The sequence below is a fragment of the Perca fluviatilis genome, chromosome 9 (assembly GCF_010015445.1).
Source record: "Perca fluviatilis chromosome 9, GENO_Pfluv_1.0, whole genome shotgun sequence".
Taxonomy (NCBI): Eukaryota; Metazoa; Chordata; class Actinopteri; order Perciformes; family Percidae; genus Perca; species Perca fluviatilis.
The window spans coordinates 4041703-4111370 of NC_053120.1; the positions used below are offsets into that span (position 1 = coordinate 4041703).

Consider the following 69668-nt stretch of genomic DNA (forward strand, 5'->3'; position numbering starts at 1 on the left):
ATACTAAACTATGACTTTTTTAAACTTTTGTTCGACATAATATACTATGACTTTTTTTATATACTAAAGTATCAGACTGGTTAACTCTGAGCTGTCTTACTCTTAACGTAAGCCAAACAGTGGGCATGTATTTCTATATCACACAACATCAGCCTGATATCTGTATTATGGGAGAGGTGATACATATTGTTGATCATTTCAAGTATCTGGGCATAATTATTGATTCTAACTTAACTTAGAAACACATCAAAAAGATCTCCAATTGTGTCAGAGCTAGTTTATCTAATTTTAGACATAGAAGACACCAGTTACCAATAGCCGCTGCTAAACAGTTTTTGCATTCAATGATCTTCACACATTTATCTTACTGTTCTACGAGCTGGTCCCAGGCAGGTGGGACTAGTGATGGGACTCCCCTAAAGCACACTGGTTCCAAACAGTGTTGGAGCTCGTATCGAATTGAAATAAGCACGTGACCGATGACGTCTGAAGTTTCGAACATCACTGAAACTCTGGAAGGGTTTGCTGGATTCATGTCGCTGCGTGCTTACCAACGCCCGTTAGAATTCACTGGAACATCGCGGGGTTATGAGTGTGGCTTGCAATTTATTTGATTAGCCTATTGCAGTTTTTTTCCAATTGCTAAAACACAATTTTGCAAACTAGGCTGGTTTTATCAAAATACTTAACACAATTCACAAAACCACACACCCAAACTGCAAAATACCTCATATATATATATATATATATATATATATATATATATATATATATATATATATATATATATATATATATCCTGCAAAATGAAGCACTGCGACCAAAACTACATATAGCATTATCAAAATCAAACTTTTGCACCACATCGTGCACACCTCATTCATATTACCAGATTTTTGTCTAATCAACTCCACACTGTTGGGCGTAATGAAAAGCACTCTCATCTTTAGTATGCTTTGTCATAACACTAAAATAGTTCAAATTGTAGAAAATTCTTGTTGAAATATTTGCAGATACACACACATGCTGTTGAAACATTTTTATTTTTTATTTTTCACCAAACAAGTCAATGCAACATATGCACAGCATATTTACATTGGACTGAACAAAAATATGCTCACAAAAAACAGTAAACCGGAAAAGAAAATTGCAGAAAAAATGTGCAGAAAAAATATATAGAAAAAAAGAGGCATCATAGTGCTTACTTCCTGATTAAAGTGGTAACCATTAACCATGGAGGTGATTGGTCAGGTGGCATGCATATTGGCCAATCAGCTCATGTAGTGTCTTTTTGAATGGCAGTGTTTTGAAATGGCAAACATGTGACTTTATGTCCGATTGTTGTGTCTTATCCAGAGAACCGTGTTCAGTGCATTTAAAAAGGGCCACTTTGAATTGCAAAATGTGTGTAAAGCAGAAAATGTGTTTAGACTTTTGGTGACTTGAGAAGAGGTTTTGCTCTCTGTGTGTCACTTTAAATAATTGTGCTATGCATGATGTCATTTTAGTGTGTTAGCAATTGGAAAAAACTGTAACAATGGAAATTAGCCTACTTACATACACCTGTACGTAATTCTACATAGCGGTAGAAGGTGGCATTGTTGCTGCAGTTTATTGAATCCCTATTTAGCCTACTTAAACATACTTACATTCAAATCCTGATCACAGTAGTTTATATTATTATATTATGTTATATTCAGACATTCAAACATAGGCTTTATATTTTTTATTCCGTCATGTCATGTTCGTGTTATTTAATTCAAGTTCAGTCATGTCATGCCATATGCATGTGTCCATTCTGTCTCGCCTATGTTCATGTTGTAAGCTTCGTTTGGCTGTGTCGAGTTCAAAGCCCATGTGTGTCAAACTGTCTGGCCCGTATATCAATTTGGGTTCACAATCAATGTTGGCCCTCCTAGTTGTGCGCCAAACCAAAAACACAGGAAAGTGTTTTTTAAACTGTAATTGTGTGACATTCAAAGCAGGATTTGGGCAGATTTGCCGACTCTGAGACTCAGAAATTCCCCCAGAAGAAGAAGCAGAGAGAGAGTTTTCATATTCATGCTGAGAAACAGGTTGTTGTTAAAAGAAAATTTAATCATTGTTTTGCTTGATTTGCTAAATTCTACGATGGCTAAGGAACTCTTTTGTAGGGCTTCATGTCAAAAAAAATACGACAAAAATGTCGGAAAAAGGAACAAATTTACAAAAAGGTGAGAAATGTCTGAGAAAGCCACAAAAAAGTCGGAACAAAAACAGCAAAAATGAGGAAAACTGCTACCAAAATGTTAAAATAAAGTGACATGCAGTAACAAAAGCACATCAATAAACTCTCCATGTCTGGCCCTTGGTGTGATTCTCTCTTTCCAGTGTGGCCCTCTGGGAAAATGAGTTTTTAGCCGCTGTCATTTCTGCTGACTGACCACCAGATGTCGCTGTGTTGTCTTCGATGCTTCGGATCATTTTGCGATACCATCAGGAAGGAGCTTCAGAGGCTTCACAAGGCTACGTTCGCCCATCACTAGGTGGGACTACCCTAAAACCCTTATGTACCCTTTACAAACAAGCTGTGAAAGTTATTGACAAAAGACCAAGAAATTACCATCACTGCACCATCATAAAAACACAACCTATTAACCTTTGACAGTTTGCTCTGTTTTGCAGACATGTGCCTGATGTGTCAATTGACCCATGATCTTACACCACCTCCACTCAAGCAATGTGTGTCATTTTGCAGAGATAACGTAAGGGTCTCCAGGGCTTCTGTAAGAGGTGACTGTTACACTCAATTTAGGAAGACTACATTTGGCCAATCAGCTTTTTCATTCACAGCAGCAGAAAAGTGGAACTTAATTCCACTTTACATTAGAGATTGTGTAAGTCTCAGCTGTTTTAAAAATGTCCTTAAAGACTTGGCTGAAGGCGAAACAATTATGTGATTATTGATATTTTTATAACATGGAATTTATATATTTTTGTATACTGGTTTATATGTTATGTAATGCTTGTTATATGTTAAGTTTCTATTTGTTTTGATAGTATTGTCTGTATAGTATATATTGTCCTTTTATCTCCCTTGCCCAGAGACCACAGATGTAAATAAGCTGTATAGTTAACTCTGGTACAGGGCCTGAACTGTGCATGGTCCCTGACAAATAAACTAAACTACTATCACTTTATTTTACTTTTTTCAACATTCTATACTATGACTATTTTACTTTTTTCGACATACTATACTATGACTTTTTTTCGACATACTATACCATGACTTTTTTTGACATAATATAGTGACTTTTTTTTTTATATACTTTGACTTTATTATGGATTTTTTCGACTTACTATACTATGACTTTTCTAAACTTATCAACATGCTATACTATGACTTCTTTAAACTGTTGTCAACTTACTGTACTGTGACTTTTTTTTATTACTTATTTCTACATACTATGACTTTTTTACTAATTTTGACGTACTATGACTTTTTTTCGACATATTATACTATGACTTTTTAATGTTTTTTTTTCACCGACATACTATTTAAGCTCAGAGGACAAGGTCATAATGGGAACTTTCCTCTTCAGGAGAAAATTTTAGTCATTTTTGAAATCATCACAACTCTTAATATACATAATTCATACACACAAACATGAAACAAAGCTGGAAACCGAAACACTTAATTAAGGTACCTTTAATTGTCATGGAAATTCAATTGCAATTCATTTAAAATTATTTCAGCGGCACTGACTGGCCTCCACAAACTACTGCAGTACATTCTTAAATCAGCTGTTTGTTTTTTGATCACTGGCCACCAGATACATTCAGTCACTACATTTTAAATACATCATCCATAATTACTACAGTATGAACACGTATATATGTTAACATACGCTGCTGTTAATCAGTGATGCCCTTCTTCTTTTTTGTCTGACTGTATTTTAAACCAGAGCCCTGAGTCATCATGCTGCATTCACTTCACCCGGGAATAATCATACTTATTAGTTCACAGTAGTACAGTTAGTAAACAATTATTTAAAAACCATAAAGATGCAATGATAGTAGTTAATCTTTTCTACAGAAACATTGAACAGATTTTTCAGACTGATCTCATGAAGTGGCGTATGTATGACACGCCAATTCGTATGCCATTATTGGTGCATTATCAAGATGCATAATCGCTTTTTAGCGTGTTTATCAACGCCGTTTGGCCTCCATCGACTTACATTATCTTGCGATTGCTGTGTGTGCTGTTTACAGCGTAGACATACACACGGACAGCTCAAAGTGCGTACAGATAACACGCCACTTGTCTTAAGAAAGTGGGCGTGTATGTTTACGCAAAGTCATGATGTCATGTTGGATTTTTCGTATTTCCAGACTTTGACAAACTAGGATTGCCAAGGATAATATTCCAGCTGAAATCTGCTCTAAGCAATGTTTTATATCAGTGTTAATCATAAGGGGCGCTGCTGTATCAGGAAGAAGCTCTGGGCTGTTTATGGAGCATTTAAAGGTAATAAATCAGCCACAAACTGAGGGAAACTTGGCCCTAATTTTAGGACTCTGAAAAATGAAGTTATATAAATTTTAATCAACTTTCTAAACCTGTGAAATGACTTCCATCTGTGCTGATATTTAGGAGCGATACAGATGGCGTTCAGGCAGAAAGATGCTGTTTTCAAAAGACCTTTTTTAGGCAATAACTAAATAATTTTTCTGTGTTCATGCCATTCTTGCATCTGTGTGTCTGCAGTAATAAATCAAACTGATTGACTTCTCACAGCTGAACAAGAAGTGTTTTTCAGCTCCTATCTTATTACCCTCGTGGTGTCTTCCTGTCGACCAGCAACTGTGTTTTTCTGGGTCAAAATGTCAACATTTTGTCGATTTTATTCCAATTTATTAGTCATTTTTTTTAAATTATGTTTTTGTCAAGTTTTTTGTCGTCTTTTTCCGATGTTTTTCACGTTTGTCAAATTTTTTTTTAACAAGTTTTTGCCACTTTTGTTCTGTTTTTTTGTCACTTTTTTTCTCCATAAAAAAAAAAAATTGTCTGGTTTTTTTTCAGCGTTTTTGTAGGTTTTTCCAAATTTGTCACTTTTTTCAACGTTTTCTGATATAGAAAGTTTTTGTAAACGGGTCAAATTTGACCCGAGGACAACAGGAGAGTTAATCAATCAATTTCAATCTACGTTCGATCTCACGTTCTATTTTCTTCCGTTTTTACACAAGTAAATACTGTGCTTGGGATCTGCGAAAAGACCGGTGACCTACACTCAGTACTGTCCCTGAACGCATCAGGACGGCTGCTTCTGCTGTGTCGACTCTGCAGACTATGTGTTACAGCTTTTCAAATAAATGCTGATTAATTCACAGGAAGTTATTGAAGAAAACCTGCTTTTTCATGCAACTGGCTTAACTTGTTGAAGGAGCTATATTTTATACATAACGCATTCAGTTAATAAACAGAAATATATCATTGCTCGCAGCTGTAAGACTTACAAGTTAACACAAGGTGTAGTAGAAAGAAGATAAATTAAATGTTTTAGCAGCGATCGGCAGTGTTAAGCGATGTGATGGGACAGATCTTTATTAAATTAAGCCTAAAAGTGTATACGTTATGTATTCTGTGTTTACGTACAGCAGATTGAAATGGGTTATAAAGTTAATATGTGTGAGCTGTATTGAATAATTTTAGCTGAAGTACAGTAGATAGTTTGCTAACTTATGTGCCCGTACTGGTCGTGCCTTTATGCTACATAAAAAAAGTGATTATTTTATATTTTATTTCATTATTTCAACTGACGTAAAACGTTTCAGCATTAGCTGCTTCTAAAACACAGGCCTAGATTTAGACTTTTTCCCCACGGGAAGTGAATGCAGCATTTTTACAACCAACTCACAATAAACAAAAGAACTAAAAAACTGGTGAAATGTGGCTCAATGGTGTTTTAAGCCCCCAACGTCGCCTTCCAGGCAGCTCACCCTCACCTTAACCCTAAACGTAACCATTGCCGCGCTGCCTGCAAGGCAACGTTGGGGGCTAACAACACCAAACACCGTGAAATGTCCGCCCGCCCTGACAGTGTCCTCTCCGATCAAACATCAATGCTAGCTGTTTTCATGGTTACTTTAATTGTTATTATTTTAAAGGAACACACCGATTATTATTCTTTATTCTCAGAACCCAGATTCAGTCCATACATACCCTTCAGGACGTAATTCGATTTGCTCAGCATATTAGTTTCCAGCTAAACCGGTAGGACGAAATTTCATCTAGCCTACTGCTTCCGGTTGCGATTGTAGCCATTTGCCTTATTTACATGTTGTGATTAGAGTCAATAATGATAGCCATCTTCTAACCGTAAACAAACCGGGAACTATATTCTCAGACAGGCTTGCTGCGAGCATATCACTCCGCCCAAGTACTATATTCTTCCGCCTGAGAATATAGTTCCCGGTTTGTTTACGGTTAGAAGATGGCTGTGTCTCATGTTACGTTGACTCTACAAATCACAACATGTAAATAGGAACATGTTGGAGTTATTTTGTCACAATTCGGAGCAGTAGGCTAGTTGGAACCAGTTACCTGCAGGATCTGTGCTAGGCTAAGCTAATGCTGGAGCCGTCAGACAGCGTTACAGCACGCACTGAGATGAGAAGGGTATGTATGGACTAGTCTAACTCTGGGGGTTACGGTGAATAAGATGAAGTCCCAATAAGTCGGCGTGTTCCTTTAACTACGAGGCGGTCTTTAGCTCCGTCCAGTCGGCCTGCGGCGAGCGCGCGCGGCCTAGCTGAGGATTTTGTGGTACGGGTGGAGCGTGAGGGACGAGGTGAAGGCTCTGATGTCGGTGATGAGCGCGGCGTCCCGCGAGGCCGACGGCAGGAAGGTCAGCTCGCTCACTTCCCCGTAGGACGAGGACGGAGGGTTGTCGGGGCTTCCCGGGCAGCAGCCGGCGCTCGGCTCTGGGGGGTCGTTCTCCTCCACGCCGAAACCAACAACCTGACGGAGACGCAGAGAGAAAACCTAAGTAACTCAAAACATTACATTTTACAACCTAAGTACTCTGTCTTCTGCGCCTATCTTGGCGAATAAAGTGAAAAATGTATTTCAGCTAGCTCACATAATAAACAAAGTCTATCCTCTGCTGCAGTGGCATTGAAAAAGGGACCTTTGTCTGTTGTTTAAATTATACTTCACATAAAGTTCTCCATGTATGTAGATTAATTGTAGCCCAAGTCAAGCACATGTCGTCCAAGCATCAGCGAGATGAGTGTGAGACGGTGCAGGCTGCGTGATGCTACCACTGGAGGGCACCGGAGTTTAAAGTTCTCCAGAAAGGAAGGCAGCTTGATCCTCTGTGTAAGAGGGGTTGATTTAAGTAAGTTAAGTGTGGTAAAGATTCTGTATTTTCTGATTTTTAGAGCGTTTTGTAAGCCTGTATTTTCCCTCCCTCGGATTGGAGTCGGAATATATTTATTTACTTTTAAAGGATCGTAGCGTTTGTTTGTTTGGTATCACTTTACTTGAAGGTATCGACATAATCGTGACATGACACTGTCATGAACGTGTCATACACGTTATAAACAAGTCATAAACGTGACTTCTGTCATTTAGTGTCATTTGGTTTTTGTCATGACAAGTTGACATTGTTTGGGTTGTCTTGATTATGACAACTTGACATTAATCAAAGTGACATTACCAGAAGTTGTCTTGGTCATGACAACTTGACATAATGTCATCCTGTTTAATGTCAAGTTGTCTCTTTATATATATCGATATTATATCGATATCGTGATATGAGACTAGATATTGTCTTAGATTTTGGATATCCTAATATGGTGATATAACATAAGTGTCTTCTCCTGGTTTTAAAGGCTGTATTACAGTAAAGTGATGTACTTTTCTGAACTTACCACACTGTTGTAACTGTTCTATTATTTGCCTTTACCCACTTAGACATTATATCCACTTTACTGATGATTATTTATCTAAAATCTCATTGTGTAAATATTTTGTGAAAGCATCAATAGTCAACACTACAATATCGCTGCGGTATTGATATCGAGGTATTTGGTCAACAATATCATGATATCTAATTTTCTCCACATCGCCCAGCCCTACGAAGACCTCCCAAACAAATTTAAATGTCAACTTGACAAAAACCGAGTGACACTTAAAGACAGAAGTCACGTTTATGACTTGTTTATAACGTTTATGACACGTTCATGACAGTGTGATGTCATAGTTATGACGTTGTTAGTCACAATTATGTCGATACCTTCAAGTAAAGTGTAACCGTTTGTTTTTTTTTGTGCATGTTTAGCACATCATTTAAAAACTGTACTTACTGAATATTTGTCTAAAATTCAAACCCACTCACATGCACGCTGAGCTTCCTGCTGCTGGCGTTTCTGTGCTCCAGGAACCAGGAGACCAGCTCCTGCTGAGAGAACAGCTTCAGGGCCTCGATCTGCAGCGGGGACACAACGGGTCAGAACCACACAGAACCAGGACCAGAACCAGAGACCTGCAGCATCACTAACCTAGCAGTAAGTAAGTACCTAACAACAGTTGTTATTAGCAATGTTTGGACCCAGTTCCTTTTTCCTAGATCTTTGCATTTGAAAAAATGAAGAGAGACCGAGAGAATGAAGAGATGGACGATGAGAGACCGAGAGGAAGATGTAAGGAGGGAAGGAGAGAAGAGCAGAGAGAACGAGAGAGGGAAAGAGGGAGATGAGACAACGAAAGGGACAGATGAAGTGAGGCAGATGGAGAGGGAAAAGGAGAGACAGGAAGAGAAGGAGGGACAGACAATGAGAGACAGAGAATGAGGAAGAGATATTTTCATATTTTATTTTACTCAATGAATTTTATATATGTATTTTGTTTTTTCATATTTAAATGGTATTATCCTTGTTGCTTGGGCAATATTGTTTTCCTGACATTCATGCCAATAAAGCATTTAGAATTCTGGGAGGGTGAGACTACGAGAGACAGAGAGGGAGGAAGATAGAGAGAAAGGGAGAGACATCGAAGAAGATAGAGAATGAGGAAGGAAACTAGAGACAGGGAGACGGAGAGAACAAGGAAGATAGACAGAGAGAGGGAGGGACAACGAGAGACGGAAAGAACGAGGGTTAGAGAGGGAGAGATAATGAGATAGAGAGAGCGAGAACAAGGGAGAAAGCGAAAGGGGGAGGGAGGGAGACAAAGAGAATGAGAGAGAGAGGGAGAGAGAGAGAGAGGGAGAGAGAGGGAGAGACAGACAGAGAGAACGAGGGAGAGAGACAGTGAGAGGGGAGAGACAGAGAGAAGGAGGGAGGGAGGGAGAGAGAGAGAGAGAGACAGCGAGGGGAAGAGAGAGAGGGGAGAGAGAGAAAGAGGGGAAGGGAGAGAGAGAGAGAGAGAGGGAGAGAGAGAGAGGAGAGGAGACAGACAGAGAGAACGAGGGAGAGAGACAGTGAGAGGAGAGACAGAGAGAACGAGGGAGGAGGGAGAGAGAGAGAGACAGCGAGGGAAGAGAGAGAGGGGAGAGAGAAAGAGGGGAAGCGGAGAGAGAGAGAGGGGAAGAGAGAGAGGAGAGAGAGAGGGGAAGAGAGAGAGGGGAAGAGAGAGAGACAGAGAGAGAGAGACAGATAGAGGGAGAGAGAGAGAGAGAGAGAGAGAGAGAGAGACACATAGAGAACAAGGGAGAGAGAACGAGAGAGAGAGAGAGAGAGAGAGAGAGAGAGAGAGAGAGAGAGAGAGAGCCGGTGTGTGTCACCTCCTTGTCGAGCCTCTTGAAGACGTACTGCTGCGTGACGACCTCGAACCAGTTCCGGTCCACCTCCTCCCCCAGGTGGGCGTCCTCGCACTCCTTCAGCTTGATGAGCGCGGTGACCTGCGTCCTGAAGGCGTCCTCGCTCAGAGCCGACAGGCGCTCGCCGAAGCTCGCCAGGAACTCCTCGATCTTCGCCTCCACAAACTCGGTGCTGAGAGGACAAAACGGGACGCTCATCATAAGGATCTCCCCAGGGTCCTGAACAATACTAAATCGGACAATATTAAAACTAGGGCTGTGCTCGATTGAAGAAGTTCTTAGTCGACTAATCATTCAACTGTATCGACTAATCGATTAGTTGATTTAATCGACAGATCTGTAAATCTGAGTTTCTCTGCAAAGAGTCACGCTAAAAGGATGCATATATTGAATAAGATAACGCCTCCTTTGCATATTTAAACACAACATTTCAGAAAACGTGTAATACAGTAAATAACTGCCTTAATGAAAGTAATCAAAGTAGGTTTCCCGGTGATATCTGTGAGGTCAAAGGTCAACCCTTAATTCTTGTGTTTACCAGAGATGTGCTCGTACGTTTCTTGGAAATAAGTCATTCAGCATGAAAACAGCATCAGACATGACTAGTGGACTAAAGAGATCTAAGTTGACTAAGACCAAAACCACCGATTAGTCGACTAATCCACTAAGAGGGAGCAGCACTAATTAAAATATTTCATTAAAGCATATAGGAAAAGGAAATAAACATAAACTCTTACTAGAAAAACCTAAGAAGAAAAACTCTAGGAGCCCTATTTTAACGATCTGAGAGCACGGCATGAAGCGCCTGGTGCAGGTGGGTTTAGGGTGTGTCCAAATCCACTTCTGCTAGTTTGACGGTGTAAAAAAAGGGTCTGTGTGCCGGGCGCCTGGTCCTAAAGGGTTGTCCTTAGTGTCTTCATTAATCAGAGGTGTGTTTTGGGCGTAACATGCAATCAACCAATCAGAGATCATCTCCCATTCCCTTTAAAAGCCAGGCGCGTTTGGACCTTGGAGCATTGCTGTTATGATGGAGGATTTACACCCTAATATTTATATTAGTAATCTTCTGCATGTGTGTGTGTGTGTGTGTGTGTGTGTGTGTGTGTGCTGCTGTGTGTGTAACAAAGATAGTGTGCGCGCGCTGTGCACGAGCCTAGGAACATTTTACTAATGCTCTGTTAAAATAAAAATGAAATGCTGCGTTATTGACTTTAGACCAGGTTTTTGTTGGTCAATGGCGCCATCACTTCCCGCTGCCTCAAGATAGCAATACTCCCAGAATGCACCTGAACACACCTCCCTGTAAGACCAGCGCGCCCAGAATGCACCTGAACACACCTCCCTGTAAGACCAGCGCCCAGAATGCACCTGAACACACCTCCCTGTAAGACCAGCACGCCCAGAATGCACCTGAACACACCTCCCTGTACGACCAGCACGCCCAGAATGCACCTGAACACACCTCCCTGTAAGACCAGCACGCAGAATGCACCTGAACACACCTCCCTGTAAGACCAGCACGCAGAATGCACTTGAACACACCTCCCTGTAAGACCAGCACGCAGAATGCACCTGAACACACCTCCCTGTAAGACCAGCACGCCCAGAATGCACCTGAACACACCTCCCTGTAAGACCAGCACGCAGAATGCACCTGAACACACCTCCCTGTAAGACCAGCGCGCCCAGAATGCACCTGAACCTGTCTTAAACCAGCAAAGACATTTGCGCTCTATATTACATATAATAGCTAACATGTCTGTAACTCTACAAAGAGGGAGAGAAACAAACACAACAATCAAACATTCAAAAAGATCCAACTCACCTGAACTTTGTGGCCTGAGTTTCGACGGTGACGGAGAATCCCAGCACCCCCGAGGTGTTCCTGCAGGTGGGGTACACCTGGTACCTGCGAGGGGGATTAGATGTCAGAGAGGGTTTAAAAACACACACTAAAAAGTGCACATCAATGATCTGTAAACTCCGCATGAGTAGGATCGGGCACCGAGAACTGGTTCCAACAATCGGCTCAAAAACTACAATTACATTTACACACTGTGACAACTTGGAAGATATCACCACCTTGCATCAGCTGTTCTAATCCAGCGGATCTGCCTCTTTCAAAACTGATGCATTTTTTCTGTCCCGGTGCGCACCAATGGGAGAAGAGCACTTCAGCGTTTAAGGATTGAGTGGAACGAGACGGACGGCCGGGCAGTACACAGGGTCAGTGGATCTATAGCTCAGTTGCGCTGCAGTTAAATTAAAAGGTCAAGTCTTTAGCAGGGACTGTCCTTCCTTTGCCGTACCTGAAGTTGCTGCATTCTGGCTGCTGTCTGGAGATTCCTTCGTGCACAACTCGTATTCTTTCTGATGTTTCGTACCAGATGTTGTAACAGCGGCCATGTTGTGTATAGTTTAGGGTCCTCGCCACCACCAGACCAATCAGCATTGAACAGACTGAACATGTAGCTGGACTTGAACGGCCTTCTTTTGACAGAAAGTACTACCAAACAACAACTTGTTCTGCTCACCAGTTCCATGTCCACTTCCTCACAGCCTGCTGCGTTGAACACTCCACCTACGTAAACACCTTCCCGTAATCAACGGCGCCGTCACTACGGCGACCAGCGTGGAGCGCCGAATGCAAGCGTAGGGTTTCGGTTCGCTCGGAAAAAATTCTAAGGCTCGGCAGAAACCAGAACCCCCGTCAAAAAGCCCAAAATTCAGCCGAAGCCTGGATTCCAGTCCTTCCAGAAAAATGAAAAATGAGTTTTTTTGTGATTGTTGCGAGGCAAAACTCCTTGATTATGTGGCACGTTTTCTTAAAAACTGCAATGGAATATGGGGATATTTATGCAATTTAATGCGATGAAATTGCGGGAACTTGCAAAAATTTCGATAATGTTCACGTCGCGTAATTATGGCACTTCATAACGTTCCCATGGCAACAGGGGGAAATGGCTGCTCTTGTGTGAAGTAAACGCAACATTTTTCAACTTTCTGCTAAGATATATTACGGGACTTTTTTTGCAACGAAAATGCGGTGATTATGAAATCATGCAAAGCCCCGCATATTTTGCGCGGAAATCGCATAATCCGAATTCTTGAGGGACTGAGATTCGGTGCATCCCTGGTTCTAAGTGACACTGACCCGAGCGTTTCCTTGGTCCTGAGGAAGTCGAAGCACGGCTCCTCCATGTGCATCTGAAGAGAGATGAAGACAGATACATATATATATATATATATATATATATATATATATATATATATATATATATATATATATATATATATATATATATACATATATATATATACACACACACACACTTTTCCAATCACAGAACAGAAGTTGTGACTTGGTTTACTTTTAATATTGACATCATGACAGATGAAGTATTTGTTTTACTGTTTAAAAATAATAAAAAAGTTGATATATTGCTAACTTCTCACTTTAACTTCTCACGTATTCCCGTGTAACTTGTCTTTAAGTGCGCCTGTATTGTTCATTTACTTGTTCATATAGTTTAGTCTTTTTTTACTAGTTGTGTATATCATTTATTTAGTACTTGTACGTTGATATATCTGTCTTTAATCTGTCTTTTAAACCTGAATTTTATCCCCCATTCTGTCTCTCTTTCTGTCTCTCTCGCTCTATCCCTCTCTTCCTTTCTCTCCCTAAAAAAAAAAAAAAAAAAAAAAAAAAAAAAAAAAAAAAAAAAGTAAAAAACATCGGAAAAAGGTCTGGAAAAGTGAAAAATCATGGGAAAAGCCAAACGTTGGATTCTTTTACATTTTGACCCAGAAAAACTAAAAGTTGCAACTTGGTAGACGGCGAAGACAACAGGAGGGTTAAGGAAAAACTGGGAAACTTTTGAGGCAGAATAAAGTGTTTCATATGGAGGACAGAAGCTGCTAAAATAAATAAATAATGTAATAAATGAAATAATATGCCATTAAATGTAGACATTAAATAGAAAAGAATGTGTGATATATTGGTTTTAATTAGCTTCCTAATTTATTTACCTTTGTATTATTTCCCCTATTTATTTACTTCTCTACATAATCTCCTTTTATATATATTTAAATTTCTCCTTTTTATATATTTTTTGTAATTATTAATTTATATTTTTGCATTTATGTTTTAGTATTTAAAATAAACTGTATATTTAAAGTTATTTATCAGTTTTAAAATGTATGTATGTATTAATTATTAACCCTCCTATTTATTTCCACAATTGTTTTATATTTATTTATCGTTTCCTTCTTCCTCTATGGTGTTATACGTGTTATATCGGTGGCTAGCGTTGGTGTAAAACCACTCACCACCATCAGCTCCATCAGAGCGTGTTCTCGGAGGTTCTTCAGCCCCGACTGCAACACAAACATTCAGACACATCAGACCGAGAGGCCACGGCGAGGGAAGAGATATTCTGGCGTTAGGAGGCGTCATGGCAACCCTACCTGGTAGTAGACGGTCACCTCCGAGTTGGCGTCTCCTTTGTTGAGAGACTTGACTTTACAGAGGTGGTGTTGGTGAGGCAGCTCCACCACCCGGAACAACACAGGGACCTCTGCTGACAGAGGCTGGAACTGCAGCTTACTGCAGAGAGACAGGCAGAGAGACAGACAGGCAGGCAGAGAGAGAGAGAGACAGGTAGGCAGAGAGAGAGAGACAGGTAGGCGGAGAGAGCGAGAGAGAGACAAACAGGCAGAGAGAGAGAGGCAGACAGTCATGCAGAGAGATAGGCAGAGAGACAGACAGGCCAGCAGAGAGAGAGAGAGAGAGAGAGAGAGAGAGAGAGAGAGAGAGAGAGAGAGAGAGACAGGCAGACAGAGAGAGACAGGCAGAGAGGTAGACAGACAGAGAGAGACAGGCAGAGACAGACAGAGAGCCAGAGAGAGAGAGGCAGGCATAGAGATAGACAGACAGTCAGAGAGACAAACAGAGAGAGAGAGAGAGACAGGCAGAGAGACAAACAGAGACAGAGAGAGAAAGAGAGAGACAGGCAGAGAGAGAGACAGAGAGAGACAGGCAGAGAGTCAAACACAGAGACAGAGAGAGAGAGACAGGCAGAGAGAGAGAGAGACAGGCAGAGAGACAAACACAGAGACAGAGAGAGAAAGAGAGAGACAGGCAGAGAGAGAGACAGAGAGAGACAGGCAGAGAGTCAAACACAGAGACAGAGAGAGAGAGACAGGCAGAGAGAGAGACAATTTAGAAAAATTTTAGGATTTCATTTATTTTTTTTTTTACATAAAATAAAAAGGTTAATGTGAGGCTTTAGGAGTGAGCATCTCATCAGATGATCTGACTTCTGAATAAAACACCAGAAACACTGAAAGTGAAATAAAGAAATAAAAGAGGAAACTCACTCGATGAAATACTGCAGAAACTCTTTGGACTCCTGCAGAGGAAACAAGGTCAGATTACAACGGGACCCGTTCAGACACAACGACAGGAACTCAACACCACTGGGTGCAAGAGGAGTTGGTTTAGAAAGGTCTACCTACCTACCTACTATACACTAGGACAGTGGTTCTCAAATGGGGGTACGTGTCCCCCTAGGGGTCCTCTGGAGGACTGCAGGGGGTACGTGTCCCCCTAGGGGTCCTCTGGAGGACTGCAGGGGGTACGTGTCCCCCTAGGGGTCCTCTGGAGGACTGTAGGGGGTACGTGTCCCCCCTAGGGGTCCTCTGGAGGACTGTAGGGGGTACGTGTCCCCCTAGGGGTCCTCTGGAGGACTGCAGGGGGTACGTGTCCCCCTAGGGGTCCTCTGGAGGACTGTAGGGGGTACGTGTCCCCCTAGGGGTCCTCTGGAGGACTGTAGGGGGTACGTGTCCCCCTAGGGGTACTCTGGAGGACTGCAGGGGGTACGTGTCCCCCTAGGGGTCCTCTGGAGGACTGCAGGGGGTGTCACTGTTTTTTTTCTTCTGTTTGTCACTTTAAGTAAGTTTTTGGGGCTTTTTGTCACTGTTTTCGACCTCTTCTTTCCTCCCTTCCTTCCTTCCTTCCTTTTTTCTACTGTCTTCTTTTTGTCCAAGTTTGTCGAAGTTTTTTTTGCTTTTTTCAAAAAACAATTCTGCCTTTTTCAAGGTTTTTGTCACTTTTTTCGAAGTTTGTCTTCCTTCTTTTTAATGTGTGTTTTTTTTTTTTTATAAGTCTGTCGCTTTTTACGAAGTTTTTGTCTCCGTTTTCTAAGTTTTTGATACTATTTTCCACCTATTCTTGCCTTACTTTCCTATCTTTCTACTGACTTTTTCCAAGATTTTGTTGCCTTTTTTCATCAGCATTTAAATGTTTTTCAGTTACATGGCTGGTTAGGGGGTACCTGGTTTAAAAACACAATTCAAATGGGGTATTTTATTTTTAAAAAGCTTGAGAACCAGTGCTCTAGAAGACTCTGAAAAGACTTTAAAAAGACTTTTATTTTCTGTAATTTCTTTGAACTATTCTCAACATAAAAAGAGTTTTCCTGTTTGTGTTTCTGCGTCTCACCGTGCTGGTGAAGTTTCCCTGCACCAGCCCCTCGACGAACAGCTCCGCCTTCAGCCCGGTGGCGAACGCCGTGAGGTCGTCCACGGTCAGACCCTTGGTGACGGCCTGGTACTTCTGGATGACCGACCAGCGACTGTGCTCCAGGATCTGCAGACGCACGTCTCTGCAGAGACACGCAGGAGAAGGAGAAAAACACTAGCTGAGTCTTTGTTTCCTGAGGCAGTATTAGGGCTGGGCGATATGGAGTAAATCAGATATCACGATATTCTTGACCAAATACCTTGATATCGATATTGCGACGATATTCTAGGGTTGACAATTTGTGCTAGATTTTAGATAAATTATCATCAGTAATGTGGACATAATGTCTAAGTGGGGAAAAGGCAAATAATAGAATAGTTACAACAGTCTGGTAAGATCAGAAAAGTACATCACTTTACTGTAACACAGCCTTTAAAACCAGGAGAAGACACTTATGTCATATCACGCCATTACGATATCCCAAATCTAAGACGATATCTAGTCTCATATCACGATATCGATATAATATCCATATATTGCCCAGCCCTAGGCAGTATGCAGTTAGAGATTCAGCTACATGCATAGACCTTAAATTAATGTGTGGCATTTATGGAAAAATCGGAAAAATGAGTTCCTGAGTGGGAAAATTCAGACTTTTATTAACATTGTGAGATGGACATGCCTTGGCGGAGAGCTGCACTTTCCAAGTGCCCTTCTAGTTATAATTGTTTTTATGTCATATTATTGTTTGTATTATTTTAGGGGGAAAAGGCCAAAAAAAAACACCACAAACCATGTCAAGCACTTTGTAACATCGCAGTATGAATAAAGTTTATTGTCATTATTATTATGTTTTATAAAAGGTGAGAGTGTGTGTGTGTTTGTGTGTCTGTCTGTCTGTGTGTCTGTCTGTGTGTCTGTCTGTCTGTCTGTGTGTGTGTGTGCGTAGTGTAGGTGTGTGTGTTAGTGAGTGTGTGTGTGTGTGTGTGCGCATGTAGGTATGCGTGTATATGTGTGTCTGTCTGTGTGTGTCTCGGTTGTGTGTGTGTGTGTATCTGGCGTGTTGTCTGTGTGTGTATGTGTCTCTGAGCGTGTGTGTGTGAGTCTGATGTGTGAGTCGTGTGTAGGTCTGTGTGTGTTCTCTTTGTGTGTGTGTGTGTATCTGCAGTGTGTGTGTATATGTGCGCTGTATATGTGTGCGTGTATATGTGTCTCCGCGTTGTGTGTGTGTGTGTATTTGTGTGTATATGTGTGTGTGTCTCTGTGTGTCTGTCTGTGTGTGTGTGTGTGTGTGTGTTCCTCTCTGTGTGTCCTCTGTGTGTCTGTCTGTGTGTGTGTGTGTGTGTGTGTGTGTGCTCTCTCTGTCTGTGTGTGTGTGTATATGTGTGTGTGTCTCTCTCTCTGTCTGTGTGTGTCTGTGTGGTGGTGTGTGTGTGTCTGCAGGTGAGAGACGTACTGTCGAAGCTCTCCGGCTTGATGAGGATGTTGAAGTAGGTTTCTTCAGCTGCTCAGAGAACATGTTGAAGACGCCTCGGTCGGCCCTGAACTCCCGCTCAGATGATCCACGCATCAGCTTCAACAGCAGCTGAAAACACGAGAAGGGGAAGTCAGAGAGGGGCTAACGTAACTCAAGCAGAGGAAACGTTATAAATAGTGGTTTTACTTAACGCGGAACTACAACGTGACATTCAACAGTTGCACGCAGGTCGTTAAAAAGACTTTGCAGCAGGATTATTTCTCTATGTCTCTTTCATTTTCTTCCTCTTTCGTGTCTTCGTTTCCTTGTTTTTCTCACGTCTTGCTTTTGAATTGAATCTATACTAATTAAAAGAACATGTTTGGCGAAGGAAAATCATGTTTTACGCGGAGCTACAATGTGAGATTTTTCAGTAAGGCCTCCTGCACGCTGGCTGCGTGGCGTTTTCTATGTCTTTGCACACCAGAAACGTGTCTGACGCGGCGCTGCTGCTGCTGCTAGCCTCATTTAATTTTCATTTATTTGATCGGGACAAATGCTCATTGATCAACAGACAAATTACTTGCTGTAAACAAGCCAGAGTTAGCTACAAGGGCTAGTTTCCATCTGTTGTCCCTAGCCAGGTCTTAACAGGCAACCCTGAAATACAAAAATCAATACAAATACACTATAAATCTAATACAGTAGCAATGTAATAAATACAGCAGACATTTTAAAACAATGTGAATATACCCTCAAAACAGACAATATGTTGCCCACCTCATATAATCATAAAGTGAAGTATAAATAAATAAAAAAAATAAAAAAATAAAAGCATGTTCATGGGCTTAAGTATTTGATGTATGATTACAATTGCAATTGTCCCTAATCCAAGACTTCTATATGTTTTTTTAAAGAGGAGAGACTATTACACTCCCTTAATTCATTGGGCAGACTATTCCAAACAAAGTGTGGCTCTGACAGAAAAGGCTGTGCTTCCAATCCTACTTTTTCTAAATTGAACTATGCAGTCCCCTCTGGTGGTTGCTGTGGTTACTCTATTGACCTTATCTTTCTGTTTTATAAACTGGCACAGTGGTGCTGGAGCTAGCCCACGGAGTACCTTAAAGACAAGACAGGCATCACCTCGTCTGGACACATGGATGTTTCCCATAAACATAAATATATTCTGATCTGATTACAGCAAAGACAACGTCTGCAGTATTGACGGCAAAATAGGCTCCAGAATATTTCCTTCTGTATTGACAGGTGCAATATTAGAAAATTGATAAATTATTTATTATAATTTTTTTAAATTACATTTATATATCTGCATTTATGTCAAAACCTCGAGACTTTCAAACATCAACATGTCATTTATTATTATACTATATATTTATTAATATGTATTTGTGTCTAAACGACATAAAAACATCTTTTCGTTTTCTAGTTTGCCTGGAAACACGCTGGTGTGTCGCGTGAAAAATAGGCGTCGGTTCTATTTCTAGCGTGCACGTGTGTGTGTGTGTGTTTGTGTCAGTGAGTGTGTGTGAGTGTGTGTATGTATGTATGTATGTATGTATGTGTGTGTGTGTGTGTGTGTGTGTGTGTGTGTGTCAGTGAGTGTGTGTGTGTGAGTGTGTGTGTGTGTGTGTGTGTGTGTGTCTGAGTGTGTGTATGTATGTATGTGTGTGTGTTTGTGTGTATGTAGTGTGTGTGTGTCTGTGCCGCTGTGTGTGTGTGTGTGTGTCTGTGCCTGTGTGTGTGTGTGTGTGTGTGTGTGTGTGCGTGTGTGTCTGTGCCGTTGTGTGTGTGTGTGTCTGTCTGTGCCTGTGTGTGTGTGTTTCTCTGTGTGCTGTGTGTCTGTGTGTGTGTGTGTGTGTGTGTGTGTGTGTCTGCTGTCTGTGCTGTGTGTGTGTGTGCGCTGTGTCTGTGCCTGTGTGTGTGTGTGTGTCTCTGTGTGTGTGTGTGTGTGTCTGTGCCGTGTGTGTGTGTGTGTGTGTGTGTGTGTGTGTGTGTGTGCCTGTGTGTGTACATCTCCTCACCGGTAGTTTGTGGTTGAAGCCCTTCAGGCGGACCACCAGTCCGTGCTCTCCGGCCACCAGCTTGTACTCCAGCTGAGCCACGTCGGCCTCGTAGGCCGGCTCGGCCAGGTTGTGAGCCAAGACGTTCACGAAGAGGTCGAACAGAACCAGACTGGAAGAGACGACGACAGCGTGGTTAGACACGGCACACGTTTACCTGGCGTGGATCTATGATGTGTGAGAGTAACGTTAGTCTTACTTCTCGGGACTCTTCTGAATGATCGGGGAGATCAGGTTGAAACGAATATAAGCTGAAAGACATTAGACACCAGATCATGTTCATTTATATTTACTGAAAGAGGCATTTACTGTCTAGATTAGACTCAGCTGGAGTACAAGCTGGTGGCCGGACACACACACACGCACGCACGCACACACACACACACACACACACACACACGACGCACGCGACGCATCACACGACGCATCGCACACGCGACACACGCACACACGCACACACGCGACACACACACACACACACACACACACACAGACTGAACACACACACACACACACACACACACACACACACACACAGACAAATACAAACAACACACACACTGACACACACACACGCACAAAGAGACACACACACACACACTCTCTCTCTCTCTCAGCACACACACACACACACACACACACACACACACACACACACACACACACACACACACACACACACACACACACACACACACACACAGACTCCTTTAAGTTTCATATCTTAAGTTTGTATTTTTATACATTTTATTTATCAGAACTTGAATATATTTTGATGTTCTGTTGTAACAATAAAACAAACAAGTTTATTTTTGAGGACTCTTAAATAACTACAAATAACTAATGTTAGGGAAATCTGTTTATTGTTACGTAATTTATATATATTTTTTTAAATATACTGTCTATCGCCCGATATATCGGAATATCAGATTTTTTAAATCACCAAATATTTGTATCGATATCGGCCTTAAAATCCTTTTATCGGGTCGGGCTCTAGTCTAGATCCACAACGCTTTTAACTTTTATTGAGAGACTAGATCCCCCTGGACTCACCTTTGGGGATCTTAAACTTGTTGTCCTTCTTGTACCACAGACAGCCCGCCGCTGTTCACGGTCCGGATGGGAAACTCGGAGTCCGACAGTCCGCACTTTCAGGGTGAAATCAGTCGCTGCAGCACGAAGAAGAAGAAGAAGAAGAAGAAGAAGAAGAAGAAGAAAAACAACAATCATCAATGTGATAAACTGAACAGCTGATCATGTTGGATTCATGTTTTTACTTTGTATCAGGGATGCAATCAATCCAGGATTTGGGTTCATATTCGGCTGAAATATTGGGCTTTTGACCGGTTTCTGGTTTCTGTTGAACCTTAGAACTTCTTCACAGGGAACCGTGGACATGGATCTGGTGAACAGAACAAGTTGTTGTTTGGCAGAACTTTCAGTCAAAAGAAGGCCATTCAAGTCCAGCTACATGTTCTATCTGCTCAATGCTGATTGGTCTGGTGGTGGCGAGGACCCTAAACCAGTGTTTCTCAAATGGGGTCCGTGGTACCCCTAGGGGTACTTTAGAGGACTGCAGGGGGTACGCTGAGATATTTAACTAAATGTTTAATAGTAACGGAGGCTGTTGTCCAGAACATTGTTCCTCTTTATGTAGAATTTTTTTTTCCTACCAAAAATGTGACATTTGTGTCTCCTTCTTTGGACCTAAACTTGCCTTCCTTCCTGTCCTTCTACTTTTAACAAGTTTCTCTTTCTTTTTTTTTTTTCTTCACTGTTTTTGAAGTTTTTAAACTATTTTGACCTATTATTGCCTTACTTTACTTCCTTCTTTGTACCATCTTTTCCAAGTTTTTGTCTCCTTTTTCCATTAGCACTTAATTATTAATTTTTTTTATTACAAGGCTGTTGTTTAGTAAATCTATCGCTGACAGCTGTACTGTTCTCTGTTTATAGACACCTTTTTTCTACCGAAATGATTAGCGCGGTCAGGGGGTACTTGGCTTAAAGAAACAATTCCAAAGGGGTACATTATTGAAAAAGTTTGAGAACCAGTGCCCTAAACTACACACAACATGGCCGCTGTTACAACATCTGGTCTGAAACATCTGAAAGAATAATGAAGTTGTACCGAAGGAATCTCCAGACAGCAGCCAGAATGCAGCAACTTCAGGCACGACAGTCCCTGTTTACTTCATTCATGTGTTTACTGGGTTCATGGACTGAGGATGGGAGGAGTAGCAGCACCATCTCAACCGGGATTCAGGATCTCGGGCCGAAACCCCAAAAATCTGGATTCGTGCATCCCTAGTTGTATAGTGTCATGTTTAGTTGTGTTTATACGGACCGATGAATCTGTTCTCAGCAGGAAGGTGGAGTTCAGAGTTGAGTTCAAAGTCTCCCGTCCAGCGCTGACTCCACTCCTCCGGGATGTCTGAGGAGAAGAAACAAACACACCCCAAGATTAAAATAACTACTGTTTCATCATATTTAGTAAGTTAGTTAGTTAGTTAGACTTTTATGTCACTTCAACGGTCACTTCAAAAAGGACACGTGGTGATATTTATTAAAGCCGCAACTAACGATTATATTCAGTCAAATAATCTTTGGATTATTTTCTGGATTAATGGATGAGTTGTTTGGTCTCTAAATTGTCCAAAAATGGTGAAAAATATGGATCAGTGTTTCCTAAAAAGCCCAACATGACGTCTTCAAATGTCTTGTTTTGTCCCCAAATCAAAGATATTCAGTTTCCTGTCCCAGAGGAGAGAAGACACTAGAACAATATTCACATTTAACACACTGGAATCAGAGAATTTTCACTGTTTTTACATTAAAATATGACCTGTCTGTGTGTGTGTGTGTGTGTGTGTGTGTGTGTGTGTGTGTGTGTGTGTGTGTGTGTGTGTGTGTGTGTGTGTGTGTGTGTGTGTGTGTGTGTGTGTGTGTGTGTGTGTGTGTGTGAGAAAGAGAGTCTGTGTGTGTGTGTGTGTGTGTGTGTGTGTGTGTGTGTGTGTGTGTGTGTGTGTGTGTGTGTGAGTGAGTCTGTGTGTGCGAGTGTGTGTGAGTGAGTGAGTCTAAGTGTGTGTGTGTTTGTTTGTGTGTGTGTGTGTGTGTGAGTCTGTGTGTGTGATTGAGTCTGAGTGAGTGTGTGTGTGTGTGTGTCTGTGTGTGTGTGTGTGAAAAAGAGTGTGTGTGTGTGTGTGAAAGAGTCTGTGTGTGTGCGTGTGTCCGTGAGATTGAGTCTGAGTGTGTGTGTGTGTGTGTGTGTGTATATGAGTGTGAGTGTGTGTGTGTGCATGTGCGTGTGTCCGTGTGTGTGTGTGTTTGTGTGAGTGTGAGTCTGTGTGTGTGATTGAGTCTGAGTGTGTGTGTGTGTGTGTGTGTGAGAAAAAGAGTGTGTGTGTGAAAAAGAGTCTGTGTGTGTGCTGCAGGTGCTGTGTCCTGTGTGTGTGTGGAGATTGAGTCTGAGTGTGTGTGTGTGTGTGTGAGAAAAAGAGTGTGTTTGTGTGTGTGTGTGTGTGTGAAAAAGAGTCTGTGTGTGTGCGGTGTCCGGTGTGTGTGGGGAGATTGAGTCTGGAGTGTGTGTGTGTGTGTGTGTGTGTGTGTGTGTGTGTGCTGCCTCATACCCCCTCCTCACTGTAGCAGGTACCAACCACTCTCTCTGAGTGGACAGTGACCTCGTTCTCCCGGTGAGAGCAGCAGCAGGTTAGCTCTGTCGGGTGTCAGCGGCGACAGAGCACGCTGATCACCCTGAACACAACACGCATTAAACACTTTTAACACACAGTCTTAAAAGTACGCGGCGGTCCCCCAAATATGCGCGTTAAACAAAAGTTGGACTCTGGGTCCATTCACACAAAAGACCCTAGGTTGCATTTTGGCATTTTTACGCTTTAAGGAGTAAATCTCGCTAGCTGCCAGTGAGCCAGTGTGTTCCGGACTTTTCTAAACGGTGCATGTGTGGACGGGTTAGGTTTTTCTGATATAAAAGGGTACATGTGTACGCAGGGATTAAGCCTCAGACTGACTCTTGGATCAGGTATTTTGGTCTTTCGGTCTTGTTACTCGCGGGTCAAACTCAAACATGAGCTGGTCTCCCGGTCAGGAAGTCCCTCTTTGGGGAACAGCTGCATGTTCTCACAGATGTTCTCCACAAACTCAATGGGATCTGTCTTGTCAAACCCAGAGACAACATGTCTTAAATCACATATTTCACACACATTAATGTCCCCATATTTGTTCAATGTTGGTATAGAGACAAGTACGTAGCATTTATAGTGTAAGATCATTTGTAACACATCAACATTTTGGTGTCAATGTCAACAATTTCTAACTTGAAAATATACAGGAGAGAGCATGCTGCACATATGCTTGATTATTAGCAGAACCCAAATAGATTGAAAATTTATTTTTTGTACAGTTTTTAAGTGTGATCCAGAACACACACACACACACACACATATTACACACACTCCTCTCACACACACACACACAGTCTCACACACACACACAGTCTCACACACAAACACATAGTCTCACACACACACACACATATAAGTCTCACACACACACACTCTCTCACACACCGACTATCTTAAATTTTAATTTAATTTGTTTAAAATCTTCATAAACCCTCGGAAACATAATGCGCCCACAGATTGAGCGCTGCGCTGATTATTATTGATTATTTGGTTAAAACCAGTTTTGTGTTTGTATCTGAAGGATCTCTCATTTAATTTAAACTATTATTTCTATCCCTGTGATTATGATGATTATGGGAGCTTTAACAACTGTTGAATTGTTTCCCTGCAAATTGCATCATCACAGAGAAGAAGCTGATTCATTTTCACACAACAACAACAACATCTGATTGTTAATCACCTGACTGACTGACTGTGTTGTCATTTAGCCGCAAACACTTTAACCGTTAGGAGAGAGCGGATATCCCCGGCCGAGGGACAGATGAAGACATGAAAAGGGGGAGAGAGAGAGAGAGAGAGAGAGTGAGAGAGAGAGAGAGAGTGAGAGAGAGAGAGAGAGAGAGAGAGAGAGAGAGAGAGAAGAGTGAGAGAGAGAGAGGAGTGAGAGAGAGAGTGAGAGAGAGAGAGTGAGAGAAGAGAGAGAGAGAGTGAGAGAGAGAGAGAGAGTGAGAGAGAGAGAGAGAGAGAGAGAGAGAGGGGGATGACATGCAGCAAAGGGTTGCAGGTTGGAGTCAAACCGGCCGCTGTGTTGAGGGGGTTAACCTTGTATAATGGCTCGGCTTCTACCAACTGAGCTTATCCGGCCAGCTTATTTAGTCAAATTTGATGAAAAAAAACGATTTATTTTAATTTTTATTAAATTTATGACACAAATTCAATACACTTTAATACTGATGATGGTTTATTGACTTACATGACCCTTTGGTGAAGGTTGAACCCGATTTTAGGGATATGAAAACATTTGAAGATACTCCAGGAAATGACATCACAATAAGCGTGAGAGAAAACACCAAAGTAGGCACTGGGGAGCATTTCTATTGCAGAGTTTAAAGGGTTATGGATGGTGATATAGATGATTTGTGCGTTGTGTCTGAGCTTGCAGTACCTGCTCCTGATAGTGGAACTCGCGTTTCTCGATCTTCTGAATTTCCTCATAGATCCTGGAAAAGAACAAAGAAGTTTGCTGAAATATAAAACTTTATAGCTTACAAGACACTGAGGAACAAACAGCGACATAAATGTACAAATATCAGTGTGTTTATATGCACATTATAAGGTTATTGTTGGCTTTTATAATTACTTTTCAAATCCTAGTTTCACGTCAATGTGGATTTGAAGTATTTTTTTCAGGTTTAGAGATAATTTTTACATGTGTGCTTGTGCAGCAGAATGAGGGAAAGGTTGTTACTGCAGCGGTGCATCATGGAAAAAGTGTGTTTGTGGCGGAGCCTGACCTCTGCTGCGGCCGAGAGTCTGGAGCATCTTTCAGGTACTGGAACACTAAATGGACACACCTGCACAGAGACAAAAATATTAAGTAATTTAGAAAAAATTTACAACTAAGTTGAATATATTGAGAACAAAAAGGAGAGAAAAAAAAAAAAAAGTCACATATTTTAGAAAAAGTCAAATATTTTGTCCGCTTCCTCCGCGTCGCTTTCTCTCTATCTTTGGGAAATGAAGCGGTGTTCGGAAACGCCGAGATCTTTACACCATCTGATGGAAAACTAGGGTTATTATGTAGAACCGATTCCTACTTGAATCGGTTAAAAATCACGATTCCATCGCTTTTATCGGAATCGCTTTGGAGGATTTGGTTTCAGATCTGATTACTGGTTCCAAATTTAACATGCGAGAGTTTAGGTTCTCAGATGCACCGTGCTCAGCTGTCTTGCAGCCGGAGCAGAGTAAGCGGTGCTCTGGGGGCTTTATTTTACGAGAAAAAGCTCCGGCCAAATCGAATCGAGATGAGATGAGAACCAGAATCGAACGGAAGAATCGAATAATTGAATCAGAATCAGTAATATCCAAACGATGCCCAACCCCACGGAAAACAGTAACTGGGAAGCCGAATTCCACCGCGTACCTAATGCGGCGTCTTCTGGTTTTGTTTCGTCAGTCCGCCAACGCCATACCACACCGACCAAGAGAAGCGGCGCGCTTTTCTTGCCTGATTCGAGCTTCCTTCCACTCCCTGCCGGGCCTGTTGTACCAGGGCTCAGGGAGCGGCTTTGAGCAGAGGCATCAAACACCTGGAGCTGAGAAGCTTAAAGTTCTGTCCAATCCCAATGCCTGAGAAAGATAGACATGTGCATGTTAACCTGGTAGAAGTTCTGGTAGCCCTGGTTGGTGAGGGTGATGGAGATGGAGAAGATGGAGTAGGTGGTGTTCTGGTCGAAACCCGCCCTCGCTGTTTCCCCTCAACAGAGCCAGAGCCCAGCACCTGAAAACACACACACACACACACACACACACACACACACACACAGAAACCACACCATTACGACAGGCACAACACACAGCCACACACACACACACACACACACGGACAGACCGAACACACACACACACACACACACACACACACACACACACACACACACAGACAGAAACAGAAACAGACACACGACAGGCACACACACACACACACACACACACACACACACACACACACACACACACACACACACACACACACACACACACACACACACACACACACACAGGCACAGACAGACAGACACACACACACATAGAAACAGACACACACGCAGAAACAGCACACACGCATGCAGACACACAGCCACACACACACAGGCACAGACAGACAGACAGACACACACACACAGACACACACACAGACACACACACACACCCACACACACAGAAACAGACACATCAACAGACATCGCTACAGACACACACACACACACACGCATGCAACCACACACACGCACACACACACACACAGACACACACATAAGCACAGACACACAGGCGCACACACACGCACACACACAGAAACACGCACAACCCCACACACGCACAGACGCACACAATAATAATAACAATAACACACACATGGCACACACACAGGCAAACACACACTGAGTCCCGCGCACTTATTTAACATTTACTGTCAGTTAATTCTCACTCACTTCTTCCTGAGCAGAGACAAGATGCTGCCGGTGCCCTCGTGGTCCAATCAGCAGGAGATGTAGTGAAGAGGCTTCACTCTGACAACAACAAAATAAAACACACAAACTGAAACTGAAGGTGCGCATTACCCCACTAACGGCTACTCCAGCTTGTTTCTCCACTGCCGACTGCAGCGCACCCTACTTTAATACTGACCAATGTCAAAGATTGTTGTTCATATCAGTCACTTTAGACACAAAACATAGGATAATAGGGTCCAGGGTTGAAAAGAACTAAAATTACCCTTTAATCCAGCTTCTTCATTTTTAAACCGCATATTTTTTTATACATTAGTCATTGGTGCAGAGTTTTAAAGCTGTGTTGGAGTCCCACTCACCGTAGTGCTTCACCTGTGGCGGTACGCCCAGCTGATGGTCAGAGCTGCTGAACCTTCCTCACAGGGACAACTGCAACACACACGCTAACGTATGAGCATGTAGTGTTAGATGTAGGGCTCTATGTTGCACCCAGCGGCAGCACAGCAAACCCGACCGACTGACCCCCTTTTACCACTTCCATCAAACTAGCAAAGTGGATTGGACACGACTCTTAAACGCACCTGCACCAGGCTTCCAAAAACCGTGCCAGATCGTTAAAATAGGACCTGTAGTCTGGTGTAACCAGCCCGCTTCCAGGATAAAGCCTGAAATCCAGCGAGATGTCAGGCTTTGCCTCTTCACCTCTAAACTTCTGTGTGTTGCTGTTCTCAAAACAACAACAACAACAACCTTCGCAGCGATCAGCTACACGCTGAAAATCGAAAATTTGGAAGAAGATTTGACGGTGTAATAAGGCAGGTCTGCTCGGTTCTTCGGGAATGATTGAAAGATTTACTAAGAATATATGTTTAGGGCGCTTCTCTAACTGGGACGAGTTAGCATGTTTGTTCATCAGTTATAGAAAAGTGTATTACAACAGGCCAGGTAAAGATACAGATGGAGAGCCATCCTGCATATACCGCAGGGTTATAGGATTATTTTTCTAAGAGTAAAGGCTGTTTTATGCTTCATGCTAACTCCACACCGCCGCCTCCTACGTGTCGCGGACTTTCGAGTTCCCATACCGGGTTGCTTTGCATCAAGGTGCATTTCACCGCCATTGAAACGCTTAGGGTGTCGCCAGTCTGTGTCGCCACCAACGTAAACGCCACTCAGAATGGCAAACACCCATAGACCTTTTGTGCTAAAATATTAATCTTATTTGTTTTGCCCTTCGCTTAGATTTTGTAAAAGTATCGAGAAATAGACGAGTAAAATCCATGATTGAGCTAGTTACTGTAACCAGAAAAATAAGCCTGAGGTTATTTTGCAGGCAGTCTGCCAGCCAGTTTATGTCATGTTAGCAAGTTATTTATCAGTTTTAAAATGTATGTATGTATTAATTATTAGCCCTCCTATTTATTTCCACAATTGTTTTTATATATTTTATTTTATCGTTCCTTCTTCCTCTATGGTGTTATCACGTGTTATATACGGTGGCTAAGCGTTGGTGTAAAACCCTCACCACCATCAGCTCCATCGGCGTGTTCTCGAGGAGGTTCTTCAGCCCGACTGCAACACAAACATTCAGACACATCAGACCGAGAGCCGCAGCGGCGAGGAAGAGATATTCTGGCGTTAGGGCGTCATAGCAGCCCTACCTGGTAGTAGGCGGTCACCTCGAGTTGTCTCCTTTGTTGAGAGACTTGACTTTACAGAGGTGTTGTTGGTGAAAATGTCGGACAATCGATCTTTCGTCGTCATTTCGCGTCCATCGTTCAACCATCGAATCATTCGATCGAAATCGTTCGTCATCCGTCATTCGTCGTCAGAATTCATGAACAAAAGACAAATCGAAAGACAAAGATCGCTCGAGAGACAAATAAAGATCGTTTTCGCTCGAAGATCGAACAAACAGAACAAAGTCTTTCGAACAAAGATAGTCGCGTCGGATTATTCCATCAGGATCAGAACTTCCGGAGAATATCGTTATTTCAAAAAAACCTTCGATGAAATGCAGAAACTCTTTGGACTCCTGCAGAGGAAACAAGGTCGAATTACAGGGACCCGTTCAGACACAACGACAGGAACTCAGCACACCACTGGGTGCAAGAGGAGTTGGTTTAGAAAGGTCTACCTACCTACCTACTATACACTAGGACGGTGGTTCTCAGAGTAAGGAGTGCATTGTCCTAGGGGTCCTCTGGAGGACTGCAGAAGTGCATTGTCCTAAGGGGTCCTCTGGAGGACTGCGGGGGAGTGCGTGTCCCCTAGGGGTACTCTGGAGGGACTGCAGGGGGTACGTGTCCCCTAGGGGTCCCTCTGGAGGACTGTAGGGAGTGCGATGTCCCCAAAGGGTCCTTGGAGGACTGGGGAGTGCGTGTCCCCTAGGGGTCCTCTGGAGGACTGTAGAGATGCGTGTCCCCCTAGGGGTCCTCTGGAGGAGACTGTAGGGGTGCGTGTCCCCCTAGGGGAGTACTCTGGAGGACGTGCAGGGAGTGCGTGTCCCCTAGGGGTCCTCTGGAGGGACTGCAGGGGGTGTCACTGTTTTTTTTCTTCTGTTTGTCACTTTAAAGTAAGTTTTTGCGCTTTTGTCACTGTTTTTAGACCTCTTCTTTCCTCCCTTCCTTCCTTCCTTCCTTTTTCTACTGTCTTCTTTTTGTCCAAGTTTGTCGAAGTTTTTTTTGCTTTTTTCAAAAACAATTCTGCCTTTTCAAGGTTTTGTCACTTTTTTGAAGTTTGTCTTCCTTCTTTTTAATGTGTGTTTTTTTTTTATAAGTCTGTGCCAGCTTTTCGAAGTTTTTGTCTCCGTTTTTCTAAGTTTTTGATACTATTTTCCACCTATTCTTGCCTTACTTTCCTATCTTTCTACTGACTTTTTCCAAGATTTTGTTGCCTTTTTTCATCAGCATTTAAATGTTTTTCAGTTACATGGCTGGTTAGGGGGTACCTGGTTTAAAAACACAATTCAAATGGGGTATTTTATTTTTAAAAAGCTTGAGAACCAGTGCTCTAGAAGACTCTGAAAAGACTTTAAAAAGACTTTTATTTTCTGTAATTTCTTTGAACTATTCTCAACATAAAAAGAGTTTTCCTGTTTGTGTTTCTGCGTCTCACCGTGCTGGGTGAAGTTTCCCTGCACCGCCCTCAACGAACAGCTCCGCCTTCAGCCGGTTGGCCGAACGCCGTGAAGGTAGATCACAGTCAGACCCTTGGTGACGGCCTGGTACTTCCTGGATGACCGACCAGCGACTGTGCTCCAGGATCTGCAGACGCACGTCTCTGCAGAGACACGCAGGAGAAGGAGAAAAACACTAGCTGAGTCTTTGTTTCCTGAGGCAGTATTAGGGCTGGGCGATATGGAGTAAATCAGATATCACGATATTCTTGACCAAATACCTTGATATCGATATTGCGACGATATTCTAGGGTTGACAATTTGTGCTAGATTTTAGATAAATTATCATCAGTAATGTGGACATAATGTCTAAGTGGGGAAAAGGCAAATAATAGAATAGTTACAACAGTCTGGTAAGATCAGAAAAGTACATCACTTTACTGTAACACAGCCTTTAAAACCAGGAGAAGACACTTATGTCATATCACGACATTACGATATCCCAAATCTAAGACGATATCTAGTCTCATATCACGATATCGATATAATATCCATATATTGCCCAGCCCTAGGCAGTATGCAGTTAGAGATTCAGCTACATGCATAGACCTTAAATTAATGTGTGGCATTTATGGAAAAATCGGAAAAATGAGTTCCTGAGTGGGAAAATTCAGACTTTTATTAACATTGTGAGATGGACATGCCTTGGCGGAGAGCTGCACTTTCCAAGTGCCCTTCTAGTTATAATTGTTTTTATGTCATATTATTGTTTGTATTATTTTAGGGGGAAAAGGCCAAAAAAAAACACCACAAACCATGTCAAGCACTTTGTAACATCGCAGTATGAATAAAGTTTATTGTCATTATTATTATGTTTTATAAAAGGTGAGAGTGTGTGTGTGTTTGTGTGTCTGTCTGTCTGTGTGTCTGTCTGTGTGTCTGTCTGTCTGTCTGTGTGTGTGTGTGCGTGTATGTGTAGGTGTGTGTGTTAGTGAGTGTGTGTGTGTGGGTGTGTGTGCATGTAGGTATGCGTGTATATGTGTGTCTGTCTGTGTGTGTCTCTGTGTGTGTGTGTGTGTGTATCTGCGTGTGTCTGTGTGTGTATGTGTCTCTGAGTGCGTGTGTGTGTGTGAGTCTGAGTGTGTGAGTCTGTGCGTGTGTCTGTGTGTGTCTCTTTGTGTGTGTGTGTGTATCTGCATGTGTGTGTGTATATGTGTGCGTGTATATGTGTGCGTGTATATGTGTCTGCGTGCGTGTGTGTGTATGTGTGTGTGTGTGTGTATATGTGTGTGTGTCTCTCTGTGTGTCTGTGTGTGTGTGTGTGTGTGTGTGTCTCTCTCTGTGTGTCTCTCTGTGTGTCTGTCTGTGTGTGTGTGTGTGTGTGTGTGTGTGTCTCTCTCTCTGTCTGTGTGTGTGTGTATATGTGTGTGTGTCTCTCTCTCTGTCTGTGTGTGTCTGTGTGTGCGTGTGTGTGTGTGTGTCTGCAGTGTGAGAGACGTACTTGCCGAGTCTCTCCGGCTTGATGAGGATGTTGAAGTAGGTTTTCTTCAGCTGCTCAGAGAACATGTTGAAGACGCCCGGGTCGGCCCTGAACTCCGCCAGATGATCCACGATCAGCTTCAACAGCAGCTGAAAACACGAGGAGGGAAGTCAGAGAGGGGCTAACGTAACTAAGCAGAGGAAACGTTATAAATAGTGTTTTACGAACGCGGAACTACAACGTGACATTCAACAGTTGCACGCAGGTCGTTAAAAAGACTTTGCAGCAGGATTATTTCTCTATGTCTCTTTCATTTTCTTCCTCTTTCGTGTCTTCGTTTCCTTGTTTTTCTCACGTCTTGCTTTTGAATTGAATCTATACTAATTAAAAGAACATGTTTGGCGAAGGAAAATCATGTTTTCTGTGAGGACTACAATGTGAGGTTTTTTCAGTAAGGCCTCCTGCACGCTGGCTGCGTGGCGTTTTCTATGTCTTTGCACACCAGAAACGTGTCTGACGCGGCGCTGCTGCTGCTGCTAGCCTCATTTCATTTTCATTTATTTGATCGGGACAAATGCTCATTGATCAACAGACAAATTACTTGCTGTAAACAAGCCAGAGTTAGCTACAAGGGCTAGTTTCCATCTGTTGTCCCTAGCCAGGTCTTAACAGGCAACCCTGAAATACAAAAATCAATACAAATACACTATAAATCTAATACAGTAGCAATGTAATAAATACAGCAGAAATTTTAAAACAATGTGAATATACCCTCAAAACAGACAATATGTTGCCCACCTCATATAATCATAAAATGAAGTATAAATAAATAAAAAAAATAAAAAAATAAAAGCATGTTCATGGGCTTAAGTATTTGATGTATGATTACAATTGTAATTGTCCCTAATCCAAGACTTCTATATGTTTTTTAAAAGAGGAGAGACTATTACACTCCCTTAATTCATTGGGCAGACTATTCCAAACAAAGTGTGGCTCTGACAGAAAAGGCTGTGCTTCCAATCCTACTTTTTCTAAATTGAACTATGCAGTCCCCTCTGGTGGTTGCTGTGGTTACTCTATTGACCTTATCTTTCTGTTTTATAAACTGACACAGTGGTGCTGGAGCTAGCCCACGGAGTACCTTAAAGACAAGACAGGCATCACCTCGTCTGGATACATGGATGTTTCCCATAAACATAAATATATTCTGATCTGATTACAGCAAAGCAACGTCTGCAGTATTGACGGCAAAATAGGCTCCAGAATATTTCCTTCTGTATTGACAGGTGCAATATTAGAAAATTGATAAATTATTTATTATAATTTTTTTAAATTACATTTATATATCTGCATTTATGTCAAAACCTCGAGACTTTCAAACATCAACATGTCATTTATTATTATACTATATATTTATTAATATGTATTTGTGTCTAAACGACATAAAACATCTTTTCGTTTTCTAGTTTGCCTGGAAACACGCTGGTGTGTCAGCGTGAAAAATGAAGCTCGGTTCTATTTCTAGCGTGCGGTGTGTGTGTGTGTTTGTGTCAGTGAGTGTGTCTGAGTGTGTGTATGTATGTATGTATGTATGTATGTGTGTGTGTGTGTGTGTGTGTGTGTGTCTGTGTGTCTGTGTCAGTGAGTGTGTCTCAGTGAGTGTGTGTGTGAGTGAGTGAGTGTGTCTGAGTGTGTGTATGTATGTATGTGTGTGTGTTTGTGTGTGTATGTATGTGTGTGTGTGTCTGTGCCTGTGTGTGTGTGTGTGTGTCTGTGTGTGTGTGTGTGTGTGTGTGTGTGTGTGTGTGTGTGTCGTGTGTCTGTGCCTGTGTGTGTGTGTGTGTCTGTCTGTGCCTGTGTGTGTGTGTCTCTGTGTGCCTGTGTGTGTGTGTGTCTGTGTGTGTGTGTGTGTGTGTGTGTGTGTGTCTGTGCGTCTGTGCTGTGTGTGTGTGTGTGTGCGTGTGTGTCTGTGCCTGTGTGTGTGTGTCTCTGTGTGTGTGTGTCTGTGTGTCTGTGCCTGTGTGTGTGTGTGTGTGTGTGTGTGGTGTGTGCCTGTGTGTGCCTGTGTGTGTACATCTCCTCACCGGTAGTTTGTGGTTGAAGCCCTTCAGGCGGACCACCAGTCCGTGCTCTCCGGCCACCAGCTTGTACTCCAGCTGAGCCCACGTCGGCCTCGTAGGCCCGGCTCGGCCAGGTGTGAGCCAAGACGTTCACGAAGAGGTCGAACAGAACCAGACTGGAAAGAAAGACGACAGCGTAGGTTAGACACGGCACCACGTTTACCTGGCGTGGATCTATGATGTGTGAGAGTAGCGTTAGTCTTACTTCTCGGGACTCTTCTGAATGATCGGGGGAGATCAGGTTGAAACGAATATAAGCTGAAAGACATTAGACACCAGATCATGTTCATTTATATTTACTGAAAAGAGGCATTTACTGTCTAGATTAGACTCAGCTGGAGTACAAGCTGGTGGCGGACACACACACACACACACACGCACTGCACAGCACACACGCACCGCCACGCGCCGCACGCACGCACGCGCCTTACTGCACACGCCACACATGCGCCTGCACACACACACACACACACACACACAGACGGCCAACACACACACACACACACACACACACACACAGACAAATACAAACATACACACATCACCCACGCACAAAGAACACACACACACACACTCTCTCTCTCTCTCTCGCAGCGCACACACACACACACACACACACTCAGACTCTCACACACACACACACACACACACACACACACACACACACACACACTCAACACTAAGTTTCATATCTTAAGTTTGTATTTTTATACATTTTATTTATCAGAACTTGAATATATTTTGATGTTCTGTTGTAACAATAAAACAAACAAGTTTATTTTTGAGGACTCTTAAATAACTACAAATAACTAATGTTAGGGAAATCTGTTTATTGTTACGTAATTTATATATATTTTTTTAAATATACTGTCTATCGCCCGATATATCGGAATATCAGATTTTTTTAAATCACCAAATATTTGTATCGATATCGGCCTTAAAAATCCTTTATCGGTCGGGCTCTAGTCTAGATCCACAACGTTTTAACTTTTTAATGTGAGACTAGATCCCCCCTGGACTCACCTTTGGGGATCTTAAACTTGTTGTCCTTCTTGTACCACAGACAGCCGCGCTCGCTGTTCACGGTCCGGATGGGAAACTCGGAGTCCGGACAGTCCGACTCTTTCAGGGTGAAATCAGTCGCTGCAGCACGAAGAAGAAGAAGAAGAAAAACAACAATCATCAATGTGATAAACTGAACAGCTGATCATGTTGGATTCATGTTTTTACTTTTGTATCAGGGATGCACCGAATCCAGGATTTGGGTTCATATTCGGCTGAATATTGGGCTTTTTGACGGGTTTCTTGTTTCTGTTGAACCTTAGAACTTCTTCACAGGGAACCGTGGACATGGATCTGGTGAACAGAACAAGTTGTTGTTTGGCAGAACTTTCAGTCAAAAGAAGGCCATTCAAGTCCAGCTACATGTTCTATCTGCTCAATGCTGATTGGTCTGGTGGTGGCGAGGACCCTAAACCAGTGTTTCTCAAATGGGAGTCCGTGTACCCCTAGGGGTACTTTAGAGGACTGCAGGGGGTACGTGAGATATTTAACTAAATGTTTAATAGTAACGAGGCTGTTGTCCAGAACATTGTTCCTCTTTATGTAGAATTTTTTTTTTTTCCTACCAAAAATGTGACATTTGTGTCTCCTTCTTTGGACCTAAACTTGCCTTCCTTCCTGTCCTTCTACTTTTAACAAGTTTCTCTCTTTTTTCTTCTTATGTCACTGTTTAAACTATTTTGACCTATTATTGCCTTACTTTACTTCCTTCTTTGTACCATCTTTTTCCAAGTTTTTGTCTCTTTTTCCCATTAGCATTTAATTATTAATTTTTTTTTATTACAAGGCTGTTGTTTAGTAAATCTATCGCTGACAGCGCTGTACTGTTCCTGTTTATAGACACCTTTTTTTTCTACCGAAAATGATTAGCGCTGGTCAGGGGGGTACTTGGCTTAAAGAAACAATTCCAAAGGGGTACATTATTGAAAAAAGTTTGAGAACCAGTGCCCTAAACTACACACAACATGGCCGCTGTTACAACATCTGGTCTGAAACATCTGAAAGAATACGAGTTGTGCACGAAGGAATCTCCAGACAGCAGCCAGAATGCAGCAACGTCAGGTACGACAGTCCCTGTTTACTTCATTCATGTGTTTACTGGGTTCATGGACTGAGGATGGGAGGAGGAGTCAGCACAATCTCAACCAGGGGATTCAGGATTCAGCCGAAACCCCCAAAATCTGGATTCGGTGCATCCCTAGTTGTGTAGTGTCATGTTTAGTCGTGTTCATACGGACCGATGAATCTGTTCTCAGCAGGAAGGTGGAGTTCAGAGTTGAGTTCAAAGTCTCCCGTCCAGCGCTGACTCCACTCCTCCGGGATGTCTGAGGAGAAGAAACAAACACACCCCAAGATTAAAATAACTACTGTTTCATCATATTTAGTAAGTTAGTTAGTTAGTTAGACTTTTATGTCACTTCAACGGTCACTTCAAAAAGGACACGTGGTGATATTTATTAAAGCCGCAACTAACGATTATATTCAGTCAAATAATCTTTGGATTATTTTCTGGATTAATGGATGAGTTGTTTGGTCTCTAAATTGTCCAAAAATGGTGAAAAATATGGATCAGTGTTTCTTAAAAGCCCAACAGCGACGTCTTCAAATGTCTTGTTTTGTCCCCAAATCAAAGATATTCAGTTTCCTGTCCCAGAGGAGAGAAGAGACTAGAACAATATTCACATTTAACACACTGGAATCAGAGGAATTTTCACTGTTTTACATTAAAATATGACCTGTCTGTGTGTGTGGGTGTGTGTGTGTGTGTGTTGTGTGTTGTGTGTGTGTGTGTGTGGTGTTTAAGAGGTCTGTGTGTGTGTGTGTGTGTGTGTGTGTGTGTGTGTGTGTGTTGTTAGAGAGGAGTCTGTGTGTGTGTGTGTGTGTGTGTGTGTGTGTGTGTGTGTGTGTGTGTGTGTGTGTGTGTGTAGGTGAGTCTGTGTGTGCGAGTGTGTGTGTGTGAGTGAGTCTAAGTGTGTGTGTGTTTGTTTGTGTGTGTGTGTGTGTGTGAGTCTGTGTGTGTGATTGAGTCTGAGTGTGTGTGTGTGTGTGTGTCTGTGTGTGTGTGTGTGAAAAAGAGTGTGTGTGTGTGTGTGTGTGTGAAAGAGTCTGTGTGTGTGCGTGTGTCCGTGAGATTGAGTCTGAGTGTGTGTGTGTGTGTGTGTGTATATGGAGTTGAGTTGTTGTTGTGTGTATGTCGTGTGTCCGTGTGTGTGTGTGTTTGTGTGAGTGTGAGTCTGTGTGTGTGATTGAGTCTGAGTGTGTGTGTGTGTGTGTGTGTGAGAAAAAGAGTGTGTGTGTGTGAAAAAGAGTCTGTGTGTGTGCGTGTGTGCGTGTGTCCGTGTGTGTGTGAGATTGAGTCTGAGTGTGTGTGTGTGTGTGTGTGAAAAAGAGTGTGTGTGTGTGTGTGTGTGTGTGTGAAAAAGAGTCTGTGTGTGTGCGTGTGTCCGTGTGTGTGTGAGATTGAGTCTGAGTGTGTGTGTGTGTGTGTGTGTGTGTGTGTGTGCGCGTCTCATACCCTCCTCACTGTAGCAGGTACCGAACCACTTCTCTCTGAGTGGACAGTGACCTTCGTTCTCCGGTGAGAGCAGCAGCAGGTTAGCTCTGTCGGGTGTCAGCGGCGACAGAGCAGCGCTGATCACCTGAACACAACACGCATTAAACACTTTTTAACACACAGTCTTAAAAGTGGCGTTTCCGTCCTAAATATGCGTTTAAACAAAAGTTGGACTCGGGTCCATTCACACAAAGACCCTAGGTTGCATTTTGGCATTTTTACGCTTTAAGGAGTAAATCTCGTCAGCGTCAGTGAGCCAGTGTGCTCCGTGACTTTTCTAAACGGTGCATGTGTGGACGGGTTAGGTTTTTCTGATATAAAAGTACATGTGTACGTGTGGATTAAGCCTCAGACTGACTCTGGATCAGGTATTTTGGTCTTTCGGTCTTGTTACCTGCGGGTCAAACTCAAACATGAGCTGGTCTCCGGTCAGGAAGTCCTCTTTGGGGAACAGCTGCATGTTCTCACAGATGTTCTCCACAAACTCGATGGGATCTGTCTGTCAAACCCAGAGACAACATGTCTTAAATCACATATTTACACACATTAATGTCCCCATATTTGTTCAATGTTGGTATAGAGACAAGTACGTAGCATTTATAGTGTAAGATCATTTGTAACACATCAACATTTTTGTGTCAATGTCAACAATTTCTAACTTGAAAATATACAGGAGAGAGCATGCTGCACATATGCTTGATTATTAGCAGACCCAAATAGATTGAAAATTTATTTTTTTGTACAGTTTTTTTGCGGTGATCCAGAACACACACACACACACACACACACCACACACACTCTCTCACACACACACACACAGTCTCACACACACACACAGTCTCACACACAAACACATAGTCTCACACACACACGCACACATATAGTCTCTCACACACACACACACACTCTCTCACACACCCGGACTATCTTAAATTTTAATTTAATTTGTTTAAAATCTGCGTAAACCCTTCGGAAACATAATGCGTCCACAGATTGAGCGTGGCGCTGATTATTATTGATTATTTGGTTAAAACCAGTTTTGTGTTTGTATCTGAAGGATCTCATTTAATTTAAACTATTATTTCTATCCCTGTGATTATGATGATTATGGGAGCTCTAACAACTGTTGAATTGTTTCCCTGCAAATTGCATCATCACAGAGAAGAAGCTGATTAATTTTCACACAACAACAACAACATCTGATTGTTAATCACCTGACTGACTGTGTTGTCATTTAGCCGTAAACACTTTAACCGTTAGAGAGAGCGGATATCCTGCCGACAGGACAGATGAAGACATGAAAAGGGGAGAGAGAGAGAGAGAGAGAGAGAGAGAGAGAGTGAGAGTGAGAGAGTGAGAGAGAGTAGGAGAGAGTGAGAGAGTGAGAGAGAGAGAGTGAGAGAGAGTGAGAGAGAGAGAGAGAGAGAGAGAGAGAGAGAGGGGGGGGATGACATGCAGCAAAGGGTTGCAGGTTGGAGTCAAACCTGGGGCCGCTGTGTTGAGGGGTTAACTTCTGTATACGGGCGCCCGCTCTACCAACTGAGCTATCCGGGCGCGCTATTTAGTCAAATTTGATGAAAAAAAAACGATTTATTTTAATTTTTTATTAAATTTATGACACAAATTCAATACTTTTAATACTGATGATGGTTTATTGACTTACATGACCCTTTGGTTTAGGTTGTACTGATTTTAGGGATATGAAAACATTTGAAGATACTCCAGGAAATGACATCACAATAAGCCGAGAGAGAAAACACCAAAGTAGGCACTGGCGGAGCATTTCTATTGCAGAGTTTAAAGGGTTATGGATGGTGATATAGATGATTTTGTGCGCTGTGTCTGAGCTGCAGTACCTGCTCCTGATAGTGGAACTCGTTGGCTTCGATCTTCTGAATTTCCTCATAGATCCTGGAAAAGAACAAAGAAGTTTGCTGAAATATAAAACTTTATAGCGCTACAAGACACTGAGGAACAAACAAGGACATAAATGTACAAATATCAGTGTGTTTATATGCACATTATAAGGTTATTGTTGGCTTTTATAATTACTTTTCAAATCCTAGTTTTCATGTCAATGTGGATTTGAAGTATTTTTTATGTGTGCTTGTGCAGCAGAATGAGGGAAAGGTTGTTACTGCAGCGGTGCATCATGGTACCCAGAATAAGTGTGTTTGTGCGGAGCCTGACCTCTGCTGCGGGCCGAGAGTCTGGAGCATCTTCAGGTACTGGAACACTAAATGGACGACCTGCACACAGACAAAAATATTAAGTAATTTAGAAAAAATGTACAACTAAGTTGAATATATTGAGAACAAAAGGAGAGATACACATATTTTTAGAAAAAAGTCAAATATTTTGTCTGTTTCCTCCGTCCCTCCGTGTCGTTTCTTTCTCTCTATCTTTGGGAAATGAAGCTGTGTTCGGAAACGTCGAGATCTTTACACCATCTGACGGAAAACTAGGGTTGGGCATCGAGAACCGATTCCTACTTGGAATCGGTTCAAAAATTACGATTCCATCGTTTCTTTATCGGAATCGTTTGGAGGATTTGGTTTCAGATCTGATCACGGGTTCCAAATTTAACATGCGCAGGTTTAGGTTTCCGTAGCGACCGTGTGCTCGTTGTCTTGCAGCCGTGGAGCAGAGTAAGCGGTGCTCTGGTGGGGCTTTATTTTACGTAGAAAAAGCTCCGTCAAATCGGAATCGAGATGAGATGAGAACCAGAATCGAACGGAAGAATCGGAATTGGAATCAGAATCGTTAATATCCAAACGATGCCCAACCCTACGGAAAACAGTAACTGGGAAGCCGAAATTCCACCGTGCACGAATGCGGCGCCTTCTGGTTTTGTTTCGTCGTCCGCCAATGCGTCATACCACACCGGGACCAAGAGAAGCGGTGCGTTTTTCTTGCCTGATTCGAGCTCTTCCACTCCCTGCCGGGCCTGTTGTACCAGGGCTCAGGGGAGCGGCTTTGAGCAGAGGCATCAAACACCTGCGTGAGCGAGAAGCGAAAGTTCTGTCCAATCCCACGCTCTGAGAAAGACAGACATGTGCATGTTAACCTGGTAGAAGTTCTGGTAGCCCTGGTTGGTGAGGGTGATGGAGATGGAGAAGATGGAGTAGGTGGTGTTCTGGTCGAAACCCGTCTCGCTGTTTCCTCCCAGAGCCAGAGCCCAGCACCTGAAAACACACACACACACACACACACACACACACACACACAGAAACCGACACGCACAGGCACAGACACACAGCCACACACACACACACACACACAGACACACACACACACACACACACACACACACACACACACACACAAACAGAAACAGAAACAGACACACGCACACACACACACACACACACACACACACACACACACACACACACACACACACACACACACACACACACACACAAGGCACAGACAGACAGACACACACACACATAGAAACAGACACACACGCAGAAACAGACACACACGCACAGACACACAGCCACACACACACAGGCACAGACAGACAGACAGACACACACACACAGACACACACACAGACACACACACACACCCACACACAGAAACAGACACACACGCACAGACACGCGCGTACAAACACACTGCACACACACACACACACAGACACACACAAAGCACACACACACAAGGCACACACACACTTACACACAGAAACCACCAACACCGGCGCCACGCTACACACAAGGCACACACACAGGCACACACACTGAGTCCCGTGCACTTATTTAACATTTACTGTCAGTTAATTTCTCGGCGACTCACTTCTTCCTGAGCAGAGACAAGATGCTGCCGGTGCCTTCGTGTCCAATCAGCCAGGAGATGTAGTGAAGAGGCTTCACTCTGACAACAACAAAATAAAAACACACAAACTGAAACTGAAGGTGCGCAATTACCCACTAACGTTACAATTCAGCTTGTTTCTCCACTGCCGACTGCAGCGATCTCACTTAATACTGGACCAATGTCAAAGATTGTTGTTCATATCAGTCACTTAGACACAAAAACATAGGATAATAGGGTCCAGGTTGAAAAGAACTAAAATTACCCTTTAATCCAGCTTCTTTCATTTTTAAACCGGCATATTTTTTTTTTATACATTAGTCATTGGTGCAGAGTTTTAAAGCTGTGTTGGAGTCCCACTCACCGGTAGTGCTTCACCTGTGGCGGTACGGCCCAGCTGATGGTCAGAGCGTGAACCTTCCTCACAGGGACAACTGCAACACACACGTTAACGTATGAGCATGTAGTGTTAGATGTAGGGCTCTATGTTGCACCCAGCGCAGCACAGCGCAAAGCCCGACGCACTGACCCCTTTTTACCGCCCATCAAACTAGCAAAAGTGGATTTGGACACGCCCTAAACGCACCTGCCCCAGGCGCTCCACACCGTGCGCTCAGATCGTTAAACCTGTAGTCTGGTGTAACCGAAGCGCGTTTCCAGGATAAAGCCTGAAATCCAGCGCAGATGTCAGGCTTTGCCCTTCACCCTAAACTCTCTGTGTGTTGCTGTTCTCAAAAACAACAACAACAACAACCTTCGAGCTAGCGAGCTACACGCTGAAAATTGCAAATTTGGAAGAAGATTTGGACGGTGTAATAAGGCAGGCCTGCTCGGTTCTTTCGGGGAATGACTGTAAAGATTTACTAAGAATATGTTTAGGGCGTTTCCTCTCTAACTGGGACGTGTTAGCATGTTTGTTCATCAGTTATAGAAAAGTGTATTACAACAGGCCAGGTAAAGACACAGATGGAGAGCCATCCTGCATATACCGAGGGTTATAGGATTATTTTTCTAAGAGTAAAGGCTGTTTTATGCTTCTGCGTTAACTCCACACCGTCGCTCCTACGGTGTCGTGACCCTTTCGGAGTTCTGCGTCGGGGTTGCTTTGCATCGCGGTGCATTTCACCGCCACAACGCTAGGGGGTGTCGCCTGTGTCTGTGTCGCTCACCACCGAAACGCTACTCAGAATGGCAAACACCCATAGACCTTCGTGCTAAAATATTAATCTTATTTGTTTGGCCTTTTCTTGCTTAGATTTTGTAAAAAGTATCGAGAAATAGACGCAGTAAAATCCATGATTGAGCTAGTTACTGTAACCAGAAAAATAAGCCTGAGGTTATTTGCGAGGTGTCTGCCAGCCAGTTTATGTCATGTTAGCAAAGCTAACTTTAGCACAACTGCCCACAAAGTACCGCTTGCTGGCGAAGTGCTCATTTCAAAACATTACTGACATATAGGAACTTTACAAACAGATAATCCAGTTAAAGTGTGTGTGCGTAATTGTCATTGTCATTGTAAAATATGTCTGAGTTTATTTGCAGAGCAGATGTCAGTGAACTAGCATGTTGCTACTCCCCACATTAGGCTGCTGGAAACACCCACTATCAACACACAGGACCAGTCGACCAATCACAGTCCTTGCTATCTGCGTCGCCTCGACGCAAAGTTAAAAGAGGGCTCGGAGGAGAGCTTGTGGTGACGCAGAGGGGTCTGCGGGGGTACGCTGTTGATTTGACGCAGAAGCATGAATCAGCCCTACTACTACTACTACTACTACTACTACTACTACTACTACTACTACTGACCTCTGTAGAGTTTGTTGAAGGCTGGTGTGTCAAACGGCTGCAGGAGGTGAGAAAAGTCGGCTCGAGGTTCTCCGCTGAAAACAAACAGAAATAAAAGTTACACACACACCTGTTTTCATTTATTTAAGTCTTTGTGTGATTATCATTATATGTACTGATCATCAATAGCACATAACACACACACACACACACACACACACACACACACACTACGTACACCACACACACACTACATACACACTACGTACACTACATACATACACACACACACACACACACACACACACACACACACACACACACACACACACACACACACACACACACACACACACACACACACACACACACACACACACACACACACACACACACACACACACACACGATATAAGTAGTACACTTACTTGTTGGGAACTTTGGTGAAGATCTCTCTCACCCATTCCTCCAGAGTGTCCAGAGTCTCTACACAACAAAAACAGAGTCAGAAGAGGAGAGGAAACAAGAGAGGAGAAGAGGAGAGGATACGAGGAAAGAGAGAAGAAACAGGAGAGGAAACAAGAGAAGAGGAGAGGAAACAGGAGAGCAGAGTAAACAAGAGAAGAGAGAAAAGAGGAGAGGAAATGAAAAGAGGAGCAAAAACAGAAGGAGAGGGAGAGAAGAAAGAAAAAGAGAGTGGAGGAAACGAGAGAACAGAGGAAACAGGAGAGGAAACAAGAGGAGAGGGAAGGAAAAGAGAGGAAAGGAGCGCAGAGAGGAAAGGAGAGAGGAGAGAAAAGAGGAAAGGAAAGGAGAGGAAAGGAGAGGAAAGGAGAGAAGAGAGGAAACAAAAGAAGAGGAAAAGAGAGGAGAGAGCAGAGAGGAGAGAGGAAAGGAAAGGAGAGTAGAGAGGAAAGGAAAGGAGAGTAGAGAGGAAAGGAGAGAAGAGAGGAAAGGAGAAAGGAAAGGAGAGTAGAGAGGAAAGGAGAGAGGAAAGGAGAGAAGAGAGGAAAGGAGAGAGGAGAGGAAAGAGAGGAAAGAGAGGAAAGGACAGCCCTGCTGACAGACCTCTCTGAGCTGCTCTCTGGACAGTTTGTTACCTTTGAAATGAACGGCAAGCGTCATGTAATGAGGAAAGGAAAGGAGAGAGGAGAGAAGAGAGGAAAGGAGAGAGGAGAGACCCTGACAGACCTCTCTGAGCTGGTCTCTGGACAGTTTGTTACCTTTGGACTGAACGGCGAGCGTCATGTAATGAGCCGAGTAGTATCTCTTACAGAAGAGGAGAGAGGAAAGGAGAGAGGAGAGGAAAGGAGAGAAGAGAGGAAAGGAGAGAGGAGAGGAAAGGAGAGAGGAGAGGAAAGGAAGGCAGAGAGGAAAGGAGAGGGGAGAGGAGAGGAGAGTGAATTGTTACCTTTGGACTGAACGGCGAGGGTCATGTAATGAGCCGAGTAGTATCTCTTCCAGAAGTCTCTGAGCCGCTGGTAGGTGTTGATCTGCTTCTCTCTGGGCTCGTGCTTTAATGTCTGAGCGTTACCTGAACAGGAAACACATGGTTAATTAGAAGGGGGGGCGTCAAACACACACCTTTATAACACAGTTTAGAAAGAAAAGGTGACGATTTAATGAATGGAAAAAGTGGAAAAGTGATGATAAGTAAATCAGAAAAACAGTTGGAAGAGCACGACAGTTTGTTTAAGTATTTCTATTCAAGACCATTTAAAAGCTGCATTTTGTCTTTAATTTAACAACAGTTCAGTTAAATTTATTCACAACAGTTGAAAGACAAGTACATAAGTGTAATATATATATATATATATGGCAGATATGTGAAGTGGGACACACTGGTAAGCTGTTTGCTTTCTCCGTAGTGTGTGTGTGTGTGTGTGTGTGTGTGTGTGTGTGTGTGAGAGTGAGTGAGTGAGTGAGTGAGTGAGAGAGAGAGAGTGTGTGTGTGTAAGAGAGCCTGTGTGTGTGTGTCTGTGTCTGAGTGTGACTCTGTGAGTGGGTGTGTGTGAGACTGTGTGTGTGTGTGTGTGTGTGTGTGTGAGACTGTGTGTGTGTGTGTGTGTGTGTGTGTGTGTGACTCTGAATGGGTGTGTGTGAGACTGTGTGTATGTGTGTGTGTATGTGTGTGTGTGTGTGTGTGTGTGTGTGTGTGTGTGTGTGTGTGTGTGTGTGTGTGTGTGACTGTGTGTGAGACTGTGTGTGTGTGTGTGTGTGTGTGTGTGAGATTGTTAAGTTGGCAGAGGTGGAATCAGTATTCATGTTTTACATAACAACCATTTCAAAATAATAACTGAAGCTTGTGTAAAGGGGCCCAGACACTAGCAAGTAATACACATTATAAATACGACCATATTGTTTGGATAACAAGGAACATGTATTGTACTATAGGAACATGCACATATACATGTACTATAGGAACATGTACATATACATGTACTATAGGAACATGTATAACCCTGTTATAACCCCATGTTTTCCCTCAGTCTGTAGATGACTTAGGTGTGTGTATTTGGTGAGGGAGTTTAGGCGTAAGTTAAGTTTTTCAAGTTCTGCGAACATTTTAAGTCTATTTGTAGTCATGTTGTGCATCTTTTTGGTCATCAGGGCCTCAGGGATTTAGTGGCAAAAGGCACAAAAGTTTAAACATTTTAAGAGAGTGTGTGTGTGTGTGTGTTGTGTTCTTACCCCAGCAGAATTTGCCCATAGGGTGTCCAGGTTTAGCCAAACTCCCAAACAGCATCTCTTTACGATGAGAGTCAGACGGCCTCGCTAACTGGTACTCTGAACAGGAAATGAGAAGAAGAGCCACGGAAACAATTAATAAAAAAGTGTGCGACTTGCAGGGATGTAACGATACACTCAACTCACGATACGACTCAGGATTTTAAGTTGACGAGACGTTTTCTCTGGATTCTTTTATCAGAATGAGCTGCAGACAAATGACTGAAAGATATTCCTTCATTTACATAATACAACCTGTGCAAAACAACAGACCTGTCCTCCGATCAAAAGTCACACAGAAACTGTATTATCTTAAAAAGGTCCATTGTGTAATGTTTTGAGTTGATTCTTAGCAAAAACCTCTTTGTTCTTTCACAAATATGTGCTCCTTCATGTGCAATTACTTCCACCAACTAATCAGAGTATTCTCGTAAGTGTAGAATCTGCCAATCAGAATCATTCAGAATACGTACGAGCGACTCGCTTGAACGGCTAGCACCGTGACGAATGCTAGCCGGGAGATTACTCGCGACTGCCGGCTGATTTGAAAAAGCCTGTTGAAGATGGAGGATCACGCCTACTCTCGAGGACATGTAACTAGGGCTGTCCTCGGCTAAAGAACTTCTTAGTCGACTAACACTTATAGGATTTTGTCGACTAATCGAGTAGTTGATTTAATTGACAGAGCTGTGCGCTTTGAGAGGTGGTTAAGTCTGGAAAAGCACAATATAAATGTAGTTAATTAACCATCTGTAAAACTGAGTTTCTCCACAATTAATCCTAAAAAAGCACCACTTTAAATCTTGTGCTTACTAGGGCTGCTCCCTCTTAGTGGATTAGTCGACTAATCGGTGGTTTTGGTCTTAGTCAACTTAGATTTCTTTAGTCCATTAGTCATGTCTAATGCTGTTTTCATGCTGAATGACTTATTTCCAAGAAACGTACGAGCAAATCTCTGGTAAACACAAGAGTTAAAGTGGTGCTTTTAGCACGACTCTTCGCGGAGAAACTCAGATTTACAGATCTGTCGATTAAATCAACTAATCGATTAGTCGGTTACAATTGAATGAGTGTTAGTCGACTAAGAATTTCTTCAATCGAGCACAGCCCTAGTGTTTACCATAAATGTGCCCATAAGTTTCTTGGAAATGAGTAATTAAGCATGAATAAGCATAAAAAATGACTTATCAACTAAAGAAATCTTAGGTCGACTAAGACCAAAACGACCCTAGTAAACACAAGATTTAAAGTGGTGCTTTTGCGGGATTAATTGTGGAGAAACTCAGTTTTACAGATGGTTAATTAACTACATTTATATTGTGCTTTTCCAGACTTAACCACCTCTCAAAGCGCACAGCTCTGTCAATTAAATCAACTAATCGATTAGTCTTTTCCAAGATGGAAAGAGGAGCAAGGGTTTTAAAAAGGGACACCAAAGTTGCCTGCTTTCTTCTCAAAAGGTAATTCAGCATCAACTGATCTCTGAATCTGCTCACGGAGGAAAATATATAGCCTATGCTGTACACATCGCCTTACACAATTAATATGGTACAATATACAGAATAACGATAGCACTGATACTTTACTAACATTAGCTTGCATTCGTTTGGGAACCTGATAGCTGATGTTAGCAATGAAATGGTACCAAAATAATGAAAATGTCAAAACTATTATTACACTGGAAGGAACACTCACGGACAAAGTCGTACTTCTTGGAACAATACGGCCACGGTAGGAGTTAAAATACGCTCGGAAAGGGAGGGGCTAGAAAGTAATATTCAGTTCGTTGTCATATACAATTTCACCACTACATGGGAGAAATATAAAATAACAAATAACAATTTGTAGGGCTGCTCCCTCTTAGTCGATTAGTCGACTAATCGGTCGTTTTGGTCTTAATCAACTTAGATTTCTTTAGTCCATTAGTCATGTTTGATGCTGTTTTCATGCTGAATGACTTATTTCCAAGAAACGTACGAGCTCATCTCTGGTAAACACAAGAGTTAAAGTGGTGCTTTTAGTGTGACTCTTTGCAGAGAAACTCAGATTTACAGATCTGTCGATTAAATCAACTAATCGATTAGTCGATACAATCGAGCAAAGCCCTAACAATTTGATTTCTAAAACAAATCCCACATCAAAATAACTAAATACATATAAACAAATATCTGCTAATAAATAAACAAAGCAGACACAGTGACATCTGAAGTCATCAAGTGAAATCTCAAGTAGATTACGCCCTAGGACATTTAAAAACTGCATCGCAATTCATTTTGTATCTCAACCTGCAATTTCAGTGTTTTTTTTCTAGGTTTGTAGAAGACATATAGCCGAGACACACCAACCAGACGGCCGACCGTTGACAGAAAAGCCAGTCGAGATGATCAGTCGGATCCCAGAGGTCCAAAAAAACTGCCTCGGGACTAGGGCTGGGTACCGAACGTCGATACTTTTATGGTATCGAAAAAAATACTCCAATCCTGTTCCAAAATCATCTGAGCGCGCAAGCTTATCTGTCCTCTATGCATATTGACACAGAGCGGAGCTCCGACCGACACACACACACACACACACACGCGCAGAAGTGTAGACGGAGTAAACTGCAGTTTAGTTGAAGTCACAGAGAGTCACGGTTGGTCTCAAGTGTGGTTACAGTTTTTTAAAACTTCACGCAGACAGCATTTGCTGCGATATGATATTAATGGCGAGCCGAAAGCGATCGCGGTGCTGTTAATGTTACACTTCCCCTTAGACAAGCAGCCACAACGGTGGTTTCTCTGCCCTGGTGACTGACTGACAGGCTGAGCTTGCAAGGCAAGGCACTTTTATTAATGTTACTCTGAGTGAGCAGTTTTACCAGATTTTTTTAATTTTGATAACTGTTTTGATAACTGTTTTGATTCACAATTAAGGTGGAAAATAAAAGCTTTGTGTTTAATGTATTTTTGTTGATGTTGAAATTAATTTTAAAACATATGGTATCGAAAAAAGTATCGTTAGGAATCGGTATGGAAACTGAGGTATCGAAATTGGCCCCGGATCGAAAGATTCTGAACGATACCCAGCCCTACTCGGGACTAGGGTTGGGTACCGAAACTCGGTGCCAATAGGGAACCGGTGCCGACGTAAACGGTAGTAACGAGACCGAATAAGAACGAAAGTTTCGGTGCCTCATTTTGGTGCTTGACTTTACACTACACCTGACAGCATGTAACGTTAGCCTACCTTTAGCTAGCAGCTGGATTAAACACCGGTAAAATGCTGACAGCTAACGTTAAACAGTGTAAAGTGTGACTGTATTTCACTGTGGAGGACTTCAACAGCGGGATGTAACAGTCTGCTCTGCAGCGCAGCAGCAGCTGACGCTGTCGCAATTCATAGATATACAGTAGTAGTACTAGTAGTACTAGTAGTACTATGTTTATATGGTCGGAATTAATCAACACAGACGGTGCGTTCACTCGCAGCTGCCGTTGTCGGGAATTAAACAACACAGACGGTGCGTTCACTTGCAGCTGCCGTTGTCGGAATTAAAACAACAGACGGTGCGTTCACTTGCAGCTGCCGTTGTCGGAATTAAACAACACAGACGGTGCATTCACTTAAAACAGGTTGCCTCGTGGTGCTTTCACAGTAATTGTAAAATACCCTTTTCCCATCTGGGGTTCAACAGCAATTTACTGGTGAAATAAGTTATTGTTATAGTTATTACATTATTATTAAATCTTTAATTTTGACCATGGCCTTAGCAATAAACAAGTCACTGACTGTTGTTTACTACCCTTATTTTTCTTATTTTCTTTTTTACTTTATTGAAAAGTACCGGTTCAGGCACCAGTTCAGGCACCGTTATCGAAAAAAAACCAAACGATACCCAACCCTACTCGGGACACACTGAGGCGACACCGACTTGGGAAACGTAATACGTCTCCATAGCAGCAGACGGCGCTAATCGGTGTCCTCCTTTTTCAATAAAGAAAAACGCTACTTCACATCATTTAGTCCGAGCACACCAACACTCACCGCTGTCCACAGCCTCCACCTCTCTGTCGATGGCGTCTTCTATCATCAGAGGACAGATGAAGAACTGAGCCCACCTGGAACAAAAAAGGAAATAAAAACTGGGTCAGCGCCACTGACAGATAGTCATGATGTCATGAAAATGACGAGAAACTAGGGCAGCTCGATTATGGGGGGAAAAAATAATCATAAATCACGGTTATTTTCGCCAATACTGAAATCTGGATTGTTTAACACTGTTACTCGTTGACTTGTGGAAAGATGTTGCATTTATTGAAGTTAAACAACAGTAAATAAATGTTGGTTTCAACAGATAAAGCTGTGCCGAGTGCGAGATAGGGCCCCTAGTGCGCTTGCATGACTGCAGTGTGAAACCAAAACTTAACGGATCAAATACAAAAACATGAACCTTGGTCCAGACCTTGGTTCGGACTTTCAGGTGTGAAAGCCCCCTAATGTAGCCTCATAACCATTCTGGCTTTTTGTTTCTTTAAAGTGCCCATATTATGAAAATAAATCACTTTTTCTGGTGATTTGGGGTGTTATTTTGTGTCTCTGGTGCTTCCACACACATACAGACTTTGAAAATATACCCATCCATGGTGTTCTGAGTGAGATCTGGTTTCTGAATGTGTCCTGCCTTCAGTCTCCTGGTGAGCTGGTCAAAATCGACACGGCTTTCTACGGCACTAGCCGAAACGAGCTGGCTAACCGCAACCGCTAGCATACTAGCGCTAGCATGCTACCTCGTTCTCAGTAGCAAAGCACTGCTACAACACACACAAGTTCACCATAATCTACCAAAAGAACTACTTCCATGTGCGCCCTGGTTTAGAAGAAGTCTCCCAGCTGATCCTGCCTTGGAACTGAAGTTGGAGAAACAGCCTTTTACAACAAAGACAGTACAGAAGAAAAGAGGTCTCACTCTGTAGCTAAAACAGAGACCTGAACACAGGGTGAAAAGAGGAGCTGCAGCAATGTGCAGTACAACTAAAATATGGTGTTTTTAGATAATTAAACCATGTAAACCTATTGTGGTTCAACCTTAAAATACAATTATGAACCTGAAAATTAGCAGAATATGCGCGCATTAATAGAAACCCTCCTCAAATGAGATCACAGAGTTTGTGCAGCGAAGCGCGGCTCACCTGTCGAGCGCCTCTCTGAAATACTTCCTCTGCACGTCGAACTGGAAGATGGTTCTCTCGCAGTCGGTGGAGGCGTTGTCGCTGCCGCCGTGCTTCTTCAGGAAGGCGTCGAAGCCGTTCTCCGCTGGGTATTTCTCACTGCCCATAAACACCACTGAACACCAGGGAGCAGGAGATGGAGAAAAACAAAGACAAGAAGAAAGCCGGAGAGGAGATTAATAGCCGGAAAACGCACAACATGATTTTCTCAGGTTAGACACTGAACAAAACTATAGAGCTCAACAGGGACCGCCCGCTTTCTTAACCCCCCTGTTGTGCTGGGTCAAATCTGACCCGTTTATAAAATCTTTCTCTATCAGAACTATGACCACATAATGTGTTTTTTTTTTTTTTTTTAACTTTGAAAAAGTGAGAGAAAAAAAACACATCAAAAACATCGCCAAAGGTTACAAAAAAATTTGACAAGAACTTGTTAAAAAATGCGACAAAAACTTGTTAAAAAATGTGAAAAAAAACTTGTTAAAAAATGTGAAAAAAACTTGTGAAAAATGTGAAAAAAACTTGTTAAAAAAATGTGAAAAAAAACTTGTTAAAAATCTGAATTTTTTTTGAACAAATGTGAAAAAAACTTGTTAAAAAAATGTGAAAAAAAAACTTGTTAAAAAATGTGACGATATAAGTTTAAAAAAAACATAAAAACGACAAAAAAACACAATTTAAAAAATGCCCAAAAGGTGAGAAAAACAAATTGGAAGGAATGTGACAAAAAAATTGGAATAAAATCGACAAAAACGTCGAGAAACGTGTAGAAAAAGAACGACAAAATTATGAAATTTTGACCCAGAAAAACACAAAGTCGCACAGTCGACAGGAATACACCACGACGGTTAAAAGACTCGGGCTCCTGAAGTGTTTTTTCCTCGTTCAACATCTCCCTTGACGTTTCATTAAAGGCTGAAATAAAGAGTTTTAAGTCTGGAGCCGAGCCAACCAGCTACGATTTCTATTCAATTTCTACAGTCCACCGAAACAAATATACACATTCTTACTGCCAGTCATCAATGACACAGGGAGCACAATGAAAAGGCATGATGGGAAAGTGTGAGATCTAGAAGTATACTGCGAGGAAAATATTTAAAATAAGACGATAAAGAGAGTCGAAATAAAAGAATAACATTGATAAAGTCCCGAGTGTATTGCACATAACAAATTGGCTAATAATCAAAACCCCTATGGAGGAAATAAAAGGGATTTTTTTACTTCCAGAACCACACGGTTGAGCTCTATAAGCCGAGATGTGTAGATGCAAGCAGCTCTGAGTCAGGATGCAGCTTTAAAAAGGTGGACTCACTGTGCTCCAGGAAGTGTGCGAGGCCGGGCAGGTCGTCAGGGTCACTGAAGCTCCCAACGCTGATGCACAGAGCAGCTGCCGCCTGGAAACACACACAAACACGCACATTTTCAACTTGAATCTACTCGTTCTGCAGCTGCAGACCATCAAGGGCTATTGAGGACACGACAATAACCCCCTTTACAGTTACACTCGATGCCCAAAATTTGACTAACCGACCAAGTTGGTGGATGGATTAAAAAAACTCTACCGGCAACACTAAAAGATCTTCAGTTTACTGTCACAGAGGAGTGAAGAAACTAGAACATATTCACATTTAACAAGCTGGAATCACAGGATTTTTTCAAACAGATTCATCTTTGCAGCTCTAAAGACTGTAATTTAATGTGGCTGTAATTTGTACTGTTAGGAGGAAGTAGGAGGGTTGTTTTTTTGTGGGGGATATTTTAGCAGTTACGTGGTCCATGTTTCTTTTGTTATTGCGTAAGGGCGTTTTCACACCTATAGTTTGTTTGCTTTGGTCCGAATCAGTTGATGAGTTTGTAATAGAGCTTAGATCGGGCCCAAAAAAAATCAAGCCCGACCCTACCCAAGCACGTTGTGTCCGTGCCTGGCCAGGCACATTAACTGTAATTATGAGCCTGATTTAAACCAAACACTTTTCAGAGTTGCTTGAACTGCAGAAATCTGTTTAGAATTATCTTAAAAAAAAAAAGGAGAAGATTCCTGATTGGCCCATCTGAGCTTTCATTTCCTCAAAAGGCAGAGCAGGATACCCAGGGCTCGGTTTACACCTGTCACCATTTCTAGCCACTGGGGGACCATAGGCAGGCTGGGGGAACTCATATTAATGTTAAAAAAACCCTCATAAAGTGACATTTTCATGCCATGGGACCTTTAATGTCACCCACCTGCTTCTCAGAGTTCCCTCTCTTCGTCCTCCCAGCGCTATCCTCGTCCAGCTCATCGAAGTCGCTGTCCTGCTCTTCTTCTTCGTCTTCCTCCTCGTCCTCATCCGAGCCCTCGCCAGAGTCCCCTTCCTCCTCGGCTTTCGCCTCTCCCTCCTCCCGGTCCTCCGTGTCCGCCTTGTCCTCTCCGTCTTCGCTGTCTCCCTGCCCGTCCGCCCCGCTGAAGTCGGAGATGAGGAGCGCTCGCAGGCCGTTGCTCAGCTCGATGTATCTGCAAAGACACGATCAACGTATTCAAACGCTGTGGCTTTACCAAGACTTATCTCAGCAGCTGTGAAGACAAAAAAAGGATGCTTTCCCACCTGTGGTTCAGTTACATTGCTTACCTTCCTCTCGCTGTGTGTGTGCCGTTCTCAAACTCAACAAATCAAAAACAAACTTCTAGCTAGCGAGCAACACGCTGAAAATGTTATCGTCGACATTTTTATCGTGGTTTACCGTTACACCGGTAATCGTTACATCCCTAGATTAAAGAAATGCAAACAACCCAGAGCATTTTTTTCTCCTATCTCAGAATGCATCTGTGGTCAGACGCACACACACACTCACACACAGAGTCTCACACACACAGTCTCTCACTCACACACACACACAGTCTCACACACACACACAAGTCTCTCACACACACACACACACACACACACACACACACACTCTCACTCTCACACACACACACAAGTCTCTCACACACACACACACACACAGTCTCAACTCCACACACACACACAGTCTCACACCCACAAGTCTCCACACACACACAAAAAGACACACACACACACAAAGTCTCTCACACATACACACACACGCAGTCTCTCACACACACACACACACACAGTCTCTCACTCACACACACACAGTCTCACACACAAGTCTCTCACACACACACACACACAAGTCTCTCCACACACACACACACACACACACGAGTCTCTCAAACACACACGAAGTCTCAACACATCCTCTCACTCACACACACACACACAAGTCTCTCACACACACACACACACAGTCTCTCACTCACACACACACACAGTCTCACACACAAGTCTCTCACACACACACACACAAGTCTCTCACACACACACACGAGTCTCTCACACACACACACACACACACAGTCTCTCTCACACACACACACACACGTCTCTCACACACACACACGAGTCTCTCTCACACACACACAAGAGTCTCACACAAACACACACAGTCTCTAACTTACACACACACACACACACACACACACACACACACACACACACAGTCTCTCACTTACACACACACACACACACACACACACACACACACACACACACACACACACACACACACACACACACACACACACACAACTAATGTGAATGTTACATGACTAAAGTTTTTTATTATACTAAATTGCATCTCCCCCGTTACTGGAGCGACCTGTAGAGCGTGTTTTTCTCTCCTATCCCATGATGCACCTGTGGTGCAGCCAGAGTCTGGCAATGTGACACTAACCATACATAACATAAAACCAGACATTCAAACCAGACGCTTTGGTCTCCCACCTGTATTTCTTCGGGTCACTGGGTGAACTGATGATCTCTGCGTCTCCCTGGTCGTCCGCGGCAACTCCTCCAGCTGCTCCACCGTCGCCAGCCGCCACCTGGGCCCTCACTTCCTGTTGCGGTGGCGGTGATGGCGGCGGCGGCTCGCCCTGGTCTGGAGACGATACCTGTCCTTGCGCGCCGCCACTGCTCGCTGACTTGTTGGTCTGAGGCATTTTGACAGAGTTCTCCGGAGTGGCAGCAGCGCTAGACGTGCAGGAGAACACACATTTAGTAATATATAAAATAGTCATGTCATGTCTGATGCTGTTTTCATGCTGAATTACTTATTTCCAAGAACCGTACGAGCTCATCTCTGGTAAACACAAGAATTAAAGTGGTGCTTTTAGCACGACTCTTTGCGGAGAAACTCAGATTTACAGATCTGTCGATTAAAATCAACTAATCGATCAGTCGATACAGTTGAATGAGTGTTAGTCGACTGAGAATTTCTTCAATCGAGCACAGCCCTAGCCACGCCAAGACCCGCCCTACGAAGCAGCTCGATTGGTTGGGGGTTAGGCATTTCACCTGGAGTGGGTAAGGTTAGGATAGCCGATTGGTCAGGTTGATATGACCTGAACAAATGGGGCTACGTTACCTTGCGTTCTCATGGAAGCCTGGCCAATAAATGCTATGCTAATGCAGGTCTTGGCGTGGCCATAGTGGGATTCATAATATCGCCAGCTGCACGGCTTCCGGGGAAGGCTGCTCTCTGTACCCTCACCTAGCTCCTCGATGATCCCTCCTCGCTCCTCGGGGCAGAAATAAGAGCTTCACCTTCACCGAGGAGGGACGGAACAATTTCCGGTTCAGCCGAGGACCGAGGAGTCGAGGAGCTGCCAGATAAGCCACATCGAGAAGCAGCCCTAACCCTCCAGAAAAGGGAAACATGTTGCTACTAGAGCTGGGCGATTTTTTCCCCTAAAAAAACTCGATTTACGATTCGATTAGATTTTTACCCCCTTCCATTTAAAACAAAATAACTGCGAACTGTAAATATATTTAAAAAATATATATTTATTGTATTTAATTAAAGTGCATCAACAAAAACAAAATTGCACAGGCAAACCCTTTATCTAACTGAAAAGTCACTGTGCAGAGTGCAACAAAGATTGTTAAATATCCAAATTATTTATACTGTATTTGGACTGAAAAAAAAAATTTGACCTACCAAATCGATTTTTAATTCAAATCGATTTTTTTCCCAGCCCTAGTTGCTACTGTACACAATGACAGGAGTGTTCCTGTTCCTCTTTCTTTGTGTCTACAGTTTGTGTTTGTGTCTTTCCTGTTTCAACAGGACAATGTCTCTGGGCCGAAAGCCAGCTACATAAAGAAATGCTGCTCAAGTCAAGCCAAGTTTATTGTCTGCAACATGTGCCAGACACTAGGGCTGCCACCTCTTAGTCGATTAGTCGACTAATCGGTCGTTTTGGTCTTAGTCGACTAAGATTTCTTTAGTCCATTAGTAATTTTTATGCTTATTTATGCTTAATTACTTATTTCCAAGAAACTTATGAGCACATTTATGGTAAACACAAGATTTAAAGTGGTGCTTTTGCAGGATTAATTGTGGAGAAACTCAGTTTTACAGATGGTTAATTAACTACATTTATATTGTGCTTTTCTAGTCTTAACCTCCTCTCAAAGCGCACAGCTCTGTCAATTAAATCAACTAATCGATTAGTCGACAAAATCGTATAAGTGTTAGTCGACTAAGAATTTCTTTAGTCGAGGACAGCCCTACCAGACACACAGAGCAATTGAAAATAAGTTTCTCTCCGACCCACTAAGAAATGTACACAAATAAAGATTAAAAAAAAATATAAGTAGCCTAGGCCAATTTGATAACACCTACGTTAAAGCTTTAGTGCGTAGCTTTTGATATTATTGAACGTCTGTTACGTTCAAGCCGTTGCTACAAAGCTAATTAAGACGATCAGCTCCACACAACTCCCTCTGTCTTTCTCAGTACGACTGTGTTCAGAAGATTGTGGCGTGCGGCGACTTTCCCGCGCAGAAACTCCAGTGAAGATAATTAACTCTTCTGAAGAGTCCATCGTGTTTTTTAAATCCTCCGCATCCTCCTTGGCTACTAGCAACTGTAGCCAATGACTTATTTCCAAGAAACGTACGAGCACATCTCTGGTAAACACAAGAATTAAAGTGGTGCTTTTGCGTGACTCTCTGCAGAGAAACTCAGATTTACAGATCTGTCGATTAAATCAACTAATCGATTAGTCGATAAAATTGAATGAGTCTTAGTCGACTGAGAATTTCTTCAATCGAGCACAGCCCTAATTCACACGGTGAAAAGCTGTGTGCTTTCTCTGGTTGCCCCACACCTGTGTACCTCTGGCTGATTGCCTTTATGCGTTTTCGTGCCAATGCTCCACCCAGTGACCACATACAAAAACTGCAGATTAATTAACATCACAAAACAAAACTAAACAAAGTTGCATAATGGCTCCAACACCTGCTATTCTAACTTCTATCCACTATTTCAGAATCGATTAACTGTGTGTCACTCATAAAGTAAAAACATCAAACATTATCTGGTTCCAGCTTCTGAAATGTGACAATTTTCTTCTTTTTAAATATCATCATCAAAGTGAATATTTTAGTTTTTTTTTAACGTTTCTATCACAAAACAAAGAACTTGAAAACATCACCTTGTACTTGCTCTATATGGCTATATATATATATATATATATGGCTGTAATGTCCGGGTGTCCACATATGTTTGACCATGTAGAATAGCTATCTATTAATGTGTATTTGTAAGGAGAGACTAGCTACTGTTGTTATTAGGCCAACGGTACATCGTAAACTACTTTTCAAATATTAACCTTTACAATTGTATTTTGCTGGAACAAATGTAAGCCGATTTATAGAGTACCATCTACTGTTTTAGAAAATACCTAGAGTGAAAAAAAATGTCACGTAAAATTTTGCCGAAAATGAAAATATCGACTTTTATTGATGAAGTTTGGTGGCGCAGCGCCGTCGCGCTACAGAACTCCATGGGACGTTGTGCGTTAACCTTATTGTTTTTATTCAGTTCCTTAATTACTGCCACTTTAAATATGCACTAATGAAGTCAGACCGTTAAACCGGATAGTAAGTTAGTTAATTTAGCTACAGACCGGCTGTAGCTAAATTAACTTAGCTGTATATTAGCTTTCAGTAATCCTGTTGTTGACACAACGCCAACTGTTAAACAGCTAGCTAACGTTAACGTTAGTTTAGCCACGCTAGCTAAAATTCGAGCCGTTAAGCGTAGCCGTTAGCTAGCCAACTACATCTGAACCCTAAAACATGACATCAGTTTAGCCATCTTTACTGTAACACAAGGAGACGCTTACCTTTGTTTCTGCTTGCTTAATGTTGATAGAAGTTTTGGAGTTTCAGTACAGCCGCCTAGCTTCGGTCTAGTAGCAGTTAGCCAAAACAAAGCCTGTGATTCGCTGAGAGCAAATCGATCACAGACAAACACGCCGTCTGATTGGTCGAGTCTGTGACGACAGAGATAAAGTTAGATTGACGAACACGGAGTAGTGATGGTTTTAGTAGTTCTCTCAAAACAACTGGTGTAGGTTGTATTTAAAAATGTAGCCACAAAAATAACCGAATAACTACATTAAATCGTTAAAACATGCAAAAGCTTTAGACTCAGTTACAATTTTTAATTACTTTTAAATTCTGAATGCATGAAAAGTTTTAATAGATTATTTTTTAAATGGTTGGCAAGTAAAACATGAATACTGATTCCACCTCTGCCAACTTAACAAAGAATTAAAAATGTTTAATGTTTTTTTTTATCTTTTGTTGCACACACACACAAAGACACAGACACACACACACACGCAAGCAGGCACACAAAGGCACACACACACACACAGGCACACGCACACACACACACACCCACACAGAGAGTCTCTCTCACACACACACAGAGAGTCTCTCTCACACACACACAGAGTCCCTCACACACACACACACACACACACGCACGCACACACAGTCTCTCACACACAGACACACGTACACACACACACACACAGTCTCTCTCACACACACACAGACACACGTACACACACACAGAGTCCCCCCCCCCCCCCACACACACACACATACATACACACACAGTCTCTCTCTCACACACACGCTACACACTACTGCTTACACACAAAATCATGTTGAAACCTTTCACTCAAATAGCCAAATAACACAACCAATCAGCCAGTTTGGATAAAAGACTACACACCCTTCTCTACCAGAGCAACACACATCTAATAGGGAGGGACTAGCTTTTACTACTCCAAACACAACCAATCAAAATGCTACACCATGTGACACATTTCCTCGCCACTGCCGCACTAAATGCTTGCTCTTGGGAGAACTGTTGGGTCTTTGTAAATTATAGAGTGTGGTCTAGACCTACTCTATCTGTAAAGTGTCCTGAGATAACTCTTGTTAGGATTTGATACTATAAATGAAATTCAATTGAACATACTGTACACTGCTCACATATGAAAACACTAATTGTTTAACTGATCACTAACCAATCATTGCTTTAGTTAGGCCTATCAATAGGTCTGATGAGATCAGGGCCACCCTTATCGATAGAGCTGTAACAGTCTCACATTGTGCTAGAAAATTAATAGTCTCAGAAATAACCTTCAGAAAAGGGGACAGGTATGCAACATTTCATAAAAGCAAATGTACACACACACACAAACACCAAAACACACACAAACACACACACATGCAAGCACACGCGCACATACACACACACACACACACAGAAACACACACACACACACACACACACACAGACACGCCCAAATACAGACACACAGAAACACACAGAAAAACACACACACACACACACACACACACACACAGAAACACACACATGCACACACACACAGACACACAGACACACAGATACCCCACACACACACACACACACACACACACACACACGAACACACACACACACACACACACACACACACACACACACACACTCTGGATGTTTCCTCTCTTCTCTGAATAAGGTGTGTATGAAGACACCTCAGCCTCTGAGGTTTTAAAGTCATGTAAAGGACATTGATTACTGGATAGAGAGCTGATGCTGCAACGTTTCCTCTGCTGATGAGATAAAGAAGTCATGTTTGTTAAAAACAGAAAAATAGCAGCTGCTGATGAGGGTTGTCATGGTAATCTGACAGCTACGTCCTTCCCGGAGATATCAGCCTACGCAGGGGCATCGACAGAGAGGGTTAGGGTGGGCAACAGAGTAGAATCTCAATAAAGTCATATCACACAATTACAATATTAGCTAGTAGAAGTATTTTCTCAAATGCTCTGTCAACTGGAGCCTCATATATAAAATAACTCATGCACAGCACATATACTACTATATATATATATATTTATATATATATACTACTGAGCATTTATTATTGAAGGGAACATTAGTTTTAATGAGTTATGAGTTTACTCTAACTTAAAGAAAAGACTTCTGATAAAACTACACACACACACACACACACACATAAACACACACACACACACACATACACACACACACACAGACACAATCACACAGACACACACACACACACAGTCTCTCACACACACATATATACACACACACTGTATACCCTATATATATATATATATATATATATATATATATATCTCATATTTATCATATATATCATATATTTATCATATATATATCATATATTTATCATATATATCATATATTTATCATATATATATATATATATATATATATATATATATATATATATATATATATATAATAAAAAAAAAAGTATCACAGAAGAAAAAACTAATTAGAATGTAATATGATTAAAGATTGAGTTTTTTATTATACTAAATTGCATCTATAATATACAAACATTCACAATATTTTTTTGTACAATCACTTTGTGCTTCTCCCCCGTTACTGGAGTGAACTGTAAGACAACAAGTTTACATAAACTCTATATAGAATCTGTCCATGGTACACACAGCATAAAAATAAATCCATACTCAACACCATTATAGCTTCTAAATCTATCATTTACAAATTCACTTAAAAAATAATCATATGAAGACAATGTCAATATTATTGTATGTATTATTTTTTTTATCAATGGTGGGGAGTTACACACAGAAACGTGCGCTGTGGTAGCTACGTATATAACAAGTTGGCAGGACTTTCCTTTTTTTTCTAGCTTCAATATTTAATCATAAATGCACAGCAAAGTCTTTCGTAAACACACACACACACACACACACACACACACACACACACACACACACACACGTACTGTATCTCAGCTGACATGACATTGTTAAAATATCACACTTCCGTCAAAGATACTGTACACAAACCGTACAACTGAACACGCAATAAATATCATGATAACCATATTCAACAATGTTGGCTTTAAAGGGTCACTTTTTCAACCTGGACCCTATTTATCTCATGTGTTTCTGTGTCTAAGTCACTGATGGGAACAACAATCTTTGACATGCTTCCAGTATTAAGCGCGAGAAACAAGCTGTAATGTAACGTTAACGGACAATTGCGTAGGCTACCTTCAGTCAGCGTCCACTAAAAGTTCTGTTTGTTGCCGCTGACAGACTCAGATTATTATTGTGTCCGACAACATTATGGGATGGATCCCTACAGAGATAGACCTTTTAGTTAAAGAGTAAGATCCTTTTAGTTTAACATGAAACAGCCCCGAAATCACCATCACCAAACTCCACCAGACTCCATGTAAATAATCAGGACTTTTAGTGTGTATAGAGTCAGCATATCTCCACCAGACTCCATGTAAATAATCAGGACTTTTAGCGTGTATAGAGCCAGCATATCTCCACCAGACTCCATGTAAATAATCAGGACTTTAGCGTGTATAGAGTCAGCATATCTCCACCAGACTCCATGTAAATAATCAGGACTTTTAGCGTGTATAGAACCAGCATATCTCCACCAGACTCCATGTAAATAATCAGGACTTTTAGCGTGTATAGAGCCAGTATATCTCCACCAGACTCCATGTAAATAATCAGGACTTTTAGTGTGTATAGAGCCAGCATATCTCCACCAGACTCCATGTAAATAATCAGGACTTTTAGCGTGTATAGAGCCAGCATATCTCCACCAGACTCCATGTAAATAATCAGGACTTTAGCGTGTATAGAGTCAGCATATCTCCACCAGACTCCATGTAAATAATCAGGACTTTTAGCGTGTATAGAGCCAGCATATCTCCACCAGACTCCATGTAAATAATCAGGACTTTTAGCGTGTAGAGAGCCTGCATATTTCCACATGATGGACCTTTTTGTTGAAGCGTAAGATCCATTTTGTTTAACATGAACCAGCCATCACCAAACTCCACCAGACTGCATGTAAATAATCACTACTTTTATCATCGTAAAACACACTTCATTCAAAGTGGACAGAAACTAAATAAAACTACCAAAAGCCGAATTGGTTCATCTTTCCACTGTTCCAACAATCACCATTCTGGTTTGGTTGAAATAAACCCTTAATTCACCCATTTACATGTGGAGATATGCTGGCTCTATACACGCTAAAAGTCCTGATTATTTACATGGAGTCTGGTGCAGTTTGGTGATGGTGATTTCGGGGCTGTTTCATGTTAAACTAAAAGGATCTTACTCTTTAACTGAAAGGTCTATCTCTGTAGGGATCCTTTCCATAATGTTGTCAGACACTTAGAATAATAATCTGAGTCTGTCAGCGGCAACAAACAGAACTTTTAGTGGACGCTGACTGATGCTGAACATTTGTGCGTTACAGGGTCACATTGCAGCCCGGTTTAGGGCTGCCGGTTGCAGCGATCTCGCTCAATGCTGGACCAATTTCAAAGATTTTCGTTCACATTAGTCACTTAGACGAAGTTCTTTAGAAGAACAAAACAAACTACCCTTTAATATCACTCTCTCACACACACACACACAGACACACACTATCTCATTTAGGAAACACTGCGAACATGACGGCTACGCGACTACACCTGCTAAAGGGGGAAGGAGAGAGAGAACCATTGTGTCTTCACTCGTCAGCTCTGCTCACATGTGTGCGTGACTATAAAACGCCCTCGGCGTGTGGCGTTGGATCGTGTCGGCTGACGCTAAAGCTGTAAACCACCACGAAGCAGCGCCGCGGGGCCGCAGCGCTCAGCGGCAGAGTCAGGGCCAAGTCTCTGGCAGGGCGTCTGGTCCGTTTTTCGCTCTTTTATTCTATATCAAGTTTCTGAACTTTGAGAAAATGATTGAGTACACACACAAAAAAATCTAATTTCATCAGTAAATTAATAAAAATACGTGCACTTGTTGTCCTCCTGGGTCAAAATAAATATAAAAATGAACACCTTTTTGATGCTTTTTCTGACATTTATATCCCTTTCTTCGACACTTTTATGCTTTTTTGCGATTTTGACGCATTTCTTTTAACATTTTGATGCTTTTGTTACACAACAAGAAGTTATTACCGCTAGGTTTAGACTTATTGTCGGAATCCATGGACAATAATCCTCATTTGCAGGAAATGATACCTAATTTTTGAGTTAAAAAAAGCAGAAATGATGAAATATTTCGACTAATATTAAAGGAAATGTATGTTGATAATCAGAGACTTCAAAGAGCCAAAGTTTAGTCAGAATACAGTTTAGAAACCATTTCAATTTCTTTTTTGAAACGCTAAAACTTGAATAAAACATCCAAAATTAAATAAAAGTAGTGATCATGAATTGTACGTGCGAAGAGCATTGTACGGAATCTAATTTTTGGGTAATTTTTATTTAAAAAAAAAAACCAAAACAACATATTTCGGATTTTGAAATGTTGAAAACGGGTCAAATTGGATCCAAGAACAACATGAGGGTTAAGATGTACGCCTGCAACTAACAGCTATTTATACTACTGATTAATCTATTGTTCATTTGCACGTTTAATTAACTAATATTTTAGTCTATAAAATACATTTCTTGTGGTAATTTTGCTTCTTTTGCAAGTCGTTTAGCATCTTTCTGTGGTAGCTTAATATCTCTTTGTGCTCCCTGTAGTTTTTTTTGTGTCCCTGTGTCTCTTCGCGGTTGTTTTGTCGTTGTTTGGCATCTCTTTGCAGTCATTTTGCATGTCTTTGTGGTTGTTTTAAAGGGTAACTACCGTATTTTTCAACCTGGACCCTATGTTACCACGTTTTTGTGTCTAAGTGACTGATGGGAACAACAATCTTTGACATTGGTCCAGTATTAAACGAGCTACAATGTAAGTTAACAGGGCAATTGTGCTTTCACAGAAGTGCTTGTTTTGCCGCTGACAGGCTCAGATTAATTTTCCAAGTGTCTGATAACATTACGGGAAGGATTTCTAAGGAGATTTGTAGACGTTTTTTTCGTGTCTCTGTCGTTTTGTGTCTCTTAGTGGTTGTTTTAAGTCTCTTCACAGTCATTGTGCATCCTTTTGCAGTCATTCTTTGTGTATCTGTGCTCGTTTTGCATCTCTTTGTGGTCGTTCTGCGTCTGTGCAATCGTTTGATTAACCTTCCAACAAGGTCATTTTTTTGTTTCTTTGTGTCTTTTTTTATTTTTTGAGTTTTTTCTTTATCTGAATCAACGGTCTCAGGACAGATTGTGCTCTTTGAGGCAAATTTTTTATACTGGATTTGCCTAACAGTCAGTTTTGGGTGCCCTGTGCCTGCACCTGATTGGTCCAGTAAATACTGTACAATGATTCGTCTCACAACTCAACGTCTACTGATCTGAATGAACCCTGTTAGAAAATGTCTGTTTGACTTCAAGTTAGTTAGTGTCAGACATGTTTTCGCACTTGTGTGTGTGTGTGTGTGTGTGTGTGTGTGTGTGTGTGTGTGTGTCTTGGACTCGACCTGCTCTTCTAATGATTTCGGCTGCAGCCCCGCCCGGGAGTTGTGCATTGGTGGTGTAACCCTAAAGCGTCTTTCAAGCCACAGACAGCACTAAGTAAGGCCAGTAACAGTTAGATAGGCGATAGGCATACTGTTTTTCTGAGTGGACTCACTATTACTTACAAGCTATCTGAGAAGCAGCCTAATCGGATGTTTTCGGCAGATGATGGTGAGCGACTGCGACCCGTAAACACGTGTGTGAACATGAGCAGCTGTGGTGGCGAGCTTCTCGCCGTGCTACACTTTGAGAGGAGAGGCAGTGCTTGGCTTACCGCTGGACTCTGCAGAGAACTCTCAACAAAATCTGATTTGGTTGTGAAACCAAAAAGGAACTTTGAGAAAAGATTGGGGGCAATATGTCGGTCTCAAAGTCTTTACACGACCACAATCACCGCTGTTGACTCGTAATTACACAACACGGTCTCACGGCAGCTCGTGAAATGGTCACGTTGTTTTTAATATTGATTTGTGTTACACTAGGGGTGTCAAACTCAATTTCCCAGAGGGCCACACTGGAAAGAGGGAATCACACCAAGGGCCAGACATGGAGAGTTTATGGACGTGCTTTTGTTACTACAGGTCACTTTATTTTAACATTTTGGGAGCTTTTTTCTTCATTTTTGTTGGTTTTGTTCAGACTTTTTTGTGGCTTTCTCAGATTATTTGTCATTTGTCACCTTTTGGTAAATTTGTTGCTTTTTTCGACATTTTTATTGACATGAAGCCTTACAAAAGTGATCTAAAGAGTTCCTTAGAATTTAGAAAATCAAGCAAAACAATGATTACATGTTTGTTTCTCAGCCTGAATATTTAATCTCTCTCTCTCTGCTTCTTCTGGGGGGAATTTCTGAGTCTCAGAGTCGGCAAATTTGAATGTCACGTAATTTAAGTTTAAAAAACACTTTCCTGTGCTTTTGGTTTGGCGCACAACTAGGAGGGCCAAAATTTACACACACACACGGCACGTTTTCTTAAAAAATGCGATGGAATATGCGGGATATTTATGCAATTTTATGCGATGAAATTGATGAAAAAGAGGAAAAAAACAGTTATTCCCCCAACAACCTGCTTTTCGATGATGTTCACGTCACTTCATGGTTGCTCTTGTGTGAAGTAAACGCAACATTTTTCAACTTTCTGCTAAGATATATTATGTGACTTTTTTGCAACGAAAATACGTGGTTATGAAACCACGCAAGCCCCGCATATTTTGCGCGGAAATCGACAATTTATGCGGCGAAAAAGTGCGGACTTTGGCTGATTATGCATTGAATTATGCGATCATAATCGCGTTTTTCTGGAGGGACTGTCTAGTAGAGGTGTGAATCTTCACTGGTCTCCCGATTCGATTAGGATTACCATGTCAGAGATTCAATTCCATTTGATATTCTCGATGCATCACGATGCGTCAAATCCATTTTTCTATTAAAGCCATGCAGGATGTTTAATTGAGAGCTTTTCAAGCTTCATAAACCAAACATTGACATTCTGCAGTGCTCTAATACTAAATAAAGTGGATACATAAAACTATACAGCACTGAGCACATGGCACCTCCTAATATGCCAAACATACCAGAATATGTAAACAGAAATGTTGTTAGGCCGACATTAAATTGTAAACAGAAATAATCGATTATGAGCCGGCCGATTATCGATGCAGCATCGTCCACGTCCACGATTCCATGCATCGGTTATTTGATTAATTTCAACAGCTCTACTGTGTATAGGTTTTAAGTGGACTACTATGTTTTTGTTATGAATGGATGGATGGACTTTGCTTTGCCACTTTCTGGTGTGACCCGGCTTTATCCCTATGGCTCTACAACCTTGTCAAACACACTGTTATGGGTTTGGTGCGTTTTGTCTTATTTTGGTGAACTGCTTTTTGTATTTTTGCCCCGTTTCCTGTTTTATTTTGATGGTAATGCTTTCTGTCTTGTCTTGTTTAGCTTCCTGTGTTTTCCCGCCCTTGTGATTGCCCCAATGCAGTGATTTTCAACCACTGTGTGTGAGAAATTATCCGATTTTACTTAATTGGTCCAACAAAATTTTTTTTTATTGAGTTACTGCAAATAATTTGCCATTGTTGCGCATCTGTGGCTGCAATGTGATGACTGGCAGAGAAATGAAATACTATTCTGTATCAGTAGGTGGCAGTATATAGCGCAATAATGACCTTGTTGATTTAAGACAATAGAATTACTGCCACCTTTTGCGCGCGCATCCCGCTGTGACAGGATGCAAGCGCAGTAGGGCCGAGATCATCGATGTAAGCCTGCACAAGCGATGGATACATTTTTAAAAAGGATAAATGCAGATTCTGATCTTATTAGGCTGCAATGTGTCATTTTGTAACATTTTTGGTTGGTTTTAATGTAAAAAAATGTGCCGTGGCTCAAACAAGGTTGAAACACACAGCCCTAATGTGTTTCCCCTGTTTCCCAGCCTTGTGTTGTGTTTCCATGTTAGCCTGTGTATTTAGTCTTGGTGTCAGATCATTTCGGTTGTTTGCAGTTCCCTGTGTCAGCGTGCCGTTCGTTTCTCGGCCTGTTTCCTGATTTTTCTTCATCTCGTTTCTTCGGTTTTTTTTGTTCTGTTTTCTGTATTTTGTTTTTTGTTAAATAAATAGTCAAGCTCACCACGTCTCCTCCATGGCCTTCCCTGCATTTGGGTTCAACCTTCTCCATCATCACAACACACACCAAATTACATTTTGTCCAGAGTTCCCTGCCAAACCTTGACTCCTCCGCCTCCATAAGGGACCAACCACTGCTACTCTGGGACGGGAAGGGGATGAAACCGGCTACCGTATTTTCCGGACTATAAGTCGCACTTTCTTTTCCTACTTTTGGCTGGTCCTGCGACTTATAGTCATGTGCGACTTATATATCAAAATATATATAATTTAACATGTTTTTAAATGTTAATTCATACTGAAAACATTATCGTCTACAGCCGCGAGAGGGCGCTCTAGGCTTGGGACGACTAGAACGCTGCTGCTAAAGACAACTGAGAAAGAAAAGAGATAACAAACTGCAGGTAGTAAAATATGCAGCTGAAAAACGGCAATGGAGCAGCAGAAAGAAAGTTTGGAAATGAGGGAGAAACTTGTGAGGGAGACTGGCGAAAAGGTGACTCTTACTGCAGTGAAGAAATCAGAGAAAGCTAATCGGCTAATCGGCTAATGGCGGGCTGAAAGCGAGATGGCTGAACATCGTGCTGCCGGGAAGGGGCTGGTCAACGGTGCAGTTAGCTACGTCTCCACGCCCTGGTAGCTGGTCGTTCTGTGTGCTTTTGTATAGTTGAATAACTGTTAATGTGTTACGTTACACCTACCGTATTCAGCCTGTTGATCTGTGTGCTATTGTGTACTTGACAGATGAAATGGGCTGTTTTTTGGTCTTGGATTTTGTGAAATAAATTTCTAAATAAATGCGACTTATAGTCCGGTGCGACTTATATATGTTTTTTTGACTGATTTCGACTTATAGTCCGGAAAATACGGCTATATAATATATAAACGGCAGTGGTCGTGACTGACTGCTCACAAACATGGACCTAAGCAGTGACCGACACAGTGTGTTGAGGAATGTTACAATAGTTAATCTGGTTGTTGTTGTTGTTGTTGTTTGTTTTTTTTGTCTTTTTCTTAAGAGCTTTTTTTGGAGGGAGGGAGGGAGGGAGCTGAGAGATGAATGGACGATCAGCAGCACTTCTGCGGTAGCTGGGCGGGCTTGTCGGTCAGTCTGGTGGTCTTGGTGCCGGGAGGCGCCGGGACCTCCACGTCCACGCGCTCCGACATCTTCACGCAGATGATGTCCACGAGGCGCTCGAACACCTGCCGCACGTTGATGTTCTCCTTGGCGCTCGCCTCGTAGTACTCGAAGCCTGCAGGAGGACACGGCACAGAGGTTAAACCGCACGGTGTGGCTCAGCGGTTAGCGCTGCTAGCCTCACAGCAGAGTAGACACCGCAGAGTTTGAACCCCCGGTCCGGGCTGAGCCTTTTCTGTGTGGTGTTTCCTCTGGCTGCTTGGCTTTTATTCAGTCATGAAGAAATGCATGCTACAGGTTACTAGGACTACAGTTCAACATTAGCCCTGTGTGTGTGTGTGTGTGTGTGTGTGTGTGTGTGTGTGTGTGTGTGTGTGTGTGTGTGTGTGTGTGTGTGTGTATGTGTGTGTGTGTGTGTGTGTGTGTGTGTGTGTATGTGTGTGTATGTGTGTGTGTGTGTGTGTTTGTGTGTGTGTGTGTGTGTGTGTGTGTGTGTGTGTGTATGTGTGTGTGTGTGTGTGTGTGTGTGTGTATGTGTGTGTGTATGTGTGTGTGTGTGTGTTTGTGTGTGTGTGTGTGTGTGTATGTGTGTGTGTGTTTATGTGTATGTTTGTGTGTGTGTGTATGTGTGTGCTTT

The 69668-nt window shown here is 42.2% G+C and overlaps 2 protein-coding genes across 2 annotated transcripts in view; both read right to left on the reverse strand.

Annotated features, from left to right (window-relative positions):
* Nucleotides 1-6681: 6681 nt before the first annotated feature.
* On the reverse strand, nucleotides 6682-58753 carry LOC120565914 (nardilysin-like). Its single transcript, XM_039812032.1, is given in 33 exon segments — nucleotides 6682-7003; nucleotides 8385-8474; nucleotides 9771-9978; nucleotides 11632-11715; nucleotides 12961-13013; nucleotides 14136-14183; nucleotides 14274-14412; nucleotides 15186-15217; nucleotides 16309-16471; nucleotides 32149-32276; nucleotides 34212-34289; nucleotides 34291-34363; nucleotides 34453-34478; nucleotides 34480-34505; nucleotides 35271-35390; nucleotides 36548-36634; nucleotides 37825-37948; nucleotides 38258-38362; nucleotides 39720-39774; nucleotides 40054-40112; nucleotides 40931-41048; nucleotides 41668-41745; nucleotides 42050-42119; nucleotides 43492-43565; nucleotides 43899-43956; nucleotides 44882-45004; nucleotides 46162-46257; nucleotides 50221-50294; nucleotides 51366-51519; nucleotides 52717-52798; nucleotides 53628-53895; nucleotides 55229-55474; nucleotides 58636-58753. Coding segments are annotated over 32 exon segments (3321 nt in total). The 5' UTR covers nucleotides 55444-55474; nucleotides 58636-58753; the 3' UTR covers nucleotides 6682-6790.
* Nucleotides 58754-66864: 8111 nt separating this feature from the next.
* Nucleotides 66865-69668, reverse strand: part of rab3b (RAB3B, member RAS oncogene family) — a gene marked incomplete in the record, with an annotated part of 18858 nt that continues 16054 nt past the window's right edge. The window contains 1 exon segment of the mRNA XM_039810243.1: nucleotides 66865-69146. Within this exon segment, the coding sequence (XP_039666177.1) occupies nucleotides 68962-69146 (185 nt within the window).